General features: G+C 42.8%; 1 protein-coding gene across 6 annotated transcripts; it reads left to right on the forward strand.

Annotated features, from left to right (window-relative positions):
* The first annotated feature begins 12153 nt into the window (after positions 1–12153).
* Positions 12154–41759, forward strand: LOC147608656 (E3 ubiquitin-protein ligase PRT1-like). Of its 6 annotated transcripts, none has more exons than XM_086788369.1 (8): positions 12154–12388; positions 12559–12587; positions 12692–12871; positions 12970–13317; positions 13433–13633; positions 14210–14283; positions 14386–14686; positions 41353–41759. In XM_086788369.1, exons 1-7 carry the CDS (start codon positions 12273–12275, stop codon positions 14662–14664), a joined length of 1227 nt encoding a protein of 408 aa, XP_086644495.1. In that variant the 5' UTR covers positions 12154–12272; the 3' UTR covers positions 14665–14686; positions 41353–41759. The 6 variants fall into 6 exon arrangements, with proteins under 6 accessions (XP_086644495.1, XP_086644496.1, XP_086644500.1 ...); XM_086788370.1 differs by having other exon boundaries at positions 12156–12388; positions 41231–41759; XM_086788374.1 differs by lacking the exon at positions 41353–41759 and adding an exon at positions 40802–41150 and having other exon boundaries at positions 12156–12388.
* Positions 41760–72089: the final 30330 nt, after the last annotated feature.

Raw genomic sequence — 72089 nt, forward strand, 5'->3', positions numbered from 1 at the left:
TGAGGCCAAGCTTTTTGTGATAGAAGGCACATACAATACATCTGACATAGATTTTGTTTGACCATTGTGCATAACCAATGGTACACTTCCAACATGTGTAATGGCATGCTGAGTATCATCACCTGTTTCCACATAGCCTTTCACATCCATAGGCTTCATATGCTCAAACCATTCACCATGACAAGTCATATGGTTTGATGCTCCAGAGTCCATATATACCAAGTGTCATCATTTTCAGCATTTGTCATCATAGATCCCACAGCATGTTTCATGGAAAACAAGTGATTTGCGCTGCCATCATTACTGCTTGATGCATAATTTCCACCATGTTGTGCATAATTTCCATGATAATGACCACCACGTTGTGCTCTACCCCCTCTCAAATCATTCTGTTTGTTGCGAAAACAATCTCTTGCCATATGACCAAACTTCCCACAGTAATGGCATTCCACATCTTGCATAGATGTTTGTTGGCCTTGCCAACGTCCTCTACCACAACGAGGATTACCTCTGCCTCTCTGAGGTGTATATCCACGACCACCTCTAGCACCATATGAAGGCTAAAAATTCTGTTGTGGTGACGTGTCCTGCCATCCACGACCATTACCACGGCCACGTGATGCGAATCTCCCCCTGCCTCTAAAACCTCTTTGCGAATAGAAAGCCTGATTTCTACCATTATCATCATGGCTAGTAGATGCATCCTGAAAGGAAACACTGAGTTTGATTTCCTCGACAAGCAAGAGTGAAACCAACTCATGAAAGTCTGGTAAACCTGTACTTCGAACCAAGATAGATGTATCAAAAGATTTATATTCCTTGCCAAGACCACGCAAGGTAATGTCTACCAAATCATCATCAGGCATGGGGGCATTTATTGTTGCCAATGCATCTACAAACTTCTTAATTTCTTGCACATAATCATGGATGCTCCTTCTATTCCGCCTCACATTTTATGTATTTGTTGTCGCAACTGAGACTTGCGAGCACTCGTGTCTGTATCAAACAATTTCACCAATGTATCCCATGCATCCTTGGGATTCTCAGCATCATGTATGTGTATGAGCATAGCATCCGAAATACATATAGACAGATAATGCAACACTTTGAATGCTCTTTCTGACCATTGCTTATGAGCTATAACCTGCTGTGCTGTGTAGGTTGTCGGGGTAGTTCAGGCTCTGGCTCAGCACCTGTAATGAGATTCCAAAAACCTTTTCCTTTCAAGAAACTTTTGATCCTGTACTTCCATGCCTGGAAGTTCTTCCTATCCAGCTTTTCACCAACAATCTGTACTGGATTATCCGACATATTTGCTCAATGCAAATATACCTTCTGCACAATTCCAAATCTGTAAATGAGCCTTCCTCAGCTCAACCACACTCCAATGAGTGTTCCAGATACTCCAATGTAGTCAACAACCTTCAATTTTGATGTAGAAAATCAACCTGTATGCATCCAAAATGAACTGGCTCACGCAGTCTGAGATACCCTGATTTGATGCGCTTTCCAAGGCTCCAAATTACAATGTAGTGGTTCAATCAAGTATGGGTAACTTGCATTGACACCTAAACAACCTCAATGTTAAATATCAACACCATCCGACATGTGTACATATCAATTTTGTAAAATCCCTTTCTCTGTTTTGGGAAAAACCAGTAGTAATTTTGCTCTAATTTCTTCAATCCTTGTCCAAATTGAGCAACCAGGCATTCATTAGCTTAGCAATGATGTCCACTAACTTCATGTCAAAGGAATTAGTCTAACTGTTTAAGACCAATGAGTAATTGTTCGATTAAACTCACTTTGTTTCTTTGCAAACCAGTGGACAGCCTGTTTAATCAGCTCATTCCCAGCTCAATTGATGATAATTGATCAATCCAAACATGTAGCCTTCTTCTGAAGTGTGTGCAGCAACTAATTGCTAAACCAATTTTGAAATATATCAAGCACATGAGTTGAATTTGATCCTCCACTCAGTAAAATGGTGAAAAATACTCTGTTTCTGCAGTCCAGAATGCGCTGCCTGCTCCTGAGGGATTTGGGAGTGTTTGAGTTGCTAATTGATGAGGTAAACAAGTGCCCAACACACTTAGGTATGTGCGCAACCAATCAATGCTTTGATTTTTACCAAAAACATGCTCTAAATGCATCAAACTTTAGCTTCCTTTTCTCTGTTTTGTGAGAGCTCAAAAACTAGAATTTTTCACTCATTCAAATGTATGTAAATCGCTCCAAAATCAGTTTAAGGCTTGCATAGGAGTTGCCAATACATTCCTCCTTGTCAGATACATGTGTCTTTTGCCAGATTTACATCTATTTACACCATACATCACCACTTCCAAGTTTTAATGGAAAGCTTCCAAAAAACCAGAATTTTTCTTTGCTTTGAGTTGCTCTAGTTTGCTTTGTTTCTGCCTGAATCCGCTCTAGTTTGCTTTGTTTCTGCCTGAATCCGCTCAAGGATGTTTAGAAGACCTTACCCGGTAGGCCAAGCTCTCAGATCTGATAGAAATCAGTGTGCTCCAAGCTTCACAGCTCCAATGGCAAGCTTCACAGCTTCTTCTCCCTCTTCTCTCACTCACTCATAAACCCTAATAGACATCACAAGGCTCTGATACCATGTTGAAAAATAGGTAGAGGGAGAGGAGACACACACACAGGAGCAAACCCTAATGTATATTGCAAACCCTAACCATAGAGGGAAGCCATCTCCCTTCTCACACAATGCATAAAGCCATAATCCATAATACACACAACACACTATGAGTTGTGTCCACACACATCTAACCCTAGCTAATGTCCACACACTATGACCAGCTGGACGCGGTCATTTATGTCTCACACATGTTCCTACCTAACATGCCAGCACATAGCATAGCTGGCTCACACTGACATCGAGCTTGAATCTCAACAAGACATTATGTCTGAATCATTTGGCTGCCCTAGCCTTTGGCACATGTCACACTCTTGGGTATCTTTCAATGATGCTGGCCACCATAGTCCTGCTTGTGGAACACTTTTCTTCCCATGATTTATTTAGAAAAGTGGCCTTTGCCAATCCCTTGATGTGCCTATGCCAACACAGCTTACTGTTCATGCTAGAAACACACCTTCTCAGAATTTGGTCTATGCCCATCTTTTATAATTATCCTACCACACCACCATGAACAACTGGATCCAGAGAGAGCTTTTTCCTCTAATCTTTGGACATGTACTTTGGCAAAGACAAGTCGGAAAGAAACTATAGCATCTCATCATACCAACTTGGTCTCTTTCCATCTATGATGAAGAGATGTGCATCTAGGAAATCATCCTCCACCCCATCTCGAGTTTCCCCTGATTCCAATTTGGACAAGAAATCTGCCAATGCATGTTTATTACCTAGGGTGTGCTTGATGGTGAACTAAAACTCTTGCAGAAGCAACATCATCCATCTAGCTAACTTGCCTGCTAAATCTGGCCTGTTCACCAGATACAAGAGTACCTTATGGTCCACATGAAATTCAAAAACATTAGCCCCAATAAATAAAGCCTAAATTTTTTAATTAAGTAGATCATTCCCAGTTATTCTTTCTCCGTGGTGGAATAATTCCTCTCTGGCTTTGATATTCTTCTACTGGCATAATACATTGGATCGAACCGACCTTCATGTGACTCCTGCATCAAAACACTTCCTATGACAAAGTCGAAAGCATCCATGAACACATGGCACACCAGCTCAAAATTTGGCTGTTGGAGAGTTGGTGATGATGATGGTATCCGTTTCGAATTTTGGAATGCTTCCTGACATGCTCCTTACTAGACATATTCTACATCCTTCATGATCAGACTATACAGGGGTATTGCTACATTTGCAAGGAACCTCACGAACCTGCTGTGCCACTTGATCAATCCTATGAACCTAGCTAACTCCTTGTTGGTATTCTTGGGAAGTTGCAACTTTACTATGATCTCAACTTTTGCTAGGCCCATAGCCACTCCTTCTGCAGACACTATGCGCCCAACAAGGATCTGCTTGTGACTACAAAAGGCACACTTAGCCGGGTTGAGATTTAGTCTGGCTATTCTGCATTTTTCTAGACACATCATCATGTGCTTTATGTGGTCTTCTTTTCTCCCAAACACATTGAAGTCATCTATGAAAACCCTCATGAAGGTGGTCAAATATTTATAAAATATTCCTTGTACCTTTCTCTAGAACATGACTTAAGCATTCTTTAGCCCAAAGGTCATCACATTCGAGGCAAAAGCCTCCCATTCAATTACAAGGGCTATTTTCCCCTTATCCTCCAGAGCCATGCACACTTGTTGGTTGTAACCACCGAATTCATCTAGAAATGAGTATATCTCATGTCCTACTATAGCATCCAGTAGTGAATCTATGAATGGTAGAGGAAATGGATCCGATATTATGGAGGCGTTTCTATTTTATGTAGTCTATATTGACTTTAAGCTTGCCATTCTTCTTGGGGACAATGACTATTGGTGATAGCTATTCTGCTCTATCTAATCGGATATATGAATCCCATTCTCAATAGCTTATCTATCTCTTCTTTGACCTGCTTGGTGTAGTTAGGATTCACCATGTACCTACTCTACCTTATAGGAATTGCATCCTCCTTCAAATTGTTCTTGTGTTGATAGAAGCTAGGATCGATTTCTTTCATGACATAGTAGTTTCATGCAAATACATTCTTGCAGGATCTCAACATCTCCAAGAGTTTTTCTCTGAATTCTTGGCTCAGTTTTGCACTAACTCTGACTCTTATGGGCTCTTGATCATCTCCTTGGTTTATCTCCTCAAGCTCATCTTCCTGCACTCTGATATTATGTCTCTTCAATGTGTCTTCTTCCTGCTTGACAATAAATATGGCCTTCTCCTACTCTGACTATATCTCTGTTATCATGTCTTGATTGTCCTCTTCATCTTCTTTTTGACTTCCTTCATTCATCAGCACCCTTACTTCTTGTAGTTCTTGCTGATGACATTGTAGTATGGGACAATAATTTGCCTATGCCTAGGGGCACTGCAATAGTAGCATATCAACCCAGCTCCTCTTTGTCCAGATCTTTGCCGCCTTACTTCTTGTAGTTCATGTTGATGGCATTGTAGTATGGGATAATCATTTTACCTATTCCCAGGGGCACTACAATAGTAGCATATCAACCCAGCTTCTCTTTGTCCAAATCTTCTGCCTCCTTTTCCATAAGGTCTGTTGTTTTAAGGCTCGGTAGCAACTTGATTGATAGTTGGAACATGTTGTTTGCTGACGATGTTGTCTTTCTACCTGGGTTCCTATTTCAAGTGTTGTAAAAGCATGTTTCTGTGGTGTGGTTGCTCTTATTGCAAATAACACATGGTTGCTATGTGGTTTTAATCTGACACTCTTCTTTTGTATGACCCTGGTTATTACACTTAGTGCATCAGACATCCGATCTCAGTCCGGATCCTGCATGTCCTCCGGCAAGCTTTTGGCTAGGGCGGCCTTCAATTCTTCTTGAGCATCCGCTACTTGCTTCCTCCCTTTCTTCTTCCAGGGCTTCCGCTCTTTAGCATCTGAATCTTGACTAGAATCAGATTCCGAGGTGTCTTCACTGGAATCTAAGTCACGTCTCTTCTTCCTTCTTTTTCCTTTTGTCATCTCCTTTCTTTTTCTTTTTAGGATATTTGCTTGTATGCTTCAAGATCCCTTTGGCTCTAGTTGCTCCTGCTAGTTGTTCAAATGTGAGGGTCTCTAAATCATAAGAGGCTACTACCATCTAGAGCTTCTCCCTCAATCCTCCCACAAACCATTGACTCAATATGGCTGCATGTGCAGGTTTGTTTGGCTGGTCCAGATGAAATAATAATGCTCTAAATTCTACTATATAATCTTATGTTGGCCTCTTCTTCTTAGTAAACCTTTGCAACTTTTCCAGTACTTCAGTGGTGGTCTTGTCTCTCCAGAATCTTTTCAAGAAAGCTTTCTTCAGTTCCTCAAACGTCTGGAAGTTCTCTAGACCATACTTAGAGTACCAGCCTAGTGGCCTTTCCTCTCAGAGTTGTTGCAAATTATTCTATCTTTTGTGGCAATGGGGCTCTAGTGGCCAAGAAAGTGGTCCCAAAGGCAAAGACATGAGTATCTAGATTCTCCTCACTTTTTCCCTTGAACTTTGGGTATTTCAGAGACATCCTTCCGAAGGGTACTAGTTCTTCTTCTTCTTGATTTCCTTGCCTCCTGTTTCAAAGCTCCTAGTGTTCTTCCTCTCCCTCTTAATTTCTCAAAGGTCCTTGATTTTATTGTTCTTAATCTTGTTGGTGCACGAATACTTTAGTGGTTCTAGACCACCTAGTCGGCTCCTATAGAGCGATGACTAACTCAATTGTGCCCAATGCGACAAGCCAATGCCAAGCATTGAGCTACCAATCTGCCCATGCTTGGGGGAGATGACTATAACTAGACGCGAGTTAGTTCCTAGATCCTTCATGCTTCTGAATAATAGTTTACATAAAGATAAAACATGCAAGTGATATAGAGTGGATAGAATCATGCAATGCAAAAGTAGTAGCAAGAGAGAGACCAACCTAGAAGGCATTCTTGAATATTAGCTCAAACTCTCACAATATACATCAATCTGTCATCTACTCATCTCATTATCTCTCATAACATAACTTGGAGAGTTCTCCTTTTACTTCTTACATCTAGTCGGGTACCCGTTTATTACAAGAAGCCATTACAAGGTTTTTATAAATCAAGAAGACTTAACACATGATAAGTTTGTTACTAAAAGGGAGAAACTTTGGGTGGTAGCCAAATGGGCTAACTGGCCACCATCAACAGCTTGGTGTCACCACATATGTGAGATTAGTAGGGCTCATTGATGGTGTCTCCATCTCACTCAAGGTAGGGCCTCGCGCATTGCTTATCCTTACCTTTACCCACAAAAAGTTGCATGGGTATGGTGATTCCATGTTTAAGCCTCTCTTGCTCTACAATAGCTTGAATACGTTCCACCACCATTTTCAAAGTCGCTCTTCCTCGTCTATGGAGGTAGAAATGGCTTGCTTGATTTCCTCCCAGAGCTAATAACATAAATAAGGCCCATAGCCAAGTATGTCAAGGTTTCCTTGGTGGCATCAAATTTCCAGCTCTTGATTTGCAATAAGGTGTCTGAGAATTTGATACCTAGATCCACCTTGGATATGGCGCTCTCTAGGCTGTCAGCCACCTGGGCAATCGATAAGGCTTGGGTGGCTTGCCCAATTGGTGCAATTTGGGCCGATTCTTGTTTGATAGTATATCTTAAATTGTGAGTGAGAATCTGGACAAGAACGATTTCCAAGCATGGAAGTTCAAGATGAGAAACTTTCTAGAAAATGATATTAACTATACATGATGAGAAGGAGCTCGAGCGCTTCTAGAAGAAAATTCCACTCCACAACAAATACAAGCCTTTAAGCCATAGCATGAGAGGGTCAACAAGATTATGTAATAGCTCTCTATTAGTGTGTCTAAATATAGGATCGATCATATACATAATGCCTTTAAGCCATAGCATGAGAGGGCTAACAAGATTATGTAATGGCTCTCTATTAGTGTGTTTAAATCTAGGATCAATCATATACATAATGCAATGACAGCAAAAGATGATGCATGGGATACCTTGGTTAAGCTGTATAGCACACAGTATTATTAAAGTAAGAGCTACATAATGTGATGCATGGGATACCTTGGTTAAGCTGTATAGCACACAATATTAAGAAGATGCAATTAAAGTAAGAGCTACATAATGTGATGCATGGGATAGCTTGGGCTTACCTTGGGTAAGCTATATAGCACACGATATTAAGGCTAGGAAGATGCAATTAAAGTGAGAGCTACATAATGTGCAAAGGAATGAGCTATGTATCAATGATTACTTATTGAAGGTAGATGTCATTGCCTCTATTGGAGGACTAGTTGATGATGATGACTTAGTGTCGTTCTCTTTGAATGTTCTTGGAAAAGACTATGATCAGTTTCGAACATCTATCTAAAGTCATGAAAATTTTCCAAATTTTTAGGACCTTATAGTCAATCTGTGATCAATGAGAGATGAATGTTGGGAATAAAGCATTCTCTAGTAAGATGTAGTTTGCAACGCTTCTACTTTAACACAAGTAGAGATAGAGGTAGATCTTTATTTAGAGGCTGAGGTGTAGGTCGATATGGAAACATGAATCATTGTTACACTTGTCGGAGACCTCTATAGTATCAATGTCAGCCACCGTATTATTTTCACCACCTTTGGGCCACATGTGTCAAAATGGTCGGAATTCACTTGAAAGTGTGCTTGGCCACTTGTCTATTAAAGGTGTACCACGAGATTTTAGGTAGAGAGTACTATTCGTGGATTAGGTGTTACATAAGTTAGAGTGGTTGAATGAGCCTTAGGACCTAATTTTTATCTTTGGCCGCCAAAAAAAGTAAACCCTAGCAACCACACATAAGAGCACAAAATGTAATTCTCACAACTCATTCGTTTATGCTAATTCAATATAGTGCTCTTCTTTTCTATGTACTATCTTATGCTATTGTTTGCTTGCTTGCTTGAGCTCGTATGTTTGCTTGCTTGCTTGAGCTCGTATGTTTGCTTGCGGATAGACCTTAAAATTGGATTCTGGAAAGTTTTTTATGTTTTTGTATTAGTGTAAATTATGTAGATTAACCTAACTTAATTCACTTGTAATTTGGGCCACAAGTTGTAAGTCTTTTGGTTAGCCACATTTATCTGTGTAGGTCTAAGGTCCCAAGTCAGAAAAGGAATCTTGAAAAACTCAAAAAACCTTGACTACCCTTTTTTGGGTAGTTATGGTGAAATTGAAAACCATAAACCATAAATCGCGAAAGTAAAAGGTAAACGTAAAAAAATAAAAAACAACAAATAAAAAGTAAAAAAAAAGAGAAAAAAAGAAAAGGTAAAAAGGCTTGTGGGGCAATATATATATATATACATATATACATATATATATATATATATATATATATATATATATATATATATATATATATATATATATATATATATATATATATATATATATATATATATATATATATAAAGTGCACGCACAAAGTTTGCCTATTATATGTTTTACGCCATTGTGTTCAGTCTGGCGCACCTGATACAAGACCTAAAAATTTGCAATTTCCCCATGACCCACCTTAACTATAGGAAACCCTCTAGTCGGCGGCCCGAAAAAAGTGCATGCACAACCCTTCCCAATGTGTTTAGAACTATCTGAAACACATTTTGGACAAGTTTCTCTGACACAAAAAATAAAAAAGTAAAATAATTATCCCCGTCCTGAAACCGCCTACAATGATATGCAATTGCGATTTGGGTGCGTTTTAGAGATATTTTAAGGAAACTGCGTCGACCCAAGTAGGTTCTTATCAACCCACCTTTATCTTGGGACCCTCTTTAGGAACAAGATTCAGTCTGGTATGCGGTCTAAGACTCAGCACAGTGACACTTCCACCGATCTAGAATCGATGGAAGGGGCACCAGACCATGGGGGAGGAATCCCCACTCAAACATTAAATGATAGACCCACCACTAACTTAATAGGCCATATGACTAATTACTTTAGGGGTTCGGCTTCGACTGCAACCTCTACACCTAACCAAGCAGCAGGATATTAATTTGGGGATAAGGGAGTGGAGGTTAGCTCCGAGGCTACTAGTGTTTTCGTACACACGAGCCCTATGCATGTGAAAATTGTTGTCCACATGGAACCAATCCTTACCGGCAATCCGATGCCTTTAGACCAAAACCTCACTCAAAACTTACTACCAAATGGTAGGACATAAGATAAGGCACAAGAAGTAGAAGCCCTGATCCAAGTTGCTAGGGCGAAAGAGGAAGAGACCTTAGTTACTTTTAGCTACACCAAATATGGTATTCTATAGGAAAAACAAAACTTGTAGAAACTTTTGTACTCACAGCAGTGTACTATAATATATTTGACAAATACATACACTATTACTAGTAGTACTATTGAAAACCTGTTATGCAGCCACTTTATGTGAACCAATCACATGAACATATATCTACCATACATGTGCATATCCTAAAATATCTATAGGCACTTCAAATCAATCACTATGCACAATAGTCCAATGTGAAACATGCACAGAAATGCTGCACAATTGAAAAATGTCGATGTCGACACTTTTGCAAAGCGTGTAAAAACCATATAGTGCCAAAATGGGGTCCGAAATGACTTTTGATGGGGCAAAAAATAATGATAGTAAGGCCCATTAGGCTTTAAAGATGTTATACAACATGCTTTTGCTTTATTAAAGAGGGATCCCCAAGATATGATAGCGCCCTCTTCTGTTGTGCCTTCTACTACTATTGCTATCATTGACTAGTAGCTACGTATAGAGATTTGCTTCTAAATGAAAAAGAAAGAGATGGAGTTATCCTTACCCCGTATACCACTTCCTTTGCTTGCCTCTTAAGCTCATTACGCGAACTGATGTTATGATATCATGAGAAGAATGTGGGGGAGAGGGTGAACTTGAGCTCCTTGTTTATAAGTAAACTTCTTTACACACACACACACGCACACACACACACACACACACGTACACACGAGTAGAAAAGCACACGAGAGAGATGGATGCTTAATTTTTTTTTCTTTCTTCTTTACTTTCTCTACTACAATAACATAAAGATAAGAGTACATACTAAAAGGAAAAGTACTCTACTATTAAAACATATAAGATCCATAGTACGAATATGACTATGCCATAACTCTAGTAAACCAAAATGGTTGCTATACTGCTTGTAAACCACTAGCAGCATATCAACCATAATCTCACCAACTATGCTAGTGGTATAAGTGTGGAGGTGTCATCATGGCATGTCATCCCTATCCACATTAGTTGAGCTTGATATCTAAACACCCCACTTGCCTCGCGCGAGTCTCGTGCTAGTATGCCACCCCCAAATTCACATTTTCTATTCACCCTTTTCTTCCATCACACCCAATTGAGGTCACAAAGGAAAAAAGGAATTCTATTTACTTCTCTCATAGCCAAAGAACCATATGAGGTCATGTGCACTTGTGTACAAAGGTTTTATGGATAGAGTAATCATCGTTTTGACTTCTTAGTAGGGATTGAGAGAGTGAATCATATAGGAGTAGGAGTAGGAGTTAGTAATCTTGAGGTAAACTAACCATAGCTTTGCATGACTCTTCTAGGTGAAATAAGCATGGCCCAAGAGAGGCCCTTATCCAAGTCTTATCACAACGATGTAGTTGTTTACATGGCATAACGAACCTTACGCATACCTTCCTTAGTATATGAAGCACCTTGCCACTCTAACTTTCATGTTGGAAGGATAACAAATAGGAACTTTGAGTCCAAGATGCATGCTACTCTCTCTATTATGTAAAATTAGGTTAAGAAAAACTTCTAAATTGAGCATAAAGCTACACATGCCAAGTAAAGGATTGTGATTCACTTGTTATTAATGCATATTGTGAGGTGTCACTTGAAGTGTGAGATAATCATGTGAGTCTTCCCTAGTCAAATGAAGAACTTACATTCTAGTGTTAGAAAAAACATGTCCCTATCCTATCAACCTTGGCCACTTTTTCCTTAAAAAATCTACACGTCCAATGAAGAATGTAAGTTCTAGTGTTAGAAAAAATATGTGCCTATCTTATCAAAAGAGGAAGAGGTATTTACCTTGGCCACTTTTTCCTTCAAAAATGTACATATCAATCAGTTTCATAGCTAAAATTTTCAAAGCCTTAGCCTATGTTTTCAAGGAATAGCAAAAATTTGAGTAGTTTTTTCAATTTGAGCCTTTTTTAAATAAACACCAAAGGAAGTTTTTTTTTTCTAACATTAACTTCATTCTTTCTAAAGAGCATAAAATTCCCCCATCTCTCTCACAAACACCACCACACCCCCTTTAAGCATAACGATAGTAATAACAAATTATTTAGTAATGTTAAAATGTTAATAAGCGACATCATTGAAGCTTTGGCATTTATTCTACGCGGAGACACTGTCAAGAGGCGTCATGTGCTGTTCACCGTGTAATGTGCTGTTCACCGTTTAACGAGACGACTTAGCTTTAAAGAGATCGATTATTATCGTCATCTTTGCAGTTGCCAGCATCATCTCTCCCCATTTCGTTTTCTAATCTCTCTCTCTCTCTCACTCTGTCTCTCTCTCTCGCGCGCGCGGAGACACGCGCAGAGGTACGTTCTCGATCCGTCGATATTGATGGGGGAGAGTTCACTGGAAGTGCAAGGAACCCAATCTTGCGAGGATTCCTGCACATCGACCTCACAGGAGCTCTCGAGCGAAGCATCGGAGCCTTTCAATTGCAGCATTTGCTTGTAACTCTCTCTCTGTCTGTCTGTCTCTCGCGTTGTCTGTGTGTGTGTGGGTGCGCGCCTCTGTATGTGTGTGTGCGTGGGCGCGCGCCACTGTGTGTGTCTGTTTCTCTGTGCCGGGCTTGAAATCGCCCAATCTTTAAACCAGACCCATTTGCTTTTGTCTTTGACAGGGAGCTGGTGTACAAGCCCATAGTTCAAGGTAAATCACGTGTGTATCGGTCGAAGTAGTAATAAACATGACACCCGCCTCTACTCCGACCGAACCTCATGCCATGGCTATGTGTTTGTTTTTGTGAGTTGCAGCATGCGGCCACATCTTCTGCTTCTGGTGCGTCTTTCAGGCAATGAATGTCCGAAGAGAGTCTCATTGCCCATTGTGCAGGCGGCCGTACATGTACTTCCCCAGAGTGTGCGAGCTGCTTCACTTCATGCTCTCCAAGGCGGTTCCGAAAGAGTACGAGAGGAGGTGCCGTGAGATTCAACGTGGGTTTTTCTTCTTTTTTGCTCCTCTGATCTTTCATCTATCTCCACAATGAGCGCTTTTTTAGCACACCAAGCTGAACTCTTTCCCCACCTTCAAGGTACGGAGGAGGAGAAGCAAGTGTTTTCTCCCCGCTTCCTAGAGTCCCCGAGGCATCTTTGGAGTCCTCGCAATTATGAAGAGGCTGCTGGGCTTAAGGCTCAGATAAAGACTCCATCATCGACACCGGGAAGCCGCACTTGGGCTAATGGCACTATCACATCAGATGTCACCACCTCTGTTTGCAACAACAACATCCAAGAATCTGTGTTGACGCATCAAACGAAAGAACTTGCTAGTGGGCAAAGAGATCTTGGTCTTACGCAAAGCATGTTGACAGTGGATGATTTTTTGTGTTCCTTGTGCCATGGCTTGCTGTACCGTCCTGTTGTCTTAAACTGTGGTGAAGGTGAAATCAACACTTTGAATTTTGTAGGAGACAGTGACTTTTATGACATTGAACTTATTTTATGCCTCTGGCTATCAAAATTTTTACGTATTGATATTTTGTTTTTGCTGGCCAGTCTTTTGTGAATCATGCTTGAAAAAGTCGACTTCCACAGTCCTCCATTGTCCATCTTGCAAAGATCCTCACCCTGGGGGTTCAGCGCTTATATGTTCGGAGTTACATCAGTACCTGGAGTCTGCATTTCCAGCTGAATACATGAAAAGAAAGCAAGATGCCAAGCTTCAGGAATTGGCAGAGAAAAATCAGTCAGTTGATTGTAAGTTATTTTCGTTGCTTTCATGTGCGTTTTTCAAGTTTGTTCAAGAATCTTTTGTGTGTATATCCTTGGGCCTTGGGTCTCCCAGGACTTTGGGCTAGGATATCAAGGTGAAGGGCAAGGTAAGAGGCAAGTAGCGGAAGGTTCATTACAGGCATAACTCACAAGAGTCATTAAGAGTGGTGCTTGTGGCCCTCCAATTGATCTAGGCTGGCCAGCCAGGGAGGTGTTGGGGACATGGAGATGTTGCCTCAATCCCCAGCAAGCTTGTGGCCATGTGGCCAGCCTCTGTGTGTGTGAGTCTTGCTGCTTGAGAGAAATTTGGGGGATCATCTACCCTCTTGTTCCCTTGGAGGCGTTTGCACAACATGATACTGCAGCTGCCCCCTTGAAACTTGTTGAGGATCAATTGTAGTTGGGTATAATTTCAAGATAATGTCTTGGGATTCTAACATTGCATACCATGGTGTTGGTGTTTGTTTGTCGTTTGACTAATGCTAGAAGTGGAGCTAAGGGGTTCTTTGGGTGTAAATAAGGAGCTACACTTGTTTTTAGGTTGAAATGCTTGTTCTGTAGGTAACTCTGGAGACACTGGAGATGGTGGGACAGAAGGGCATCTTCATGTGGGAGTTGGGTGTGATGGATGCGGGGTGAGCCATCCTAGTGCATCCACTTTTTGCTGCATTTTACAATTATAGTGTCTGTTAGGGCTACTTGGGTAAGTCCGTACAAATCATTGAGCTCTATTGCAGATGTTCCCGATAGTAGGTGATCGATACCATTGCCAAGAATGCACTGAGAAGATAGGTTTTGACCTCTGTGGAACTTGCTACAACAAGGGAGGGAGTCTTTCTGGGCGGTTCAATCAAGAGCATAGATCAAGTCATTGCATGGACTTGGTAACGTCTGAATTTCCACATCGCTTAGTTTTGAACATGCGGAACAGTACATTACAGCGCCGCCGTCAGCAGCAGCAACAACAACAGATGATTGGTGATCTGGATGACTACATCAGTAGTTTTGTTGATTGACAATACGATAAGGAACTGTGAGGTAAAATCAATGACACTTCTACAAGGGATTATGCAATTAATTTATAGTAAAGCTACTTTTCAAGTATTGTGAGGTGATTTTCTTTGGAAGTCTTGTATTTTTACTTTGTCGAAACTGTCAAGTCTTTGTTTTCTTCATGCACATGGTTTCTATATTGAAAGGCTATCCTTGTCTGAAGGAACCTCTTGATAAAGCACGTGAAACTGATGAGAATCTGGTGTGGGCTCATTGAGTGAAGGTAGAAAATCGCTTGCCCTTCCAAGACGAAAGGTTTGATGTCACTGCCACCGGCTTTGCTAGTGCATTTGATTGACCTTTGTCCTTCCAGTTGTACCCTTGGGGACACTTGTTGTTGCCAAGAAAGAGTCATGGCTCTCTTTGAGATTTGGCAACGTGTAGCTCTTCTTTGATGGGAACGAAGTTAGGTAGGGTCACTGTACACTGTTTAGGTATTACCTCTTGAGATTTGAGAAACGTCTTACCCATAACTCTCTTGTGCATTTGCACCCGAGAAGTCCCTTGAGTGCTTCTACCCGAGAAGTCATTGAAGCACCCATAAGTTGGGGGTCTTGCTCATATGTGTTAGAATTTTGTGCATTTTTGTGTGTGGGATCTGGCTCTTTTACTGGCACACGTATTTTCTCAGGATTTATGCTAGTCGTGGGCTGTTGGCCAGCTTCATGGTGGAAGTCGGCCAGCTCTTGGCCTTCCTATATAAAGGGCCTCTCTCCCACTCTTTGTAATCACTCAATCCCAGCACATAGGATCTAACACCCATTTTTGTTGGACATGTCATCTCCAGCTCTCTTTTACTCCATTTTATGCCTTTTTATCTAGATATTTATTTGATGTCATTAGGGATTTTTCCCATATTTTCTCACTATATTATAGCTTATTTTTAGGCATTTATCACTTTTGTTACAGCTGTGTGCCTTTTGCTACTGGCCGACATCTTTCCATGAGATGTATATAAGCACGGCCATTGTGCCTTCATAGTTACCCAATACTTTTTAGTTCTTGGCTCAAGTGTTGGATCTCTTTTGGCTGCCTACTCTCTCTTGTGTGATCTCTATTTGCTTCCACTTCATATTCACGTATTCTCACATGGTATCAGAGCTCTTGCGCTTCCACATATCAGCAAGAAGAGTTTTTAGCCTGCGTTTTTTTTCTCCTCTGCTCCCTTGGTGGCCGCGTTTTGGAGACTTACTTCAAGCACAAATTAATGTTTTTTTTTTCACTGATTCGGGGCTGGTTTTTTTTGCCTCTTGGACAGCACTTCCTTGTTGCGTGTTGCGTTTTTTTTTTCCCAGCCCTCCCTCTCCTCCCCTAATTTTGTCCCTGTCGCGGACTAGTGGTAGCACTGTGCACTTGCTCCATTAGCCTCTCCCTCCCTTACTTCATTGCACATTGGGTCAGCTCCTGTCTTCACTCGTGTGCCTTGATCTCCGTTAGGAGTACAATTCTACATCTTTCTTTTACCTTCCCTAGTGTCTAGGGAGGAGTGGGCAACCCCCGGATATCTACTTGTAGCCTTTCTGCTGTAAGCCATGGCTTCTACAATGATTGTCATCTCTTCATCCATTTCTCAACTTCCCAAGGAATCCATCTTAGATGGAACCAATTATCTTCGGTATCATCGGCTATGGGGTATTGTTTCTGGCATTGATGCCTCTCCTGATGCTACTTCTCCTCAGGTTGCAATTGATGCTTGGGCTGACAAAGATGCAAGGGGTCATGCCTTAATCTTCTTCAACATAAAACCGTCAATTGCTGATTAATTTGATGACAATGATGAGGAAACCACACAAGAATTGTGGGATATCATCCAGTGGAGGTATCGCCTGAGATCTTTGCTCAAAAGGTAGCCTTGGAGAATCAGCTCTCCAACTTGAAGATTGCTGATAGTGCTAACATCATGGATTTTGTTATGGAGTTCATAACTGTTCAGAAGCAGTTGATCTCTTTGGAGAGCAAAGCTATCGACGCGGACTTTGTCAATCGGCTCTTTGCCAAATTGCTGGAGACTTTCTCTGGTTTTTGTGATTCTATATCACTTCTTCCTTCTACACTTCATCTGCATATCGTTGTTGGCATGCTCTAAGATAGGGCCATGAGAAAGAAGACCAGTGAGGATACTTTCAAGACCTTCTTTAGGCTAAGGGCAAAAGCAAATGGAAGTCCAAGGTTTCGATGAGCAACAAAGGTGACCACAAATTTACCAACAATCCGTCTCACCAAGAGCTTACTTGTCATTATCGTGGTCTCAAAGGTCACATTCAACTTGATTGTCACAAGAAGAAGAGAGAAGGTGGTTCTGCTAAGAAACCCCCCAATCCAACTTCTTCATCCACCAACCAAAGTCAAAAATCCTCTTTCACCAAGGAGACTGTCTTCATTGGTATTGAGGAGCTTCCCTCTGACTCTCTTGTTCCTTACACGTCACGTCTCACGGATTGGGTGGTTGATAGTGGGTGTACTACTCACATGACTCTTGACAGGACCACTCTTCATGACATTTGTCCTAGCTCTTCGACAATGTCCATTGGTGATGGTTCCAACGTGGAGGCCTCTTCGGTTGGTAATGTACGACTTAACTCTTCCTTGGACCAATCTTCTACCATTTGAGATGTGCTTCATGTTCCCAAGCTCTCCAACAATCTGCTCTCAGTTTTTCGGATTGCGGAGAAAGGATAGGGTGCCTACTTCGACAGTTTCTTCCTTGAGATTATCGACACTAGCACCTTGTTGATTGTTGCCACAAGTATCGAGGAAGGTGGTCTTTATTGGTTGAAGGACTTAAGTGGCTCTTTGAATGAGTCCCAATCTCATCTGTTGCAACTTCTTCATAGCTTTCATGCCTTCGTAGCTCATGTGGATACAAATTTGTGGCATGCTCGCTATGGGCATTTGAATTATACTTCTCTGCAGCTGTTGTCTTCTTAGCTGTAGATGGTCGAGGGTCTGAAACCCCAACTTGTCTTCATGGCAAGCAACATTGAGATGCCTCTCCTCACGAGGCTACTCATTGGGCTTCTCATATTTTGGAGCTCATTCATATAGACCTATGCGGCTGTGTGTGGACTACTACCTAAGGAGGAGCCAGGTACTTTATGCTTATTATTGATGATTACTCACACAAAGTTTGGGTTTATCTCTTTCTTCCACTTCCAAGAGTGGGTGACTTTGGTTGAGATTGTGACCACATAGAAGGTTCGACAAGTCCGCTCTAACAATGGAGGAGAATTCATCTCCAAAGCCTTCCATAATTTTTGCTCATAGAATGGTATAAGCCGTCAATTTTCCACACCTCACACTTCTCAGCAGAATGGTGTGGTTGAACACAAGAACAGTGCTGTTCAAGAGATGGTCTGTACCATGCTTTCTTCTACAGATCTTCCTCTCTCTTTCTAGGGAGAAGTTGTGAGCATTGTTGTTTACATCATCAACCGTTCTCCTACAAAGGCGGTTTCTCATATTACTCCAGAGGAGGTGTCATGTGCAAGAGTTGCCATGGACATTCTCAGAAGCTAATCCAGAAGGGGCAGCCAGAAAAAGATCACTCAGAACCAGAATTTAGGAGCATCGGGTGCAGAAGAGGCTAGTGTGGACTTGGAGCAAGGCATGGAGGACATGAAGAGGATGCTGTCGGCTGCATGAAAGATGACGTCGGCTGTACCATAAGACAAGGCGACTGAAAAGCGCATCATTACATGGATTATGATTTGTCGGCGCTGCATTCATGATGAGATAAGCCAGTCGGCTGGCCGACCAGCAGTTGGCCAGCACTCCAATGCTCCAAAGGGCCTATAAAAGGCACCAAGCGCTCATTGTTATGACCATTCACTCCCACCTTGGGTGTGGGTCTAGACTAGGAGATTTTGGTGTTTACCACCTTTTATGTAAGGCAGCCTATGGCTGTAGATTAGGGTACCTTTTTGTACCATATGAATATACTGAATTTTCAGCAGTCCGTCAGGTTGTTCCAAGCCTATAAAAGGCAATACTGCTCATCGCTTTTGGTCATTCAGTCCAGCCAGGGCTGGATCACTAGACTAGGTTTTATACCTTTTCAAGGAGGCAGCCTATGGTTGCAAGAACAATTGTACCTTTTTGTACATTATGAATATATTGAATACTTAGCTATCTCCCTCTCTTTTTTCTCTAGCATCTACTTGCGGTTTGCATCAGCATGTTCCCAGACGGTGTTTAGGGCTGAAAGAAGACTCCTTGGGCTTCCGCATGTAAGACTGGTGTCAGAGCTTTAGGCTGGTTTTGAGATAGTGGTGTTGCCCATGTCCCACCCACCCTTACTGCATCGCGCATGGATGAAACCATCGCTTGTGTCTTGATTTTGTGGTGGTGTGGGGACCTAGCAACATTGTTTCAGCATTAGGCTCAACAAGGCTAAACACTGATTCAGTCCTAGATGAAGGTGCACAGGTCCAAGGTACAGGAAAGTGCACAGGTATGAGGCCCAAGGCAAAGAACGCAAGACATGGAAGAATTCCCAGGAGGTTGGTTGGTGGTGTTCCACAAAGCCCAAGGGGATGGCAGTCTTGTGAGTCGGGTGCCACTTGGGGCACACCAGGAAAGGCTTTCAGGCAACGGTTCTAGGGGAGGTTAATCCTCCAAGGGGTGGAGTGAGAATGGCAGACTCAATACTGAGGAAAGACAACTAGAGATAGTGTTCAGGTACATGGCAAGAATGGAAAGGGGATTGGATGGAACAGATGCATAGATCTTCATCAGAGGTAGAGTGGATTTGGAGACCGGGCCGTGTGTTCAGTGAAAAGGTTGCCAGAGAGGGAAGGATGACAGGGGGACTTCGGGAATAGAGAATGGGATGATGTCAGTCATCCAAGAACAGAGATTGCAATCCTGTCATCAAGTTTAGTAGAGAGGGGGATGTCATGTGCAAGACATGCATTGGCTAATCCCAGCCTAATCCTGAAGTATGTTTGAGTAGGGTGTTGCTGATTTGGCAGGGAATATCTGATGGACGACTTGGGGTTGCTGTCGGCCAGCATATGAGAGAGTAGAAGGACCTGTCGGCTGCAGCACAAACGGTGGATTTTTGTCCAAGACTTGGCCGACAGTCCATCAGGTTGGTCCAAGCCTATAAAGGCAATATTGCTCATCGCTTTTGGTCATTCAGTCCAGCCAGGGCTGGATCACTAGACTAGGTGTTATACCTTTTCAAGGATGCAGCCTATGGCTGCAAGAACAGTTGTACCTTTTTGTACTGTGGACACCCCCTTCACTGATGTATACCATTTTATACCCCCAGTATGGTACAGGATGGAGCTAGCTAGGTTGCATATCATGATTGTATACTCCATGCATATAGCTTTGCATTCTCCTAGTAGTAGAGCTCCATCCCCTGCACACCCAGATTCAGCTTTTTTATTCAGTACTTTTTCATTTTGTTGGGATGACAGAGGATACCCCATACAGGTGCTCCGATTTGTCTCATAGGCCGAGTCCGGTCTTTTGGAAGACGTTAATAAAATCTTTCTTTCTTTCTTTCTTTCTCTCTCTCTCTCTCTCTAGATCTACTTGCGTTTTGCATCTGCATGTTCCCAGATGGTGTTTAGGGCTGAAAGAAGACTCCTAGAGCTTCCGCATGTTAACAGTTTCAAGCTCATTGTTTGAGGTTTTGGGATGTGATGTGTTCAAAGTCCACTGTTGGGGTCAATGGAGTTCACTGCACACTAGTGTGGGAATTTGGAGCCAAGCAGATTTCTTTGTTGTTCAGGGTGGCATTGTGTTTTGAAGAGACAAGTTGGGAGGTGCATTTTCCGTGGTGTATTCAGTATTTTGCCAGTACTGGGGTGTCCATCGTCACATCTTCTTCATTAATTTTCTTCTTCTGTGCACAGCTCTCTTTGGGGTTTGGTACCATGGGTGGCGCTTCTCTGATAGGAACGTGGATAGGTAAGGCCATCGCACATGAGCAAGGTGTTGCCTCTTGTTGCTTGGCGTCCACGGGCTCCTCTGACTTCTCTGTAGGTGGTGTCGGCGGTAGAGCCCTCTGTTGGTGTCAAAGTTTCACTTAACACACTTGGAGAGCAATGAAGTTAATTTAGGTCATCTTAGCCTAGGTATGTGTAGAAGTATGTAGGAGCATTAGTTAGCAAAGGGATTCAGGCTCTAGACTACCCCTTGGGGGCCAGCCTGTGAACCTTGCTTTGTGAACCACCATGGGCCACACAAAAGGGCTTTCAAGGGGGCTGAATAGCCAGCTGGCAGCCCTACAGCAGCAACAATAATAGTCGGCTAGTAGAACAGCAGTCAGCCAGCAGTATGGAACTTGCGCTTCACACGTGTGAGCAAAGAAAAGCGATAATCTGAATTTACAGCATTTAATGCTCAATATTCAGCAGTTGTGGCATTATTTGCTGGCCGACACCAGCTTGTTTGGACCGATCAGCAACAGAAGTGCATATATAAACAGCCCATCAGTCCTTGATAAAGTCATCTCGTAGTTTTCAGCAGTTCTCTTACAGATGTATGTGTGCCTAAAGACTCGTCTTTTGCATACATCGTTCTCAGCCAATGTTATGTACCTAACAGTAAACCTCAGGGTTTGGGACTAATCCAATAGGGTTAGGGCAGCCTTGGGAGGATTAGGGAAAGTAGGCTTGGATATGTGGCTAGGGCTCATCATTAATTAATCCAAGATTATTGGCTATTTATAACTGGATTGTTATTTATAGCAGCAACAAGCAGTATATAATGAGTCTTGGGTTATTATTGATCATCGTGGTTTGGACTTGGACCAAGAGGTTTACTCTTGCCATGGACATGGCGGATCACAGGTAGTCTTGTCGAGGGCCTGTGTGGGCAAGCACGGACTCCGAAGTTGACTAGCATGGACGTGTGGGTGTGGAATCTTAGTCCTTGGCTTGGGGGAGGTTTGCAGACAAGTAGGTGCTTTTTCAGGTTTTGTTGGCAAGGTAAGGTGAATGTGGATTCTGAGAGAAGGGGGAACAATGGGGAGCTTTGCATGCATGCGTGCGGGCGGGATTGTCCCGGAAAACTTCTGGTTCATGACTGTTACCCTAGGCTTTTCTGAACTCTTGGAAGCGCTGCAGATTGTGTATGTCATGGAGTATGTGGTGTTGCAGGGACTGTCGACTTGCAGCTAGACATGTAGGAAAAAAGAAAAGAGCATCACAAGCAGGTTCTGCGAGCAGCAGGCGGCTGGCTGAATGCTGGATGTGCTCTGAATTAGGGTGCCTACAGCAGACAGCAAGGCTGCAGTCACAGCCATCAGAAAGTGGATGCGCAGCCAGCAGCCAGGATGGTGGTGGCAGCTGGCATAGCCAGCAGTCGGACAGTAGATGGCAGCGCTTAGAGGGAGGAAAAGCTGAAATGGGTGAGCTTTTTTTTTGGGCATAAAAAGCATGCTTTATGCCACTTATAGGGTTATTGGGGTTTTTAAACCAAAAGCTATGCCATATTTATCATAAAAAAGCATGGGGGCTGTTTTTTATTGAAAAAAGCAAGGGGTGGGGCAATTTTTAGCGCACACTTTAAAATAGGCCTTTTTTTGTGGGGAACAAAGCATTGGGGTGTTTTTTCGATCCATACAAGGGAAGGCCTTAGGCCCTAGACTCATCTCATTACGAAATCGACAGGAGGCAGCCCCGACAGGATGCAGCCCATTTGCGAGGATTTGTAGCCGGATCTCCATCTCTCGTGTGTGGAGTATAGGTGGGTCGCCTTGTTTTGCATGCTTTTCTCCAATTTCTCGTGCGAAACTTGTGTGTTTTCTTCACATAGGTATCTTGCAGTGTCACGTGCATTCCGCACTTGGATGCCACGTGGACATATCTATACAACAGGTGAAGGACCTAGAGTGGAAACTGGTCCCTTGTGAGTCCCAATTCGGGACGAGTCAGCCAGGGTTCCACTCTAAGCATCCAAGGTTAGGTGTACAAGTCCTATACATGGTCTTAGTCAAGTGTGCAAGTCTCGCACATGAAGTAGTGCCAGTCCGTACTCTGAGTCACCCTTTGGAATGATGTAGAGTTGAACTGGGCTTTGCTTGGGACACGAGTTGTAGCTTTAGGTATGATACCAATGTAACTCGCTCGGGAAGCGCGTAGTGGGTGTGCATCGCTTTGACCATGAGGACAATTAAACATTTCAGCTTTTAATCACAGCCATTAAACAATCCACAAAGCTGAAAATAAAAGTTGCACAACTGACACCACAGAGAGGCCGGAATGGGCCGATCCCCCCCCTTGGAGTATTTCATTTTCCAAGGAGAAATATAACATGTACAAGCTTTGAGGGCCTTACTCTCCCCATGGAGATGCTGGATTATCCATATACAATCATAAACCTGTCCTTCATCCAATATGGCTATTCAACATGTCCTATAGGCACACAAACACGTATAGCAGCCCACATGGCTCTCCCATACACGCATAAACTTGTGTGACAGCCCATATGGTTCTTCCACGAGCACATAAACCTGTAAACCAACCCATGTGGCTCATCCATGAACTCATAAACTTGTAAACCGCTCATTCATGAGCTCATAAACTTGTATAACAGCTTGTATGTTGCATCCATGAGTGCCAAAACTTGTAAACCAGCCCATGTGGCTCATCCATGAGTGCATAAACTACTATAACAGCCTGTATATCACATAAAACCAGAAATTTCAGCAAGCTTTAGGACCGTTTTGCTGAAAAACAGCCATCCGGGGGGTGCAAGATGGTGTAGAATAGTGAAAATCATCTTCCTCAGGCTGGATAGGGCTATGGTGGGCTTAGAAATGAATAGAAATGCTGAAAAATCAGAGTTTTCAACCTCCAAAAACCTGCTTGAAGCTCAAACTTGCCCAATAGAGAACTCTCTCATGTTCAAATAAGCAAGAAAATGCTACAATGCCATGTGTAGAGCTGAATTGACAAGTGTGAGGACACTTGTCTCACTTTTATTCTCTTATCTATCACATGTTCCAAATCCAAAGGCCAAAAATTCCACAATCTTCAGCTGTAAAAATATCCTAGATGATAGCTAATTTCACATCAGCGCTTTGGTAATACTCGATCTCTGTCGAATTCCGGAGGTAATGACGCGAACGGAAATTCCATCGGAGATTTTACCAAAAATAACAGCTTTTTCTAAAATTTAGATGATCTCTTTGTGTTTCACCACATGAGAAATACATGTAAGCACCATGTAGAAATCTATTTCATTGCTCGATCTCTCCCAAATCTCAAGAGTTCGCCATACATACGTTCCACTTGACACTTGAGCTCCAAAGCCCATTTTTGTGTCCAAGAAACCATCTTGAGTGATAGAATGTGCAGCGGAAGAAGGAAAAGTGGAAACACAGGAGAGTGAGAGAGAGATGGAGAGGAAACACAGGTGAGAACTTGCTCTCAATATCATCATCCAAAGGAATACATGTCCCGAGCAAGAGGGGAGAAAACCTTGTATGTGAGGGACTGCAGCAAACAATGCTAAGCAAGTAGTGAAGAATGAGGGAGGCAAGCCAGCTATATATATGCCCATATGAACGCAACTGACTAGCATCCACACGATTGGGTAAATGTCCACGACTAGGATAAATATCCAAGGCACCATAAAATGGGGAATAATATGGGAAAACATATGTGAGGGGTGACCAGTCCCTGTAGCTAACATGGTCAGCCCTAGAGGCTAAAATAGGGCACCAAACAGGAAGCCAGGAAGGGTATGATGTCTAACACCCTCTCTCTGCACCGGATGTTGAAGAAGCCAGAGACGTCGTCCTCGATTAAAATGAAAGATTGCAGAAACAGGTACCAAGAAAGCTCCACAAGCAATCTCCTCAGCAACTCAGCTACAAAAGCAATAGAACAAGTTGCGAGGTACATCGCTCCTCTGGAAGAAAACAACCATGTAGGTTGCGACGTGCTGCTCCAAATAAGAACAAGTCTAAGAACACTCCTCGAAGTCGAGTGTCGTGTATCCAGCTTGGAGAAGGTATGAAAAACCTCATAACTAACCAAGATCAGATCCTGTATATATTCAATCCTGGGAGAAGCAAAGTGCTCCTCACTGAAACCCTAAAAAGAAATGGAGTCAATCTGCTCTAACTCTGTACCAAGAGTAGCCAAATGCTGTACAAAAGCATCCTCTGAAAAGGTTGGCATCGCAAGATGTAAAAACTCCAAAAAAAAAAGGAGTCCATCAGCTCAATCTCCGTATCATGAGTTCCCCAATGCTATACATAAGTACACGCCACTGAGGTGGGCATCGCAAGAGGAAAGGACTCCACATCACCCTCTGAAAAAAGATGTTGTCGGACTAGTATAAGCCCAACTTGATTCTGATCCAAATCCAAGAAACTCTGGAAGTATCATTGTGCCTGTGACCATTTGGCCACCCAATCGGTCTTGCTCTCTTATCATGTATGTACATTGGACTGGTGTCCATGGCAGTTGTATATGCCGGGGATTGATGCCACTCATGTGATATTGTGGACTTGGCTTTCTGTTGGGATTTGTGCCTCCGTGTACATGCCCGGAAATGCTTGGTGGATTGGTGTTCCATTGGGTCTGGTACCTCGTGTACTTGCCTGGAGCACGTCTATTTTGGTAGGCTCATGAACGGGGATTGTCCATACCAATGCTGCATTGCATAGCATCTTTATGTGCTTGCTTGCAATTGAAATTGCATGCTGTTTTCATGCTTGCTTGACCAATGTGTAGTTCCGGGTAAGGAGACGCCCGCCCATAAACCGTGCGTGTGAAACCGTCTGCTGACATGGTTATGTAGTATGTGACAGGTGGTAAGTATTGGTCATAAACCTAGCCTTAGGAGTTAGCACTAATTTATAAGTGAGTGTGTCACCATTTGGCCACCCGAATGGTTCACTCTTGCTTTCACACTATGTACATATTGGATTGGTGTCCATGGCTTATGGAATGTGCCTATGCATGTGATTGACACGTGTCATGCTGTATAGTTAGATATGATATTCCGCTGGGACTTGATGTTATCATGTTCGGAATACCTGAAGGACTTGGCTTTCCGCTGGGACTTGTGCCTTTGTGTACATGCCCGGAAACGCCGGGAGGACTTGGCTTTCCGTTGGGACTTGTGCCTTTGTGTGTACATGCCCGGAAACGCTTGGAGGATTGGCTTTCCACTGGGTCTGGTATCGCATATACCTGCCTGGAAACGCTTGATCTTATATGGTTTCATGAACGGAAATTGCTCATGCCAATGCTGCATTGCATAGCATCTTTATGTGCTTGCCTGCAAATGAAATTGCATGCTGTTTTCATGCCTGCATGACCTATGTGTAGTTCCGGGCTAGGGGACGCCCGCCCGTGAACCGTGCGTGTGAAACTGTCTGCTGACATGGTTGTGTGGCATGTGAACAGGTGGTAAGTATTACCCAATCTAGGCTCAAATAGCCCTTAGGACTTGGCCAATATTTATAAGTGAGTGCGTTCCCACTTCATTAAAGTTTGGGCACCCAAAAGTCACTTATAAATTATGACCGCTTTCAAGTTCACACTGTTGGGGTAAAGGCATTATGCCCACCCTTGTAGTGTGTACAAGCCCATAAGTTATAGTACATAGTACACTTAGTACTTTTAATGTACTAAGTGCACTATGTGTACTTGTGCAAATATACATGTGTGATAGGGGAGTCACACACTCAATGCTTGAGTTGACTTATCCCCACAACTCTCTCTCTCTCTCTCCCTTCTTCTTCTCTTTGTGTATGTCTCCCACATGAAACCCTAATTAATCTCCCTTCAACTGGTATCAGAGCAATGGCAAACAGAACTGCAGAGACCTGTTGAGCTCTCGCCTCTCGCTTCTTCACTCTTCGCCTTCTTCTCCACCTGCTCCTTCTTGCTATCTGGCTTCTTCGTGGAGCTTTGCCATTAGCCAACTCGCTCATGAATCCCTGGCTCGTAGGGGTTTCTTCTTCTCAAACACTGTAATCGATTCAGTGCGCAAGGAAGCGTATCAGCATCTGTAATCGATTCAGTGCGCAAGGAAGCATAACAGCTCGACTCTCCAGCAACTGCTTTGCTGCACGACTCTCTACGCTGGTGATGATGACGCTGGTGTCAGCACGTCGACTGTAGAAGAGTCGTAGGCAGGTGGGCGGAAAGAGCAGAAAGTCGACGGCGGCCTTAACGCAAAGACACGCAGGCGAAGGCAGCGGCAATCGGCGTGGAATGTTGCGAGACGGCCACGGCGGAGATTAAGCGACGACATCGATCTCTCCATCGCACACGTGGGAGATCGTAGGTCTTTTTTTTCAACAGTTCCCCACGGCGATTCGAGAAAGTCAAAGTACGCCTGCACCTGCCCGACTACAAAGGTTTGCTGCAAGAGCCATAGGAAGCAGCACAAATATAGCTTTAGCACGAGTCTCCACAGCAACATCAATTTGACACCCCCCTTTTTCTTGCAACAGAAATAAAAAATTCAGAGGTATTTGCTTCAATTTTTTTTTGGGATTTGCAATTGAGCAAGTACAATCATCAATTGAGCAGATACAGGTTCAAATTGCTCAATTTTTGAGCAAAATTGGGAAAATTGGGTGACATTGGTCACATTCAGGATCAATTTGCAAGAAATTGGATGTGAAAATTTGGGGCTTTTGATGTAATTGTGCCATTGGGCATTCATACATGCTGTATGATGTGAGCAATCTCACATTCAAGCCTAAATTGCAGGAAATTGCAGTGCAAATCAAGGGGCTTTTGTGCCGATTGGATTGATTTGCATGCAGGCACTCGCATTTGATGCTTTGGGCAATGTGTTGATGCCTGTCAAGCACTCAATGTGCCTGTAAATCAAGGGGCTTTCATGTATTGGATGTATATGTGGCCAGGAGGAAGCATCGTGAAGACTCTGGATGCCTTCATGTGCGTTAATGTACCATGTATGATCAGAAATTGATCTTAAATCAAGAGGCTTTTCAAGATTTTATGCTTGTTGAGCTTGGCAAAGCAGCAGGCAAGACTTTTATGCCTTGAATCCTCGGAAATTAGCTTGCAGTCAAGGGGCTTTTGCCCAATTTCTGTTCGGGACTGTTGTATGCAGTGGTCGGGACTGTAAAAGTCTGATTTTCACTCATTTGGACAGCTAGGAGAGCATTTATTGCTGTTGTACTTGCTGGTACAGATTTGGTACAACTTTGTGCAAGTTTTGGGATGGCTGCACATTGATTTGAGTGAAGTAAAGGCTCAATTTCAGCTGCTGTACTTGCCGGTACAGATTTGGTACATCATTGGTGAGCACTTGGTACTGTTGTACAATACTTTTTGGAAGGGCAACAGAGCACATTTAAGGTGCTGTCCTAAATCTGCAGCAACCAGATTTTGGTGATTTCATCACATACAGTGGGAGTAGAGTTGCATTCGTGCTTCCGCAGTGGGAGATAAACTTTGAGACAACAACTGTGAGCACTTTGTGTGCTTTGGTGCAGTGTTTGCACATCTTGCAGGGAGTCAGGCATTGACTGTGATAGGTTGCATATTGCTATGGCAACCACAGGTGAGAGCTCTTCATTGCTTCACATCAAGAAGCTTGAAGGCTCACATAATTATGATATTTGGCAAACCCAGTGCTATAATGTGTTGCTCCAGAAGAAGCAGCACAAGCCTATCAAAGAAAGGGGTGTAATGCCCGCTTCTCTGACTGCTGAAGAGTGGGAAGATATGGATGAGCTGGCAAGATCTACTATCATGTTGTCTGTGTCAGACTCTTTACTTTTCAGCATTCGTGAAGAGAAGACAGCTTGGGGAATGTGGCAAAGATTGCAGGACTTGTATGCCCAGCAAAGTGCCTCAAGCAAAGTGTATTGGTTGAAGAAACTCATAGGTCTTCAAATGAAGGAAGGGGTGTCTATGACAGCCCATCTAAATGAGTTTAATGGTATTGTCAGCCAGGTAATCAATCAAAATTGGCAATGAATGATGAGTTCAAAGCCACCTTTCTCTTATGCACTTTTCTAGAGAGTTGGGACACATTCAGAATAGCCACTAGCAATTCGAATGCTATGCTGTCATATGCAGATGTTGAGGGTGCTCTTCTTCAAGAAGAGATGAACAGGAAGAACAATTCTGTTGAAAAGTCCAATGCAATGAATGCACGTGGGAGATCCCAGCAAAGGGGTAAAAGCCAAGAACGGGGAAGGAGCAAATCTCGCTCCAAAAAGGACTTGGAATGCCATTATTGTGGCAAGAAGGGACACATCAAAAAGCAATGCTACAAATGGAAGAATGATCAAAAGGAAAAAGGCAAAGGAAAAGACAAAGACAAAGACAAAGATGAAGCCAAAGATGTTAAGCCAAAGAGCAAAAGTGGAGTCAAAATTGAAGAAGTCAATGTGTCACATGGAGGTGACAGTGAGAATGAAGTCGTATTCACGTCTTCACTTGATGCCCATTCACTTCTTACAGGAAATGGTCATGGTATGCACTCATGGATCATTGATTCAGGTGCCTCCTTTCATGTCACAGGTTGTAGAGACTTGTTTGTTGGGTATACTGTTGGCAATGAAGGAGTAGTTTATTTGGGTGACAACCATGCATGCAAGATTCTTGGCAGAGGTGATATGAGGCTTGTGTTTTCAGATGGCTCACAGCTTATGCTCCATGATGTTAGGCATGGGCCTGAGATCAAGAAGAACCTGCTTTCTACTGGACAGCTTGATGATGCTGATTATGTTACTACATTTGGTCGTGGAAAGTGGAAGATTAGTAAGGGCTCATTGGTTGTTGCCAGAGGCTCTAAGGTGGACACTCTTTACTTCATGCATGCTGGTGTTTGTCACCATGCTAATGTAAATGCAACTGAGCTGCCGGAAATCTCTATGTGGCATAGCCGGTTGGGACACATGAGTGTCAAGGGAATGGAGCAATTGTCTCGTTTTGGTTACTTGCCTTCTCTAAAGTTTTCAAGTTTTCAGTTTTGTGATCATTGTATATATGGCAGGCAACTCAAGTGCCCCCACAAGAAAGCTCTTGGACAGAAAGATGCTCAATTAGAGCTTGTGCATATAGATGTATGTGAGATGCCTCAACTTTCTTTGGGAGGGGCAAAATATTGTGTGTCCTTTATTGATGATGCCACACGCAAGGTGTGGGTTTATCCTCTTCGTTTGAAGAGTGATACATTCTCAGTGTTTGAGAAGTTTGTTGCTCATGTTGAGAATCAAACAGGCAAAACACTGAAGGCTTTGCGTTCCGACAATGGTGGAGAGTATATGTCCAAACAGTTTCAGGACTTTTGTGATGCTAAAGGCATCAAGAGGGAGCTCTCTACTCCTTATGATCCTCCACAAAACGGGACAGCAGAGAGGATGAACAGGACCATTCAGGAAAAGGTCCGTTCTATGTTGTCACATGATGCGTTACCTCATGGTTTTTGGGCTGAAGCTGTTATGACAGCCGTTCATATTATAAACAGGTCACCTAACACGAGGCTTGGTGGGAAACTGCCAGAGAAAGTATGGACAGGGAAGCCTCCGTCATACAAGCACTTGAGAGTATTTGGTTGCGTTGCGTACGTGCACATACGCAAGGAAATGCGCACCAAACTTGATCCTAAGTCTCACAAATGCATATTCCTAGGATATGGTGACAGAGGTGAAATGGGGTATTTGGGATCCAGTGAATAGAAAGATTATACCCAGCAATGATGTCATTTTTGATGAAACATGCATGTATAAGGAGCCTGCAAGGCAACAGGAGCCTGGCAGAGTCATCTTTGATGATGATGGACATCATGGACAACAACCAAGGGCTGTAAATCAGCCATTACAGCAGCAAAACCAGCCCTTAAATGGTGCTGAAAATGGTCCAAATGGACAGCCAGAGATGGCAGAAGATATCCCTGTGGATATACCACAGTTAGGGGAGATACCGAGCATGATATTTCAACCTTATGGCATGGAACAGGAGCCACCAATAGGTGATATGCAGGCTGGACAACAACCTGCAAATGATGGTCATTGGGTACGGAGGTCGACAAGACCCTCCAGAGCCCCTGACAGGTTTGTTCCAGGGGTTGACTACTTGATGCTTACTGACTGTGGGGAGCCCTCATGTTATAAGGAGGCTTTACAGAGGGCAGACAAGGCTCTTTGGGAGCGTGCTATGAAGTTAGAGATGGATTCTCTGCACAAAAATGGAACATGGAAGTTGGTGCATTTGCCTATAGGCAAGAAGGTTTTGCCATGCAAGTGGGTTTACAGGCTCAAAGTTGCACCTGATGCAAAGCCAAGATACAAAGCCAGGTTAGTGGCTAAGGGCTTCAAGCAGGAATATGGTGTGGACTTTGATGAGATCTTCTCTCCAGTGGTCAAAATGACCACACTTAGAGCTGTATTAGCTTTGGTTGCTCATGATGATCTGAATTTGATTCAGATGGATGTGAAGACTGCTTTTCTTCACGGTGATCTCCATGAGTAGATATATATGCAACAGCCAGAGGGTTATGCAGTGAATGGAAAGGAGAAGCTTGTATGCAAGCTGAAAAAGAGTCTTTATGGGCTCAAACAGACACCAAGGGAATGGTATCATAAATTTGATACATTCATGAAATCCCAAGATTTCAGGAGAAGTGACATAGATCATTGCTTATACACCAAGAAAGCTTTGGATGGCAGTCTATTGATCCTCATCTTGTATGTTGATGATATGTTGGTTGCCGGGAAATCTCGTAAAGAGATGGATGCCTTGAAGAAGAGGCTGCATCAAACCTTTGATATGAAGGATTTGGGTGATGCAAATCACATTTTGGGTATGCGGATACTTCGGGACAGAAATCAGCATGTGTTGTATTTGTCTCAGAAGGAATACATTGGCAAAGTTTTGCAGAGGTTCAATATGGACGGGGGGAAGAAGACTAGTACTCCTTTGTCTCCATATGTGAAACTTAGTGCAATGGACAACCCACACCGGATAGTGACAGGGCTGATATGGCCAAGATTCCGTATGCTTCAGCTTGTGGCAGTCTCATGTATGCCATGGTTGCTACTAGGCCGGACATTGCATTTGCAGTGGGAGTGGTTTCTAGATACATGGCCAACCCTGGCAAGAAGCATTTGGAAGCAGTGAAAGGTGTCATGAGATACCTGAAGGGCACACAGGATATGTGCATATGCTTTGGCAAACAAGATGCATTAGTGCATGGTTACACGGATTCGGATTATGCCGGTCATCCAGATAACGGAAGTCTACTACCGGTTATGTGTTTACATTCACAGGAGGTGCTGTGTCATGGATATCTAGGATGCAGAAGTGCACAGCCTTATCTACTATAGAGGCCGAGTATTGCAGCCACAGAGGCTTGCAAAGAGGCATTATGGCTATCTCGGTTAGTGGTTGATTTGGGTTATACAGGGGATATTCCATTGTTGCATTGTGACAGTCAGAGTGCCATCCAGTTGGCAAAGAACCCTGTCTTTCATGCAAAGACGAAGCATGTGGATGTGAAGTATCACTTCATCAGAGAGGTGATAGAGAACAAGCAAATTCAGCTTGTTAAGATTCATACGGATGACAACCCGGCTGATCTGTTGACAAAGAGTTTGCCTCCGGAGCGGTTTGCTCATTGCAGACACTTGATGGGCATTGGATGAGGCCAGTTTCAGCCTTGATATGGCCTTGTATATTATCATGTACATGCTGATTTTTTCTTTTCCTTCATTTAAGGGCACTTTGCCTTTAAGAGGGAGGTTGTTGGGGTAAAGGCATTATGCCCACCCTTGTAGTGTGTACAAGCCCATAAGTTATAGTACATAGGACACTTAGTACTTTTAATGTACTAAGTGCACACTGTGTACTTGTGCAAATATACATGTGTGATAGGGGAGTCACACACTCAATGCTTGAGTTGACTTATCCCCACAACTCTCTCTCTCTCTCTCTCTTCTTCTTCTCTCTGTGTATGTCTCCCACATGAAACCCTAATTAATCTCCCTTCACACACTCACTGAAGTCCCGAGGCGGACAAGACTCAATCCTCCCTTTTTACTCATAAATGGGCATCTCTCCATGTCCTCTCACCTGATTGGACCCCAATTCACTTATCAAGAGAAAATTCGTGTTTTCTCTTCATGAGGATTTTTGGAGGCTGAAAACTCTGTTTTTCCACCATTTCTCTCCATTTCCAAGCTCTCCATAGCCATACCCAACTTGCCAGGGTGTTTTCCAAGCTTCCAAGAGTGTTTCTAAGTGCTAATCACTCTCCTACTCACTCCCAATGACTGAAATTCGACAAAACAGCTCTCATTTTTGCTGTAATTTTTGGTCTTTTTGCTAAAAACCCTAATTTCAGCCTTCCTTTCTCAAGTTGAATCATAGGGGAAGCTTTCCCAAGGTTCCCTTCATCCTCTTGAAGACTTTTGTCGCGAAGGATTGCGGCAAATCGAAGATATCAACACTTCTAAAGCTTCCAATGCGAAGGCTTCCGCTTGCAACAACTTCTATGAAGATTGGTAAGCTAATTGGACAATGTGTTTTCATTACTTATTCAGTAGAAGGGCAGGACTCCTTGTTTAGCCACCGTGTGTAGTATTTCTCTTGTCCTATGTGCTCTTGAAGATGTTGCTACCTTGCTTGGTAGAACATAGAGCCAATGGTAGAGAATATGGGCACTGAAGTCGGGCCGGGCATCAAGGCAGCTCCTTGGTGATCTACATCGACATACCATGTTTTCTAAATGCTGAATTTCATATGCATTGGCATGGAGGATTTGGCAATGGATGCCCGTGAAGCTATGTATTGAATTTCTCCAATAGTAATACAATTTACTCAAGGGAGGGGTCGCCCGTTCCGGCTCATTGTGTGTCTCTTGTCAGTTCAGCAATTTACTTCTTGTATATGAGCAAGTGTTCTTCAAATCTTAGTGTATTTAAGTGTATTGATTAGCATTGTGTTCAACCAAGTCACATAGTGTGTATACACTTCATTAAGTTTTGGGCGACCAAAACTCACTTATAAATTATGACCAGCTCGGTGTTCACACACTGATGTCTCGAGGTGGACATAACCCAATGTCCATCGCCCAGACCTTATCCCCTTTGTACAAAGGGAGTAACCAACCATGTGTCCACTCTAGCTTGCTCCACAAAGCACCTGCCTGCCACCTACATTGGACAACTCACCACCTCCTCTCTCTAGAGATGGGCGCCTCCTTCATGAGGGCTGTTGGGTTGCATTTTTTGCACTTTCTCCTTCCCAACTCCATTTCCAAGCTTACGAAGGTGTTTCTTAAGCTTCCAAGAGTGTTTCCGGATGCTAATCACTCTTCTACACACTCCCAATGACTGAAATTCAGCAAAACAGCTCTCTTTATTGCTGTTATTTCTGGTCTTTTTGTTGAAAACCTTAATTTCAGCCCTCCTTTCTCAAGTTGAACCATAGGGGAAGCTTTCCCAAGGTTCCCTTCATCCTCTTGAAGACTTTTGTCGCGAAGAAATGCGACAAATTGAAGATATCTTCACTCGAAGGACTTCCATCGCGAAGACTTCCGCTGTCATCGACTCTACTTGCAATTGGTAAGCTTTAACGCTTAAATATGGAAGCAAGTAGCAGGAGGGAGGAACCGGATTACAAGATCACATACCCTGTGTAGTGTTCTCTTGTCCTACGTGCTCTCTTGTAGATTGTTGCTACCATGTGTTGGCCCATGACACTATGTACTTGATTCTCCCAAGATCAATATACTTTATTTGAGGGAGGGGTCAGCTGTTCTGGCTCATTGTTTGTCTCTTGTCAATTTAGCAATTTATTTCTTGTATTTGAGCAAGTGTCTATCAAATCTTAGTGTATTTAAGTGTATTGATTAGCATTGTGTTCAACCAAGTTACATTGGTATCACAGCATACGGTTCTCTTTTACTTCTATCGTGAGAGACGATCACCATGAACACTAGCTATCTCTATACTTAGAACATTATGGACAGCCATACAATGAATGCTGGAGATGCTAATACAAGAGGCAGGGACAATGAAATGCATACCTCCAATGCTTTACAGGATGAGCAAACTCATGTGGTGCACAATGTTGGGGTAAAGGCATTATGCCCACCCTTATAGTGTGTACTAGCCCATGTGTTTTATAGTACATAGTACACTTAGTACTTTTAATATACTAAGTGCACTATGTGTACTAGTGCAATATACATGTGTGATAGGGGAGTCACACACTCATTCCCATGAGTTGACTTATCTCCATATGTCTCTCTCTCTCCCTTCTTCTCTGTGTATGTCTCCCACATGAAACTCTAACCCTAATTCTATCTCCATTCAACTGGTATCAGAGCCTTGGTTTTAGGGTTTTGTTCTCAAGGGTGCAGAGCTGGAAATCGGCGTAGAAGAGCTGTAAAACGACCTCATGTGCTGTACGGACTCGTGTGTTGCTGTGCAGACCTGGTAACCCTGGTTGCCTCGCTTCTTCAGCCAAGTCGTAGGCAGCGTGAGCAGCTTGCAGCAGGCCTTGGTCCACAAGGCGTAAGGCTGTGTGAACGTGGGGAAGCGTATACTAGGCGGAGGCGGCGTTACGTGTCCCCGTGAAGGCGAGCTCGAGCGACTGGATGTGCGTATGCAGGCAGACGGGTAGCTCAGCGCATCGTAGCGAACCATTAAGGCGAAGGCGGGCGTCCATCGAACACACCTACGAGCGAGCCCCTATAGCCGCCAGGTTCGGTGAGCCATGTAGCGCTGGCCCTGGGCAAGTTTGCTTCGCTCCACGTCACCTTCTCCAAGGCGAAGCTCTCCTTGTTGGCGAACACGTATGCTGCCCAGCAGCTGGGCGTAGGCAGCCAGCAGCGTGGGCTGCTCAGCTGCTGCCCAGCAGCAGCCACGTTGCCCAACCAGGCAGCGCAGAGGGCTGCCCAGCCATCCGTACAGCGTCAGCGTCAGCATCAGACGTGCCCCCCTCCCCCTCTCTTGCAACAACAAAATTCAGTCTGCAAATCTCAGAGAAATTCAAAAATTAAGAGGTATTTGCTTCAATTCTTTGGGAATTTCTTATCAATTCAATCAATTGAGCAGGTACAGGTGCTGAATTGCTCAATTTTTGAGCAAAATTGGCAAAATTGGGTGACATTGGTCACAATTGGGATCAATTTGCAAAAAATTGGATGTCGAAATTTAAGGCTTTTGATGTAATTGTGCAATTAAGCATTCATACATGCTGTATGATGTGAGAAATCGCACAATCGGACAAAATTGCAGTGCAAATCAAGGGGCTTTTGTGCCGATTGGATTGATTTGCATGCAGGCACTCGCATTTGATGCTTTGGGCAATGTGTTGATGCCTGTCAAGCACTCAATGTGCCTGTAAATCAAGGGGCTTTCATGTATTGGATGTATATGTGGCCAGGGGGAAGCATCGTCAAGACTCTGGATGCCTTCATGTGCGTTAATGTACCATGTATGATCAGAAATTGATCTTAAATCAAGGGGCTTTTCAAGATTTTATGCTTGTTGAGCTTGGCAAAACAGCAGGCAAGACTTTTATGCCTTGAATCCTCAGAAATCAGCTTGCAGTCAAGGGGCTTTTGCTCAATTTCAGTCCGAGACTGTTGTATGTAGTGGTGGGGACTGTAAAAGTCTGATTTTCACTCATTTAAACAGCGAGGAGAGCATTTATTGTTGCTGTACTTGCTGGTACAGATTTGGTACAACTTTGTGCAAGTTTTGGCATGGCTGCACATTGATTTGAGTGAGGTAAAGGCTTAATTTCAGTTGTTGTACTTGCCGGTACAGATTTGGTACATCATTGGTGAGCACTTGGTACTGTTGTACAGTACTTTTTGGAAGGGCAACAGAGCACATTTAAGGTGCTGTCCTAAATCTGCAGCAACCAGATTTTGGTGATTTCATCACATACAGTGGGAGTAGAGTTGCATTCGTGCTTCTGCAGTGGGAGATAAACTTTGGGAGAACAACTGTGAGCACTTTGTGTGCTTTTGGTGCAGTGTTTGCACATTTTGCAGGGAGTCAGGCATTGACAGGTTGCATATTGCTATGGCAACCATAGGTGAGAGCTCTTCATTGCTTCACATCAAGAAGCTTGAAGGCTCACATAACTATGATATTTGGCAAACCCAGTGCTATAATGTGTTGCTCCAGAAGAAGCAGCACAAGCCTATCAAAGAAAGGGATGTAATGCCTGCTTCTCTTACTGCTGAAGAGTGGGAAGATATGGATGAGCTGGCAAGATCTACTATCATGTTGTCTGTGTCAGACTCTTTACTTTTCAGCATTCGTGAAGAGAAGACAGCTTGGGGAATGTGGCAAAGCTCTACAGCTTGGGGAATGTGGCAAAGATTGCAGGACTTGTATGCCCAGCAAAGTGCCTCAAGCAAAGTGTATTGGTTGAAGAAACTCATAGGTCTTCAGATGAAGGAAGGGGCGTCTATGACAGCCCATCTAAATGAGTTTAATGGTATTGTCAGCCAAGTCATTAATCAAAAGTTGGCAATGGACGATGAGTTCAAAGCCACCTTTCTCTTATGCACTTTGCCAGAGAGTTGAGACACATTCATGACAGCCACTAGCAATTCGAATGCTATGCTGTCATATGCAGATGTTGAAGGTGCTCTTATTCAAGAGGAGATGAATAGGAAGCACAACTATGTCGGAAAGTCCAATGCAATGAATGCACGTGGGAGATCCCAGCAAAGGGGTAAAAGCCAAGAACGGGGAAGGAGCAAGTCTCGCTCCAAAAAGGACTTGGAATGCCATTATGGGACACATTAAAAAGCAATGCTACAAATGGAAGAATGATCAAAAGGAAAAGGGAAACGGCAAAGACAAAGACAAAGATGAAGACAAAGATGTAAAGCCAAAGGGCAAAAGTGGAGTCAAGATTGAAGAAGTCAATGTGTCACATGCAGGTGACAGTGAGGATGAAGTCCTATTCACGTCTTCACTTGATGCCCATTCACTTCTTATAGGAGATGGTCATGGTATGCACTCATGGATCATTGATTCAGGTGCCTCCTTTCATGTCACAGGTTGCAGAGACTTGTTTGTCAGGTATACTGCTGGCAATGAAGGAGTAGTTTATTTGGGTGATAACCATGCATGCAAGATTCTTGGCAGAGGTGATGTGGGGGTTGTGTTTTCAGATGGCTCACAGCTTATGCTCCATGATGTCAGGCATGTGCCTGAGATCAAGAAGAACCTGCTTTCTACTGGACAGCTTGATGATGCTGATTATGTTACCACATTTGGTCGTGGAAAGTGGAAGATTAGTAAGGGCTCACTGGTTGTTGCCAGAGGCTCTAAGGTGGACACTCTTTACTTCATGCATGCAGGTGTTTGTCACCATGCTAATGTAAATGCAACCGAGCTGCCGGAAATCTCTCTGTGGCATAGCCGGTTGGGACACATGAGTGTCAAAGGAATGGAGCAATTGTCTCGTTTTGGTTACTTGCCTTCACTAAAGTTTTCAAGTTTTGAGTTTTGTGAGCATTGTATATATGGCAGGCAACTCCAATGCCCCCACAAGAAAGATCTTGGACAGAAAGATGCTCAGTTAGAGCTTGTGCATACAGATGTATGTGAGATGCCTCAGCTTTCTTTGGGAGGGGCAAAATACTTTGTGTCTGCTATAGATGATGCCACACGCAAGGTGTGGGTCTATCCTCTTCGTTTGAAGAGTGATACATTCTCAATGTTTCAGAAGTTTGTTGCTCTTGTTGAGAATCAAACTGGCAAAACACTGAAGGCTTTGCGTTCCGACAATGGTGGAGAGTATATGTCCAAACAGTTTCAGGACTTTTGTGATGCTAAAGGCATCAAGAGGGAGCTCTCTACTCCTTATGATCCTAGTACCGAGCCCACCAATGCTCCTAGCCTTAGAGAGGAGCGGAAGATACTCCCGACGGAGTCTAGGGAAGCAAACTGTAACGTGAAAAAGGCGCTCTCCCTGCTCAGCCGCTGCTGGGTCAAAGCCATGCTGCCAAGGTCTGAAGAAAGCCCAAGCACCCCTGATGTCAAGGGGACTCATGGCAAGGACCTTGGCCACGCTCTGGGCGGTCTGGAACTCGATCTAATAATGTCCATGGCCCAGTAGCTGTACGTCCAGGATCTTGCCCACATTTGCAAGAAGGCGGGCCTGGAGAAGATCCCGGGCCCTCTTCTGGGGTGAGTGCCGACTATACGGCAGATGGTGGAATGAGCTTGGAGGCGTTCCACCTCTGCGGTGAGGCTCGCTTCCTCTTCTGGCGAAAGAGAAAGCCTGATGGGGGTGTCCTCAGGGGCGGGCGAGGGGGCTGTGGATGAGTCCCTCTGAGGCGGGGCGGGAGGAGCCTCCATCAGAGTCTGAAGCTATGGCGAAGGCGAGGCGAAAGCGGAGATCTTGCAAGAAATGAGCTGCACACAGAGAGGCGGAAGACGAAGGCCGGAGAAAAAGGAAAAAAAACCCCGGGGGGCGGAAGTCAGCAAGAAAGGGGGGGCGGGGGGTGAAGTGGCGAAGGAGAAGGCCGGGGGGGGGGGGGGGGGGGGGGGGGGGGGGGGGCGGGGTGGAAGCTGTGCGCAAGAGAGGTGGGGTGGAGAAAGTGCTGGTGGAGGGGGGGGGGTCGGGGTGCTGCAGAGGGGAGGTGGGCGCGAAGAAGGGGGGGGGGGCGCGAAGGCGAGGAGGGGCGGCGGGCAGTGCAGCGAGGGCAGCAGCGAAGGCAGGCGGAGGGGGCAATAGGAGGGGCGGCGGGCAGTGCAGCGTGGGAGGGGGGCGCAGAAGCGAAGGCAGGCGCGGGGGGGCGGGGGGGGGGGGGGGGCAAGGGGAGGCGCGAGGAACGAGGGGGGCGCGAGGGGACGAGCAGGCAGGTAGGCGGGGGGCGCAGGTGTGCAGGTAGCGCAAGCAGGGATGGGCGGGAGCTTCAGCAAGTCCGAATTTCAGATAAAATTATTACTGGAGCTCAAAGCGTTCTTGTGTTGCATCATGCACATTGCTGAAAAGGTCTGGGAGACTTCTGCTGCCTCCAATGAATGGATCACACAATTGGCAAAGTATTTTTCTCAGAGAGCTTCATGTCAGCCATAAAAGCTTTGTAATCACCATTTCAATTGCTTCTATTTTTTTCAATTGGTGCACCTTTGATGGAGGATGAATATCCTGTCTAAGTGCCGCTAGTCTCTTAATATTTCTAACAAAATCTAGTGCTTATTATATTCTAGTTTTCCCTGAGCTTGTCGTGCTGTGCACTAAATTTTTTCCTTGGGAACACTTGCCATGACAAGGCTATCCACTTAAAGAGCAAGCCACTCTGTGGAGACACTTATTTTAGGGGTGGAGGCAAAACGTGACGAGGCGTGACAAGATGGAAATGATAGTGTGGAAATGACCTGGAAAGGGGAATGAAGGGCTGTGGTTGAGAAGAGATGGTATCATCCCAACAGGAGCAAGCAGCAAGATGCTGTCAAATAGTGCAAGTGCCAATGCATGGTAGTGTGATTGGCAACACTAATGACATGGTAGTGTGTTATTTGGTAGTGTGATTGGCATCACTGATAACATGTAAGGTGCATAAGCGGGCAGGCAGTGTTGGGAGGTTTCATTTTGGTTTATAATTCTGGTGTTGAAGGTGAAGCTTTTGTGCAGATATCAACGGTGTGTCTTGGGGAGTGGTGAGACCGTGAATTTACATCATGTGGATCAAAATGTGGGCATAGTCTCGTGCCCACCTAGAATGTTTGTGTTGAAAGGGTTTTGCTTGTGCGGAGATCTGGCTGTTTTGGCCATCTTTATGAGGGACTGATCTCTCTATGGCCTGTTAATTGTGTGGAGTTGTTGATACCATGATCACACTGGTGGATACCATGCCACAGAAATACACCAAGGGAAAAACAAACCAAGCCCTACATGACCCTGTTTTTTCTAGATTTGGTTACACTCGCGCGATGCATACTTTAACAGAAATAAAAATGCATGGCTTGGCTAATTTTTAAAATCAATTGTCACACACTCCTTTGCATATTGTGTACATTTAACGTGGCAACATAATCTTAGGTGAGGCTTTTGATTTCTCCGTGACTGTCCAAATACATACTATTTTCTTGGGATAATGAAGAAACATCCTTGTTCTAGCTAGGGCTTACTCATTGTTTTCTACCAGCTACGAGGTGAGTTTGCGTTTCATGCCAGTCTGAAATAGCTTGGCTATGATAAAGCCAACCATGAAAGTGGTAGTTGTCCACTCGATTCCTGTCTTCTCCATGTGAAAAGGTTCAATCCAATTACTGGTCCAAGACTAGGGTTCAGTCATAAGGATTATCAAATGTCAAAATGGGATATGAAGTATGAAAGAGAGATGAAAAGGTGTGTGGATGTTCCAAGGGTAAAGACCCTTCACATTTTGTTTTTGAGGGCTCTTTACGCAAGCCCAAGCGCAACCTTGAGCCATTGAGATCAATCGACATTGTAGTCAATCTGTGTTTTAATATATACTCCTATCAAGCTTGTAATTCAAGGTATCCTAATTGCTCAGTTAAGTATTTGGTTGTTAAACTCATTCCATCAAATTGGTATTAATGCATCTTGCTAGGTTTAAGGACAAACTTCTCCATCTTGGACGTTATCTTTACATTATGGGCTACTTTAGAGGAGGAGAGGTCGTGAAAGAGATTGCAAGCCTTTGACATTGTCCCTTGGATCTTGTTTTAATAGGATGAATGTAAGAGATCCAGTTCAAATGCTATGATATGGGGTGTGATGGCACTATGAGGCAATACTTGGCAGAGTACGTGCACCCGATGGCCTTTCGGGATACATATGTGGACTATTGGAGTCAAGTTGGCCTGCCCACTGTCACATGTACTCTATCTCTAAATTAGTGTGATTGTAATATTTGTGGGAAATTTTGTACGTTGAGGCCCACCATTGGTCCAAATGGTAGTGCCCGCATTGTTACATGGATTACTACATGGTAAGAGGCTCACCATTGGGCCAGATAGAAGTGCCCATATCATATCGTGCTAATGACATTGTTTTGATCTCAGATTTAGCCTAGGGTTCACAGAAACACTTGATGCATTGCATAGATTTTGTTCACAAAAACACTTGATGCATTGCACAAATTTTGCAAGAGGGTAGACCTTCTGGTCAATAATTTGGGAAAAACCAAGGGTATGGTCTTCAATACATCTAATTGATCATTTTTCCTACATAGAGAGGCATCGGTGGAGAGTGGACATAAGTAATATACCTTGGGAGATACTTTTACAAGTCCCCATTTTTGCATGACCATGATTGACTAGTGAGGAGACGCGCCTCTCTAGCCCATTTGCAAACTATTCCAACCATATTTCCAAGAGCTCTTCGACACTAGCAACTATATATGATGCAACATTTTGGGAGCTTGGCCTAGGGAAGGCTTCAAGTGGTGATATTTATCATGCATGATAAGGAGTAAGCCATGTGTACCACACAATATTATACGTGTAGGGTTTGGGGTGAAGGAGCATAGAGGTTACATGTGATGATGTTACACATGAACAAGAGTAAGCCATCTACCACATGACATTATACATGCAAAGTTTGGGGTGGTACTATTGGCATGCCTTCTTTCTAACGGCCACTTAACATTCATCATGTATACACACTTGATAGAGATCACCTCCCATGGCTAGCACTAGGGTCATCTATGCAATTATATCATGAGATAGAGAGGGAGCAGGTGAGACAAGTTGGATTGCCCTCCACATCCACACAATCACCACATTACCATACATGCATAGTTCTCAAAGGTAGTTGAGTGGTTTCATGCACATGGCATATAGATAGACCATCTCCCGCCATCTTAGTCCAGCCTAGATTCTCCTTGCCTTGATCTCACGGCATAAGATCAACCGGACCATATGGTTAGAGGTCTATTTGAACACATACATCGAACATGGGGTGTCACTGTGGTAAGAAGTGTGAGTTCTATAGACATAAGTTCTTGAGTCTCTTGGAGGATGGATTCATGGAGATCTTAGGATACATACAAATACAAATGTTACATGCCATGTGTACTACCCTTGGCCAGTTTAGGGTATCCTCCCATTGCCTTAGAGTAGAGACTAGTAGAGTCGAGAATATCCCATAGGGGAGAGGATATGCAAAGTATGCACCGTAGGAGTGGTAGAGGATGAGCCCATTATATGTTTAGTTGCACCATAGGAGTGGTAGAGGATAAGGCCCTCCGTCCAAAACCCAAACCCAACCCGAATTTATAGAGGAATATTGAGGTGAATGTATCTAACATATTTGCTAGAGGATTAGTATGTGATTTTTCTTTTGTTTTCAATCTAATTTAAGATATTTGTCTTAAAACCTTCATGGTCCATCCTAATCCTACGTAAGCTGTCTTTTGAATGTCCCTAAATGGTGACTATGAAATATTATGTTTTTTAAAAGTTTTTTAGTACTTGAAATTTGCTTTCAATTAATATAAATTGATGTGGAGTTTTACATGAAAGGCTCTAAAAGGCACAAAAGTGGATCCTTTTTATATGATTAATGTTACAAAAACATCTTATTAAAAAATACTTTTCATCTCATAGTCGGTTAAAGATTAAAAATTGAGCATTGTTTTCTTTTCATGCCTCATCAATCTGAGCTATTGTGGTATGGCCATTTTTCTACCACCACATAACTTAAAGTAACGTTGAAACAAAAAATTACCTTACAAAATAAGTTTTATCTCATATTTGGAAAAAGCATAAAAAATGATTTTTTTTCCTTTTTTTAGCTCGTCAATCTGAGCTACACTTTATAGGATATGGCCATTTTTCTATTGCTATGTGTAAATAAAAAAAGATGGCCATATATGTCTTGATATGCCCTAATTTCAAGCCCTATGTGTCCATCCTTTAACACTCTACGCTTATAATGGTAGAAAAATGTCCATAATTACAAAAAATAGCTCGAATTCACGAGCTATAAAAAACAAAAATGAATCATTTATTATGTGAATTTTTATTTTACTATTATTGTAATCATATTAAAATATGGTGTAAAAATGGTTATGACTTGGAAACTATAGCTTAGATTGAGGAGATGTAAAAAAATAAAAACTCTCAATTTTTTGTGCTTTATGAAAAATGTGAGATCAACTTTCTAAAGACTAATTATAAGATATTTTTATTTTAATATTATTCCTATCAAATTAGAATATGATGTCCGATTTTTATTTCTCACACTAGCTTTACATGTATGGTCCCTTTAGCCGCCCAAGGATAGGATGTTCCTTATCCTCCATTACTCACACTAGCTTCCTTGTAGTTATGAGATCCCTTTAGCCATTCCTAGCACTATGTAGTATTTCCATTTATGTTCATGTGAAGCTCTTGATTTATCTACATTTTCTTTATGTGCAATAAAGTTAAAATCTTGCATTTTTTCTCATGCTCTCTATTTTTCTACTATCAAGCCTTAATTATACCTTGGTTTTAATCACTACAGCTTTCTCTCGATTTGCACAAGGTAATATGCTTGCTCCTCCATGAAAGCACCCCTTTTGATTATGCCCAAGAGGGGAATGGACAAAGGGATGGCACCCAAAGAGGTCTACTCCGGTTAAGAAACCTTTAGTAGCACATTTCAACATTTAGAAGGGAATGTTTATGCATGTTGTGGGCTCGTCATACCAAACCAAGTTGGATCTAAAAAGCCACAACTACATCTTTCCAAGGTACAATTTGTGACAAGCTCTATGACCACGAGGCAAGAAAGATTATGGTGAGCTATGATGTGATGTTCTTGGAACAAGCCCATCAAGTGGATGAGGAGGCTTTCTCTAATTTATCTAGCAAAACAAGGAGATCACTATCTAGCAATCAAAACTACTAAATGTAGACCTATGGGCTCCCTCTTTAAAGGCAAAAGTGTTATCTACACCCATTTCATAGAGGTGGAATTTGATGATGAAGACAATAGACCTATAAAGGGAAAATATGGCACACTAGTTGACTCAGATGGTAAGAATCCATTGGCCATCCTTGCCGCTGTCAAAGACGATAGAGGAGAAAAAGAGGGCCCAAGCGAGCATTATCAATGATGCACTCATGGCAAAGATATTGAAGGTTTAAGAGCCCAAGTTTTTAGGAGGTGCAAATAGATCCAAAATCAATGATGGCCATGTAGAAAGAGTATGATTCCATCATAAAGAACCACACTTGGGACCTTATAGAGCAGCCATAACATAAGTTTATTGACACTAAGTGGGTGTATAAAGCCAAGTACAAATTTGATGTTGGCTAGTTAGAAAAGTAGTAAAGGGATTAGCATAGGTCTATTACATACGTCACGAGATTTGACTTGTAGGAGACACTTGTTTCCACAACCAAATTGTTTATAATTTGCATAATCCTTAGTTGCACATAAGAGAGTGGCCATTCAAGCAAATGGATGTGAAGGTCTTTCATAAGGTTTATAGTCACTAGATGCATGGGAAGCTACACTATTGTAGTGGATTTGATGAGGGCTAAGGTGACTTACTAGATGTTGGTTCAACCCTTTTCTCCTTCTTCTAGTTCACGTAGAAAAGTGTACAAGACGTTTACTCCTATTTTCACTATAATGATGAAGCTATTTACATTATTGATTAGATCAGCAAGACAGGTCAGAAGTGTCCACCATCACAAGCATGTACAACGCCTTACTCAAAGATGAGGTACTCATCGGACCACACAAGTCTGCATGAAAAAGAGTAAGTGATGTCAAGATTTGTGTGTCACCTCCTTCTTCAGAAAGGCGGCTCAGTTTGCTTCCCTTGTAAGCAAGAGGAATAGATGGAAGTTGGAGCCTTGATGGTCGGTAAACCCTTGACCACAACCCATCCTGTGAAGCTCACTGAAGAAGTTGATAGCTCAAATGGCCAAACTGAGCATGCCAAAGAGCTAAAGAAGAACCACGAGATAGCAAAGTGGTCAATTTGTATATGCCACTATCCTGGACTCCCTGAGCCAAGATTTTATCAGTCTCCTTATCACGAATAGTAATTGTTGAGAGAAGATCACCTATGCATCTTGAGCTATGAGAGCCCTTAGCGAAAAAAGGTTAAAGGCTAAATGTGGAATGTAAAGAACATCAGAGAAGTACCTCTTGTCTCGTTAGAGAGGAAGAAAAGATGGGAATGGTGCCAAGTCCATGAACTAGCATGGAAGAAGAACCACCAAAGGTGATAATGCCTGTCTTGGCACAGTAAAGTCCTTGAACCAATCCTGATGAGGTGTCATGCGAGCAATAGCACTGCTATACACAATCCAAGACCTATCATGAGAAGCCACAAGCACTAGCGCACAAGAAGTACTAGCTAATAGGAGAATACCATCATCCTTCTTGGTCTAGGACACTGATGTAGAGGTAGAGTCCTTTCCTTCTTCATCCCGATTCTTCTTGTAATATTGGAGCTATTTATGACCTTTCTAGCCATAGTAGTGACACTCCATGTGTTATATGCACATTATGTGTGCATATACCAGGAGGCTAACCCACATTAGGCTTGTGAGCAAGGGAGCATGGGAACAAGCTCTAGTGGAGCATGGGTTAGGACTAACCTTAAGGGTTAAGGTTAGGGTCAGGCATCCAAGGGTCTCACACACGGAAAATGGAGAGTCAAGAGTCATTTGAGGGCCCTCCTATAGAATAGGGGCATGGGGCACACTCAAAGGAGGCTTGAGGACTTGGTTTATGCATATTTATGCATAACAATCATCTAGAGAGATCTTAGGGTTTTAACAGTGGTATCAGAGCAATCTCTAGTTAATTGTTATTTTTTTAATTGTAAATTTTGGTATTTTTTGAAGTAAATTTTAATATTGACTAATAAAAATATTATTTTATTGATTTGTGTTGATGATTTGCATGTGGATCATCGATATGGTGATTGAAACACGTGTTACTACTATTCAATGGACAAATCGACGTTGCGGGAGAATTTCGTGAGTTTAATGCTATTTTTTTATTTTTTGTGGCTTAAAATAAGCATTAATGGAAGTTTTTACAAAAATACCACATATTTTATTTTGGATAGTTTTGGTAGAATGGATTTCCTAAATTTTAAGATTTTTTAGGATTTTTTTTCTAATTTTTAAGAAATTTTTTGAGTATTTTTATGATTAAAAATATATTTTTAATACATTTTTACGAGTTTTTTCGCGGGTATGCGATCAAATTTCTATCGATTTTTTGTTGAAATGCAGTAGGGAGCAGCATGTTGATGCATTGAATGCTCTCCTGTGTGCGAGAGATCCTCTTCGTCTCTCAATTCTGAATTTTTCTTCTATTTTTCTCTCACGTGTATAAACATCTCTTAAAAAAACACATTTTTTTACTAATGTTAATTATAATTAGGAGTTAATTATGATTATCAAGATTAATTAAAAAATTAATCAAATCTTAATCCTCCTCTCTGATTATAGAGAAGGAGGGGGTGGAGAGGTTCCATATGGAAATGGAGTGAAGGAGAGGGACGAGAGAGAACCTCCTCTCTCTCAATTCTGTGTACAGGCAGGGGGGGCTGCGCAGCAGCCGGCGGCGAAAAAACGTCCCCCACCCTATATTTGTTTTCCATAAGCTTCTATTAAAGCTTATTAAGCTTTGTTTTTTTTTTGTTTTTTTAAAAAAGACTTTTTTTAATTTTAAAAAAAGCTTTTGAATTTTTTTAAAAAAGCTTGAAAAAAAGCCTAAAAAATAGAGAAAATTTGACATTTGAGAAAAAAAATCTCTGAATTTTTTTTGAAAATTTCTTCTCGAAACCCTTTGGCTTTCCATATTCGCGGGAAACCTTTTGGCTTTTCAAATTCTGGAAAATCTTTTGACCTTTCGGATTCCAGAAACTTTTGATCTTTCACATTTTGATTTTTTTAAATCTTTTTATTTTTTCGAAACTTTTGGCTTTTCGTATTCTGGGAAAACCGTTGGGATTCCAAAATTTTTTGACCGTTTGTATTCTAAATGTGTTCGGGATAAATTAAAAATTTTAAAAAATTCTTAAAAATTAGACAGGTTATTTTAAATTTGTAGAAAATATGGGGTTGGTGTTTAGCATGTGGTGTGTCCATTCGGGCACCCGTGACCATTCAAATTCCTTTAAAAATATATTTTTTACCTAAAAAATTAAAAAATCTATTAAAATTATAAATCTTCATTGGATTTGAGAATTGTCGGGCGAAATTGAAAATTTCGTAAACGATGAGATTATCGGAAAAAATTAGAATTTTTTTAGAATTTTTTTTAAAAAATCTTAAAAATTGGTATTTTTAAAATATGAATGGTATTTTGGCAAATCTAATTGCTAAAAATTTTCTAGAAAAATATAGGTTTGGAATGCCATAAGATAGGTTTGGTGGAATTCAAAATTATAGTATTTTGAGGTCTTATAAAATTATCAAAAATTAGAAAAAAATCATGATAATTCTTTTTTTTTGAGAATTTAATATTTTTGAGAGTTATTTAATGTTTAAGTACGTTTTCACGTGCTGACATTAGATAGATGCAAGTTATTCACATATTATTAATACGATTATATCTCGTATTAGTAGATATTTCTGTTTGGATTTATTCTAAATGATGTTTTCATGATTTTTTACCATTATTTAGTCATTCTTTTTGGACATGTTCCATACTTTTGATGGCTAGAATATGTGTTCAAAAAGTGTGTTTCACCTTTGATACTTTTTTATGATAATTTATTTTGCACTTGTTTAAGTGTGGTCTATGCTTAATTTCTTAAGCCTAAGACAAATTCTATTATGGGTTAGTTGATCTGTTTGTTTTGGCAGATTTTATTGGATGTTTTTCAAGTTTTATATGACTCATCAGGTTTTGCCTAGATCACTTGTGTCTAGGGATTTTTTAATGAGTGCTACATACATGTGTTTCACTTGCTTACTTTAGAGTTTTGCTTGAGCGACACCACGTTCATATACTTCAGATTGATGAGTTGGCCACCAATTTTAATGCTTCTTTTGGCAGCATGATTAATGACCATTAGATGGCATGCATTGATTTTTATGATCAACTATGGTTTTTATGGATTCGAGGAGCATCTATGCTTTTATCCATGGTTTTAAGGATCTTTTGATCTTTTGGATAATATCATGTGCTTTGAAAGGTAGTATTTGCCTTTAATTTTTTGCACATAGTTTTGGACTATGTTTCTTGTACTTTTTGTACATATTCCAACTTGGATACCTAGTTGCTTATGTATCTAGGTGAGTTATTTTTTACCCTAACTTTATTTTGTTTATTGGGTAGTTATCATTAGAAAGGTACCAATAATTCAATTTCTTTTCTAATGATGTACTCGAAAAGAGTTATTCCTTGATGTAGTCTCAGGAATATAGAGACAGATTTTAGTATGTGAAAGTCTGGGAGAAGACCATCTTATTCCTTTTATACAAGATTTTATTCATATTTCCTACATGGCATACTAGGGATTTTTCAAATTGTTAAGGTATGTATGGGGGTATCATGGTGGTATGGTACGCTAGTGATCTCTCACATATTGTATCTTATGGGATAATTTGGGCTCAAGATTATTGCTTTGCTTACATCACTTAGCATGTTGACCTCAACATTCAAAGACAATCTCATTTTCTAAATTCACTAAAAGTTATAGTGTGGGCATTCTCTAGATAAACTTCTCTTATCTATAGCCTACATGTATTGATGAGTGTAATCTCGTCAACATTTTCACTTGTTGAAATCTCTTTCTTTAGAGTTCAACGAGTTTATCTTGTTGTGTTTGGATTAAGAAAATTTAGATTTTTCCTTTGTTGGCATTTCTCTCTCTAGTTCCGTACTTTAGGTGATTTATACAGTCAACCTGATGGTTTACGGATGGACATATGTGACTCATCGAGATGCTGATGATTCTCTATGTTGATATGGGTAAATCAGGACATCAATAATTTCATGTGCAGATGTGGGTACGTTGGGGCGCTGACGTATCTCTAGTTTCTGCTGTTTTATAATGCTATGTTTTTCTACTTTATTCTGAATGGTTTACAACGAGGAAACTACTTTGAATATGAATTCCTCTAATCATTCGCAGTCTGATGGACAAATAGAGCGTATGAATTAGATTGTAGAGGATATGCTTCGTGCATATGTCTCTGGTTGAAGTCGAAGAATTATTCTATGTTTCACATGAACCTGATAAGGTACTTGAATTCAGGGAAAGAAAACTTTGTAGTTGAGTAATCCCTGAGGTTAAAATTAAGGAAATAGAGGATTCGACTTGGGAGTCGATTGAGATTGTTCAGCGCAGTTCTCCTTCTTTCCATTGCAAGAGTGCAATGTTTTGAGAGAGGGAAAGTATGTTATATGCACATTATGTGTGCATATACTAGGAGGCTAACCCACATTAGGCTTGTGAGCATGGGAGCATGGGAACAAGCTCTAGTGGAGCATGGGTTAGGACTAACCTTCAGGGTTAAGGTTAGGGTCAGGCATCCAAGGGTCACACATGGAAATGGAGAGTCAAGAGTCACTTGAGGGCCCTCCTATATAATAGGGGCATGGGACACACTCAAAGGAGGCTTGAGGGCTTGGAGGCTTGTGAGGCCAAGGCTATGTTATGCTCTCTTGTGTAGAGGATCATATCTACTTACCTACCATTTCACACTATAGCTACATGCTATTGGATTGGAGTTATACCTCTATGATGGTATAAGACATCAAGGTAAAGGTATGATGTATTTCATCATATCTCATGTGTGCATCCCTTGGGCTCGGGGGTGGTCGGGTGGATGAGTTTATGCCTGATTTATGCATGTTTGTGCATAACAATTATCTAGAGAGATCTTAGGGTTTTAACACTATGTCCTCGTTTTTAGAAGATTTATCTTTGTCTTTGTCTTTGTTGGTGTCCTTGGAGCTCTTGTCAGAACCCTGTCTCCCTTTCTTCTGTCGATTCTTCCTTTATCTTGAGCACCCAAAGCTCCATCAGAACAACCAGAGGTTTGAGTATGCTCCTCAAAAGCGAGACTCAATCTTCATAATGGAGGGAAGCACTTCCTCCCAAGTAAAGGAACGACCCGAGGAGAAGAAACAAGAGACTCAAAATAAGCATCAAACCTCCCTAGAAGCTTGGAGAGGAGCTACTAGCCATATCCTAAGTAGAGATATTCTTGCCACATACAACAAGCTTGTCTTCTTGATCTTTCATCTTCGTGTGATGAAAGCAGATAACAAAGGAAAGGCAGCCACTAAAAGGTTTGTATGCTGCTTTTCGAAAGACAAAATCCTTCCTAGAGACTTAATCTCATAAAGATCTACAAGGGCCTTCCAAACTTCATGTGCCGCATCTGCTATACGCACATGGGAGAGTATAGAATCATGACAATTCAACATTAGAAAGGAGAAAACATGGCGATCATTTTCCTCCCAAGCATCAACTTGTGCTTGAGGCACCGTTGGTGTGCCCTAGACACACCAACTGTAGAGAGAGCAAGAAGGGTGACATTAGCAGTTGACTAGCTAGTCGTAGATATCCACTCCACATAAACCCAGCTTCACCTTCACCTTCACCTTCACCTTCACCTTCACCTTCACCTTCACCTTCACCTTCCACCACAAGGTATAATTGGAAAACAAACCAGCAATAGTAGATCAGAGAAAAAGGCAAAAATGAGAGACAAAAAATAGGGCTGAAGATGAGGTTAAAAAAACACATAAGCCTATAGCAATGATACCATGATAGAGTGTGCACAGGCTAGAAACAAAAGAAGCACTAGAATTTGCTGAACAGAGAGAGAGAGAGAGAGAGAGAGAGAGAGAGAGAGAGAGAGAGAGAGAGAGAGAGAGAGAGAGAGAGAGAGAGAGAGAGAGATGAAGCCAAAGGTTGAATATACTGAAATGAATACAATCCCAAGTGAAGGATACAAAAGTGGGTAGGTGTGTCAACACATGAACCACACACAACAACTAATGAACATATGAATGAGATATATAGGTATGGGGCTAGCCGATTGGTCATCAAGGACCCGACCACGAATAATGCTAGAAAAAATGGGGAAAAAATCAGGGTGGCCAGCCCACAATCAAGGGACATAAAAAGGGAACAAATATGGACAATATATTGGGATGAAATGCTAACAACAACAAAGACATCGCTTGCCATTGGTACCCTATAGGTGGACTGCCAAGGACATAACATCAGACACGGATCCCAAATTTACTTCAAATTTTTGGAGAGCATTATTTGACAACTTTGGGACCAAGTTGAATCTGTCTAGTGCATTCCATTCGCAAACAGACAGTCAGACCAAAGTCTATAATCAGTTGGCATTTGCTATTCTCAAATCATATTGCAAGACATGCAATCAAAGTGGGAGCATTATCTTCCCTTGGTTCAAGACATCCTAAACGACACTCATTCTTCTAGCATTGGTCGGACTCTATATAAGGCAGCATTTGACCACCGTTTCTCGTCACTGCTTACGAGAATGGTGTCACCTTCCCTGAGGCCAACAAGACCACTGAAACTTTTTCAAAGATTATTGAGTTCATCAAGGAGCGCCTTGACAAAGCACAAGAAACACCATACAAACCAGCAATTTAAGATATTGGGTATATCTTTGGATAATGGAGTAGAGATTGAAGCAAGTTGGCAAGCAGTCCCAAAGTCTTCTTTCGCAGCTTCAAACCCTTTCCTATCATCAAAAGGATCAATGATATCTCCATGAAGCTTAAGCTTCCAGATAATTGGACTATGCGTAATGTTTTCCATGTTTCTTGGTTGAAGCCCTACATTGGTCTAGTTTTGCAGGATATTGCACATGAGAAATAACTAGACGTGGTAAATGAAGCCAAAGTTATTAAGCTTAAACACATTCTCCTCCACAAATGGAAGCATGGATCCGATTCGAAGACAAATACAATTCTACACGAAGTTCAAGGACCGCAGTACCCACCATGAAGCAGTATGGCTCGATGCGAAAAGTTTCTTTCCAAAGCACCCCAAATCTTGGAGGACTACTTGGAAGCCATGAACCTGTCCCAAAGCTAAGCAAGAGGAAATGTCACACGCACCCCCCAACTCTTGGAAGACTACTTGGAAGCCATGAACCTGTCCCAAAGCTAAGCAGGAGGAAATGTCACACGCATCCTACAAACTGGAGTGCTATGTGACACATGTTGAGATATCGAGCTCTAGTGAGGCGGTGGACACTGATGACCCGCCTAGGGATAGGCCCCGCACTTACACCACTGGCATGGTTGGTGAGATCTTGGGTGATATGCGGCCAGTGGGATGACAGGCTGTGTGACAGCCACTCTAGAGACTGGCATAGTTATAGCGCCAGCTCATTTAGTCGGGTTCACACTATAGAGAACCCGTGTATGTATTTGGTTGAGTACCTTTCATATTGTGTGTACTCTTATTCTTGTATATGGTGTGTTGAGTGTTGAGTAGAGAAGAAGAAGATTTTCAGCCTCTCACCTTGTGTGTTCTCTATTAGGGTTTTGTGAGTGTGTGTGTGCTTGCAAGAGCTCAAGCTCTCCTCCCCCCTGCATCTTTTCATGGTATCAGAGCCTGGTTTGTGCTAAGGGCTGAGCTGCAAGCAAGAGAACCACAAGAAGCGGTACGAGGGTAAGAGCTTCAACTACTCTTCCCTATTGTGTTGGTGACTACACCCTTGTCGGGAGCTCTACGGGAGGCACCGGCAAACGGTCTCTGATTGAGAAGCTTTCTTCGCGGGAGTGAAGCTATAGGGCAACTATACAGTCCTTCGGACTACAAATTTCCGGGCCGAAAACGCGTTTCAGGCGCGTCTGGACCTCCGTTTTTCAGAAAGCAGGCGATTTCGAGCACTGCGGGTAAGTCATCAATTCTCTGCAGAACTCTGTTTTAAGAACTGCAGGAAGACAGATTGACTGTGCAGACACTGTGGGTGCTGCAAAGAGGTCTGCAGTTGCCATTGGGTGTATGTATGCACATTGACGTCATTGGTTGTGACATTTGAGTGGACTGCAGTACCGCTGTGCAGAAAATACAACATTTGTGCAAGAAAAACCAGAGTGCAGGTTCTGGTAAAATTGTGTGTTTGGCAAGATGTCTAATGATGGCATAACACAGATTGTGGCTGAGAAGCTTGACAAGAATAACTTCCTAGCTTGGAGGTTCAGGTTGACAAATTTCCTGATGGAAAAAGGCTATTGGGACTACATAGAAGGTGAGCATGAAGAGGCACCAGAGATACCTAAATCCGACTGCTGCAGATGTGAAAGAGTTTAAAGACTGGAACCAAGGTGCCAGTAAGGTTATGTATTGGCTTTCCATTAGTATACAGGACACCATGATTGGGCACATTCAGGATGCCAAGTCCCCCAAGGAGGCGTGGGACACCTTGGTAAAGCTTTATGAAACAAATACCAAGGCACGCAAGATAGAGTTGAAGAATGAACTTCATACTGTGGAGAAAAAGAGCATGTCTGTGAATGACTATGCGCTGAAGATAAAGGGTATTGTGGAATCCCTTGCATCTATTGGTGTGTCAGTAGATGATGATGACAAGGTGGAAGTCTGTCTACGTGGTCTTGGGCCACAATACAAGGCGTTTAAGACGTCTATTCAGACTCGGGAAAACATTCCCAACTTTACAGATTTGGTGTCTATGCTGATTATCGAAGAGAAGAACTTGGGTGAAGACCAACAGTCTTCACAAAGCAAAAACAGTTCAGAGCAACAGGCCTTCTACACGAGTTCAGGAAGAGGACGAGGTAGAGGAGGCCGTGGACGAGGTCAAGGAGGTGGCCGAACAGGTAATCAAAATTATGGCCAGCAGCAGCAACAACAACAACAGTCCCAGAATCAACAACAACAACAACACGCAGGTGGAAGAGGCAAATTCAGAGGCAGGGGGAGTCAAAGAGGCCGTGGAAATTGGCAAAGACAATATAATGATGCACGTGAATGCTATTATTGTGGTAAGCCTGGACATGTGCAGGCAGAATGTTATAAGAAGCAGGCTGACATGCAAAATGGGAAAGTGCAGCAAAACAACTATGCATCCTCAAGCAGAAATAATGAGGATAATGAAAGGTTGTTTGTTATGCAGCATGTTGTGAATGCCATGTCTGAAAATGTTGATGCAGCACAAAAAGATAATGTATGGTATGTGGATTCAGGCGCTTCGAACCACATGACGAGTCATGGGGAGTGGTTCAAGGAGATGAAAAACCCGGAAAGACCAGGTTTTGTGGAAACAGGGGATGACACTGCTCATCCAATTGCCCACATTGGAGATGTGCCATTGTCTATGCAGGATGGCAAAGTGAAGTACCTTGCAGATGTACTTCATGTACCGAACATAACAAAGAATCTGGTTTCAGTTGGCCAGATGATTGAGCAGGGTTTGCAGGTTCGGTTTAACCCTGATGGATGTTATGTTGAAGATTTTAAAGACAAGTGCAGGTTGGTTGCAAAAGGCAACAGAGTGGGCAGAATGTTTACGTTGGATGTAGACATGCCTGAAATGAGTGCTGCGATGTTTGCAAATGGTTCAGGAGTTGTTGCAGACACAGACATATGGCATAAAAGAATTGGACATGTAAATGTGCAGAGATTGAAGTCTATGCAGACAAAAGGAATTGTGACAGGGCTGCCAAAATTTAAAGTGGAAGGTATGCAGAAAATATGTGAAGCATGCCAATTTGGGAAGCAAACAAAGCATGTGTTTCCACGTAACAGATATGTGAGCAGAAATGCACTAGATGTTGTGCATTCAGATGTATGGGGTCCTACGAAGACCGTGTCTATGGGAGGCTGCAGGTACTATGTCACTTTCATTGATGACCACACAAGGAAAGTGTGGGTATATTTCATGAAGGAGAAGAGTGAGGTGTTCACTCACTTTCAGAATTTCAGAGTTTTGGTTGAAAAGCAAACAGGGAAATATGTAAAGTGCCTAAGGTCAGATGGAGGGGGAGAATACTTCTCCAATGAGTTCTCTGAATTTTTGAAGAAGAATGGTATTCGGAGACAGTTCACATGCAGATACACTCCGCAGCAAAATGGAGTTGCTGAGCAGAAAAACAGGCACATTGCTGAGATTGCGCGAGCATTGATGGAAGAGAAGAATATGCCGCATTGCTATTGGGCTGAGGCTGTTTCTACAGCAGTATACATCATGAGCAGGACTCCAACTGCAGCCATACATGATGTAACTCCAGAGGAGAGGTTTACTGGCAGAAAACCAGACTTGCCTCATCTGAAAGTCTTTGGATGCATTGCATATGTGCATGTGCCAGATGAGCTGAGAACTAAGCTGGATCCGAAAGCTGAAAAATGTGTGTTTATTGGATATTCCCTTGAGCAAAAGGGATACAGGTGTTATAACCCTGCTACACATGAGTTAAGGGTAAGCAGGGATGTTGTCTTTGATGAGATGAGCAGCTGGTATGCTGCTGAAAAAGAAGCTGTTGGGGCTGATGTGAGTGGAAGTGTGGTTGCACAGAATGCAGGTCAGCAATCACAGTCTTTGAGTGGACCAGGAGAGTCCTCATCTAGTGGGTCTGTTGATAGACCATGGAGTGGCAGGCTGCGTCATAATACCAGCCCTGCAAATGTGATTAGTACATCACGTAAAGGAAAAGAGAAAGTGGTTGAGCCCCTTGGTATGCCTGACATTTCTGCAGGGCATTCTCATGTTGATGGAGAGTCTAGTGGCTCAGATATGAGCCTTGATGAGGAGCTTGGGATCCCAGCTATGAGAACACCTGGTGTAAAGAAGGCTATGGAAGCCATGAATGAGAAGCTGCGAAGATCTGGGAGAGTGAGAAATCTTGTGCAGAGATTTACCTATGATGGTTATGTGGCACATCACTATGCATATACGGCAAAGGTTGTGCAGGTTGTTGAGCCCACATGCATTGATGAGGCTGTTGGAAATGTGTGTTGGGAGAAAGCTATGGATGAGGAGATGGATGCACTATATGGAAATGAAACTTGGGATTTAGTCTAATTGCCTGAAGGCAAGAAAGCCATTGGATGCAAGTGGGTGTACAAAGTTAAACATAACAGTGATGGAAGCATAAACAGGTACAAGGCTAGATTGGTAGCCAAAGGATATGCGTAGACATATGGGATTGATTATGAGGAAACTTTCAGCCCAGTTGCCAAGATGGCAACGGTGAGAGTTGTGATAGCAGTGGCCGCGTCAAAGCAATGGTCTTTACATCAGATGGATGTAAAGAATGCATTCTTGCATGGGGATTCGCAAGAAGAGGTGTATATGTTGCAGCCACCTGGTTATGAGGATGTTGGTCACCCCGAGCATGTTTGCAGGTTGAAGAAAGCCTTGTATGGCTTAAAGCAAGCACCAAGAGCATGGTCTGACAAGATTTCTGAATATCTTGTCACTATTGGCTTTCATGTAGCCAATGCAGATTTCTCACTGTATGTGAGACATGGTGATAGAGGGGTTGTGCTTGTTGTCATCTATGTAGATGACTTGATCATTACGGGAGACCATGATGTAGAGATCTTTGATGTAAAGATCTTGCTAAGACAGAAGTTTGAGATGAAGGATCTGGGAGAGCTCAGATATTTCTTGGGCATTGAGGTGATTAGGTCACCACATGGTATTGGATTACTGCAGAGACAGTATGGCTTGGACATGTTGTCCAAGTATGGTATGACAGGCTGTAAGCCTATTTCTGTGCCATTGGATCAGAATGGCAAGTTGAGTGCAGATTCAGGAGAGATCTTGGAGGATCCTACTATGTACAGGAGCATAGTAGGAAGTTTGATCTACATGACGATCACCAGACCAGATTTGAGCTATGCTGTTGGGTTGGTGAGTCAGTTTATGTAGGTTCCACGGAAACCGCATTTGGATGCTGTGAGATGCATACTGAGGTATGTGAAGTCTACTTTACATTGTGGACTATTCTATGAGACTGGGATAGAGATATGTGTACATGGGTACACAGATGCTGATTGGGCTGGTAGTATCTCAGACAGAAGATCTACCAGTGGATTCATGTTTTCTTTGGGGAGTGCTGCTGTGACTTGGAGCAGCAAGAAGCAGCCTACGGTTGCTCTATCGAGTACGGAGGCTGAGTACAAAGGAGCTGCTATGGTAGCATGTGAGGTAGCCTGGTTGAGAAAGCTACTTGCAGATTTGGGTCTATCAGTGGATAGACAAGTTGTCATTTTCTGTGACAACATGAGCAGTATACAGTTGGCCAGGAACCCAGTCTTTCATGCTCGTACGAAGCACATAGAGGTCCACTACCACTTCGTCAGAGAGAAGGTCTTGGCAGGAGACCTTGACCTTGTTTATGTCAGCACAGAGGATCAGGTAGCTGACATCTTCACCAAAGCATTGGGTACAGAGAAGCTCCGCAGATTCAGGGCTTCGCTTGGTGTACATGAGATGGAGTTGAGCTCGAGGGGGAGTGTTGAGATATCGAGCTCTAGTGAGGCGGTGGACACTAGGGGATAGGCCCCGCACTTACACCACTGGCATGGTTGGTGAGATCTTGGGTGATATGCGGCCAGTGGGATGACAGGCTGTGTGACAGCCACTCTAGAGACTGGCATAGTTATAGCGCCAGCTCATTTAGTCGGGTTCACACTATAGAGAACCCGTGTATGTATTTGGTTGAGTACCTTTCATATTGTGTGTACTCTTATTCTTGTATATGGTGTGTTGAGTGTGTTCTCAGCCTCTCACCTTGTGTGTTCTCTATTAGGGTTTTGTGAGTGTGTGTGTGTGCTTGCAAGAGCTCAAGCTCTCCTCCCCCCTGCATCTTTTCAACACACTGGCTCTAGATAAATGCAACATTCATATAATAGGATTGCCTTTTTTATGAATATTTTGTCATATGTCGTGACTCCATTGTGAGCCCCAATCTGGAACATGTCAGACAAGCTAGGAGGTCAGTCTCCACAGTCATAGAGACTCTACATGTGTCAGTCCACTTACCCACTTGGAGAATTCATTAGATAGGTTCATGTAGAGGTCAACCTTAGCTTTATTAATTGCATCAGTAAAAAGCATCTTTGAGAATATGCACATGGGCCAGCCCATAAAGCACCCCATCATGGGGGTTTCCTAGCACGTGGTCTAAGGACCTTATGTCAATGCTCCTAGGCATGATGGCTAGCTTAGCTAGAATACTCAGCATATTGGCCACCTTCTAGTCCATGGATGGCTTAAGCATCCAGTCGGCAAACTACATAGGCCTCCATAGTGCAGTCGGCCAGCATCAAAAGCTTCCATTCATTAGCGCCCAACATGGCTTGCAAACAAACATGATTCGGCTAGCATTAATTTTGGATCAGCACAGCGGTCGAGTATGATCCTACAATCGGCCATCATGAAGAGGATAGGATGGGACAATGTGCAACATTTAATTTTGTTAAAATAGAATTTGTTTATCCAAAACAGGCCTACAGCCCCTGCAGTGATCCAACCCATAGCATAAATCCCTGTATACGTAAGCGCTTCATTCACATCATAATCATTCATCACAAATCACAACTGCAAGTAGTCCACAACAAGCAGTTATGTGTGCCTAGAGCCTCCGACCTTTTGAGCATACGCATTCAACAATACTATAACATGTGCAGAAGCTCTGTGTCTTCTTTCAGCCCCCCTAAACACCTTTCCATAGGAACAGAGATGCAAAACGCAAAGCAGAGATGGAGAGAAGAGAGACAGATAGCTGCATTTTTTGTATTCATATTGTACAAAAAGGGTACATCAATATGGCAGCCATAGGCCTGTCTTGAAAAGGTAATCCAAGAGCCCTAGTCTAAGACCCAATCCCTAAAGTACTGAATGATCTACAAGTTCTTGGTTGAGCCCTTTTATAAGGCCTTGGGAAACCACATATGTTGGCCGACTACTACTGTCGACGGGGCCAGTAATAAAAAACACATAAAATGTTACCTTTGTGCCAACCAATCTAGTATTACTTTCAGTACCACCCTGTCAGCCAGACCCTACACCCACACAATGCTTTCTTGGGATCCCCTGTTCCCTACTCATGCCCTAGTTTATCTGTTTTTCTGCTACCCTTTTCAGGGATTTAGCCCTAGGATGAGCATGTCCATGTGCATGCACATGACATGTCGTTCTCCTAAACTTAATGATGGGATTCACTTCTGACCCTAGATGACTATCATCATCCCTTTGTCTCCACATGGACTCCCCAACTTGTCATCCTTCCCTTCATGGAAACCTTTTCATTGAAAAATTTTCCCTACTATCTCCAATTCCACTCCAAACCTGATGAAAGATATGTGCATCTGTTCCATTTTGTCCTCTTTTCCTTCTTGCCCTGCCCTTGAACACTTTCTTTGATCTTTTTTTCCTCAGTATTGAGTCTGGCATTCTCACTCCACCCCTTGGATGATCATCATCCCTTGGAACCGTTTTCTTAAAAGCCTTTCCTGGTATGCCCCAAGCGGCATCTGACTCACAAGGTTGCCATTCCCCTTGGGTCTTGTGGAACACCACCAACCAACCTTCTGGAAACTTCTTCCATGTCTTGTGTTATTTTCCTTGGACTATGCACCTTCATCTAGCACACAACCACTATTTAGCATTGTTGAACTTGAAGCTGTGATACCAATGTCACATGTGCGGAATCTCTGTGTTTTCTTTCAGCCCTAAACACCTTTCCATAGGAACACAGATGCAAAATGCAAAGCAGAGATGGAGAGAAGAGAGGGAGAGAGAGTTGTATTTTCAGTATATTCATATTGTACAAAAAGGGTACATTAATCTAGTAGCCGTAGGCCTACCTTGAAAAGGTAATATTGGACTCTAAGAACCCTAGTCTAAGACCAATCCCTAAAGCATGATTTACAAGTTCTTGGCTGAGCCCTTTTATAGGGCCTTGGGAGGCCACATATGCTGTGTTGAGATATCGAGCTCGTCTAGTGAGGCGGTGGACACTGATGACCCGCCTAGGGGATAGGCCCCACACTTACACCATTGGCATGGTTGGTGAGATCTTGGGTGATATGCGACCAGTGGGATGACAGGCTGTGTGACAGCCATTCTAGAGACTGGCATAGTTATAGCGCCAGCTCATTTAGTCAGGTTTACACTATAGAGAACCCGTGTATGTATTGGTTGAGTACCTTTCATATTAGGTGTACTCTTATTCTTGTATATGGTGTGTTGAGTGTTGAGTAAAGTAAAGAAGAAGATTTTCAGCCTCTCACCTTGTGTGTTCTCTATTAGGGTTTTGTGAGTGTGTGTGTGTGCTTGCAAGAGCTCAAGCTCTCTTCCCCCCTCCATCTTTTCATGGTATCAGAGCCTAGTTCGTGCTAAGGGCTGAGCTGCAAGCAAGAGAACCACAGGAAGCGGTACGAGGGTAAGAGCTGCAACTACTCTTCCCTATTTGTGTTGGTGACTACACCCTTGTCGGGAGCTCTACGGGAGGCACCGGCAACGATTTCTGATTGAGGAACTTTCTTCGCGGGAGTAAAGCTATAGGGCAACTATATTGTCCTATCGGACTAGGTTTTTTGGGCCAAAAACGCGTTTCGGGCGCGTCTGGACCTCCGTTTTTCAGAAAGCAGGCGATTTCGAGCACTACGGGTAAGTCATCGATTCTCTGCAGAACTCTGTTTTAAGAACTGCAGGAAGACAGATTGACTATGCAGACATTGTGGGTGCTGCAAAGAGGTCTACAGTTGCCATTGGGTGTATGTATGTACATTGAAGTCACTGGTTGTGACATTTGAGAGTACTACAGTACCGCTGTGCAAAAAATACAGCAGTTTGTGCAGAAAAACCAGAGTGCAGTTTTTGGTAAAATTGTGTGTTTGGCAAGATGTCAAATGATGGGATAACTCAGATTGTGGCTGAGAAGCTTGATAACTTCCATGCTTGGAGGTTCAGGTTGACGAATTTCCTGATGGGAAAAGGCTATTGGGACTACATAGAATGTGAGCATGAAGAGGCACCGGAGATACCGGATGATAAATCCAACTGCTCTGCAGATGTGAAAGAGTTTAAAGACTGGAACCAAGGAGCCAGGAAGGTTATAAATTGGCTATCCATAAGTATACAGGACACCATGATTGGTGATTGGACACATTCAGGATGCCAAGTCCCCCAAGGAGGCGTGGGACACCTTGGTAAAGCTTTATGAAACAAATACCAAGGCACGTAAGATACAGTTGAAGAATGAACTTCATACTGTGGAGAAAAAGAGCATGTCTGTGAATGACTATGCGTTGAAGATAAAGGGTATTGTGGAATCCCTTGCATCTATTGGTGTGTCAGTAGATGATGATGATAAGGTGGAGGTCTGTCTACGTGGTCTCGGGCCACAATACAAGGTGTTTAAGACGTCTATTCAGACTCGGGAAAACATTCCCAACTTTACAGATTTGGTGTCTATGCTGATTATCGAAGAGAAGAGCTTGGGTGAAGACCAATAGTCTTCACAAAGCAAAAACAGTTCAGAGCAACAGGCCTTCTACACGAGTTCAGGAAGAGGACGAGGTAGAGAAGGCCGTGGACGCGGTCAAGGAGGTGGCCGAACAGGTAATCAGAATTATGGTCAGCAGAGCAGTAGCAGCAACAACAGTCCCAGAATCAACAACAACAACAACAACACGCAGGTGGAAGAGGTAAATTCAGAGGCAGGGGGAGTCAAAGAGGCCGTGGAAATTGGCAAAGGCAGTATAATGATGCACGTGAATGCTATTATTGTGGTAAGCCTGGACATGTGCAGGCAGAATGTTATAAGAAGCAGGCTGACATGCAACATGGGAAAGTACAGCAAAACAACTATGCATCCTCAAGCAGAAATAATGAGGATAATGAAAGGTTGTTTGTTATGCAGCATGTCATGAATGCCATGTCTGAAAATGTTGAAGCAGCACAAAAAGATAATGTATGGTATGTGGATTCAGGCGCTTCGAACCACATGACGAGTCATGGGGAGTGGTTCAAGGAGATGAAAAACCCGGAAAGACCAGGCATTGTGGAAACAGGGGATGACACTGCTCATCCAATTGCCCATGTTGGAGATGTGCCATTGTCTATGCAGGATGGCAAAGTGAAGTACCTTGCAGATGTACTTCATGTACCGAACATAACAAAGAATCTGGTTTCAGTTGGCCAGATGATTGAGCAGGGTTTGCAGGTTCGGTTTAACCCTGATGGGTGTTATGTTGAAGATTTTAAAGACAAGTGTAGGTTGGTTGCAAAAGGCAACAGAGTGGGCAGAATGTTTACGTTGAATGTTGACATGCCTGAAATGAGTGCTGCGATGTTTGCAAATGATTCAGGAATTGTTGCAGACACAGACATTTGGCATAAAAGGATTGGATATGTAAATGTGCAGAGATTGAAGTCTATGCAGACAAAAGGAATTGTGAGAGGGCTGCTAAAATTTAAAGTGGAAGGTATGCAAAAAATATGTGAAGCATGGCAATTTGGGACGCAAACAAAGCATGTGTTTCCACGTAACAGATATGTTTTGAGTGGACCGGGAGAGTCCTCATCTAGTGGGTCTATTGATAGACCATGGAGTGGCAGGCTGCGTCATAATACCAGCCCTGCAAATGTGATTACTACATCAAATAAAGGAAAAGAGAAAGTGGTTGAGCCCCTTGGTATGCCTGACATTTCTGCAGGGCATTCTCATGTTGATGGAGAGTCTAGTGGCTCAGATATGAGCCTTGATGAGGAGCTTGGGATCCCAGCTATGAGAACACCTGGTGTAAAGAAGGCTATGGAAGCCATGAATGAGAAGCTGCGAAGATCTGGGAGAGTGAAAAATGCTGTGCAGAGATTTACCTATGATGGTTATGTGGCACATCACTATGCATATATGGCAAAGGTTGTGCAGGTTGTTGAGCCCACATGCATTGATGAGGTTGTTGGAAATGTGTATTGGGAGAAAGCCATGGATGAGGAGATGGATGCACTATATGGAAATGAAACTTGGGATTTAGTGCAATTGCCTGAAGGCAAGAAAGCCATTGGATGCAAGTGGGTGTACAAAGTTAAACATAACAGTGATGGAAGCATAAACAGGTACAAGGCTAGATTGGTAGCCAAAGGATATGCGCAGACATATGGGATTGATTATGAGGAAACTTTCAGCCCAGTTGCCAAGATGGCAACAGTGAGAGTTGTGATAGCAGTGGCTACGTCAAAGCAATGGTCTTTACATCAGATGGATGTAAAGAATGCATTCTTGCATGGGGATTTGCAAGAAGAGATGTATCTGTTGCAGCCACCTGGTTATGAGGATGTTTGTCACCCCGAGCATGTTTGCAGGTTGAAGAAAGCCTTGTATGGCTTAAAGAAAGCACCAAGAGCATGGTTTGACAAGATTTCTGAACATCTTGTCACTATTGGCTTTCATGTAGCCAATGCAGATTTCTCGCTGTATGTGAGACATGGTGATAGAGGAGTTGTGCTTGTTGTCATTTATGTAGATGACTTGATCATTACGGGGGACCATGATGTAGAGATCTTTGATGTAAAGATCTTGCTTAGACAGAAGTTCGAGATGAAGGATCTGGGGGAGCTCAGATATTTCTTGGGCATTGAGGTGATTAGGCCACCACATGGTATTGGATTACTGCAGAGACAGTATGGCTTGGACATGTTGTCCAAGTATGGTATGACAGGCTGTAAGCCTATTTCTGTGCCATTGGATCAGAATGGCAAGTTGAGTGCAGATTCAGGAGAGATCTTGGAGGATCCTACTATGTACAGGCGCATAGTAGGAAGCTTGATCTATATGACGATCACCAGACCAGATTGAGCTATGCTGTTGGGTTGGTGAGTCAGTTTATGCAGGTTCCACGGAAACCGCATTTGGATGCAGTGAGACACATACTGAGGTATGTGAGGTCTACTTTGCATTGTGGACTATTCTATGAGACTGGGACAGAGATATGTGTACATGGGTACACAGATGCTGATTGGGCTGGTAGTATCTCAGATAGAAGATCTACCAGTGGCTTTATGTTTTCTTTGGGGAGTGCTGCTGTGACTTGGAGCAGCAAGAAGCAGCCTACGGTTGCTCTATCCAGTACAGAGGAGCTGCTATGGCAGCATGTGAGATAGCTTGGTTGAAAAAGCTACTTGCAGATTTGGGTCTATCAGTGGATAGACAAGTTGTCATTTTCTGTGACAACATTAGCAGTATACAGTTGACTAGGAACCCAGTCTTTCATGCTCATACGAAGCACATAGAGGTCCACTACCACTTCGTCAGAGAGAAGGCCTTGGCAGGAGATCTTGACCTTGTTTATGTCAGCACAGAGGATCAAGTGGCTGACATCTTCACCAAAGCATTGGGTACAGAGAAGCTCCGCAGATTCAAGGCTTCGCTTGGTGTACATGAGATGGAGTTGAGCTCGAGGGGGAGTGTTGAGATATCGAGCACGTCTAGTGAGGCGGTGGACACTGATGACCCGCCTGGGGGATAGGCCCCACACTTACACCACTGGCATGGTTGGTGAGATCTTGGGTGATATGCGGCCAGTGGGATGACAGGCTGTGTGACAGCCATTCTAGAGACTGGCATAGTTATAGCGCCAGCTCATTTAGTCAGGTTCACACTATAGAGAACCCGTGTATGTATTGGTTGAGTACCTTTCATATTAGGTGTACTCTTATTCTTGTATATGGTGTGTTGAGTGTTGAGTAAAGTAAAGAAGAAGATTTTCAGCCTCTCACCTTGTGTGTTCTCTATTAGGGTTTTGTGAGTGTGTGTGTGTGTGTGCTTGCAAGAGCTCAAGCTCTCTTCCCCCCTCTATCTTTTCATGCTAGCTGACTACTATCGGCCAATAGCAAAAAACACATAAAATGTCACCTTTGCACCGACTAGTCCAGTAGTACTTTCAATACCCTGTCGGCCAAATCCTACACCCACATGATACTTTCTTGGGATCCTCTGTGCCCTACTCATGCACTAGTTCATTTGTTTTTTTGCTGCCCTTTTAGGGATTTAGCTCGAGGATGAGCATATCCATGTGCATGCACATGACAAGTCTATTGCGCTTCGCATCATTTGAAGCCAGCGCAATACCTCATGCAAACTTCAAAGTGTGGCCATATAGGAAATGTTTCCAATGTTTCAAGGCCTAGATGATGACAAAGAGTTTCCAATCATGGACCGAGTAGTTCTTCCCTGCAGGGATTAGCTTACAAGACATGTAAACAACTAGATGGTCATTCTACTATAAAATAGCTCCAATGGCGATATTACTCATGTCAATGATCATTTGGAATGAATCATCCCATGAGGCAAGTGCTAAGCAAGGAGCCTCTGCTACCTTGAGGTCCTTGAAATCCTGCATTATTCCACGAGGAGCCATGTGGATGTGCTACCCACAAGTCTTGACACCCTTGAGAAAATTTGGGAGAGTTACTGAGAGGTCAAAAAAGTTGTCGATGTGGGTGGAATAAGCTTGGAAAATCCCTAAAAACAACAGTACATCATACGATGTTTCTTGAATCTCCCAATTAAGGATTTTCCACTTTGGGAGGATTTACTCAAATGCCATTGACACTAATAATATATCCAAGCTAATGAATCTTGAACAAATGAAACTCTGATTTATTTTCATAACATAAAGCTCATTACCTTCCAGCAACTTCATCACTTTTTCAATGTCAATTCCATGTGCTCTTGTTAGAAATAATGCCCAAACATGTACTAAATTTCCTAAGGTTGCTTTTAGCAATTATCCCAACTATAGGAGTCATTTAGTGAAACACTTTTACCAAGCATAAAAGGGAAAACTTGTGAGCATCTTGTTTGATTGAGAGATTCAAGGAGCTAAATTTGTGGAGAAGATTATGGAGAAGAATATGGAACCTGGAGATCTAATCAATAATGTAAATAGCTTGAACCTCTTGCCTATATATAATGGTGCATCTAATACAAAGTTGAACATAGCATGTTTTGTTTATTATCATTCTATCTCATTGTTTAGTTTGTTGATCTCATATCCCTAATCATGTTACATTATCACCATGAAATATTGAGCTTTTTTGATCCACCGTAGTTTTCTAATAATTGGTATGTGCATCTATCTTCCCTATGTTGTAGCCAAGCTCTTGGGGCGTTGGTAAATGTGCAATCCTCTACAACTATTTTTGTCAATGCTACCGGTGAAGAGGTCGTGGGTTAACAATGCAACACTCAGTTGCTGCAGCCGCCCTACCTCTAGACTTTTATTACCTCCTAAATTCCTCATGTAAAGGTACATATTCCTACCTCCTTTTAAGCAAAGGTGATTATTTTGTATCTTTTCTTTATCTCTATTACTTTAGATTAGATACCCTTAGCTTTTTCTAGAAGACTCTAGTTCTCCATTATATTAGCCTTAGAAGTAGAGCATAAAATAAATCAGCTCTTATATCAGTATGCGCTATCACTCAACCCTGATTTCATGTTACCTTTTTTTGGGGGTTTTTTTACAATGTTTGTTATTCTCAATGACATTTTTCACAATCCATTAGAGCCAAAAATAAGCTTCATAAAAGGTTGATATTACTCAATGTATTCATTACACATGGGAGATAATTAATTGGGGTTTTGAATAGCTCAATCACTTGTTGCTATACCACACATAACCTCAACTCTAAGATCTACTCAAGGTGGTGCCTATCTCCACCTTTTTTTCTTAGCTACATTCTCTATCCACTCAAGTGTCCACTGTTGAGATATCGAGCTCGTCTAGTGAGGCGGTGGACACTGATGACCCGCCTGGGGGATAGGCCCCACACTTACACCACTCGCATGGTTGGTGAGATCATGGGAGATATGTGGCCAGTGGGATGAGATGCTGTGTGACAGCCATTCTAGAGACTGGCGTAGTTATAGCGCCAGCTCATTTAGTTGGGTTCACACTATAGAGAACCCGTGTATGTATTGGTTGAGTACCTTTCATATTATGTGTACTCTTATCTTGTATATGGTGTGTTGAGTGTTGAGTGAAGAAGAAGAAGATTTTCAGCCTCTCACCTTGTGTGTTCTCTATTAGGGTTTTGTGAGTGTGTGTGTGCTTGCAAGAGCTCAAGCTCTCTTCTCCCTTACATCTTTTCATGGTATCAGAGCCTGGTTCATGCTAAGGGCTGAGCTGCAAGCAAGAGAACCACAAGAAGCGGTACGAGGGTAAGAGCTTCAACTACTCTTCCCTATTTGTGTTGGTGACTACACCCTTGTTGGGAGCTCTACGAGAGGCACCGGCAAATGATCTCTGATTGAGGAGCTTTCTTCGCGGGAGTAAAGCTATAGGGCAACTATACTGTCTTATTGGACTGATTTTTCTAGGCCGAAAACGCGATTCGGGCGCGTCTGGACCTCCGTTTTTTAAAAAGCAGGCGATTTCGAGCACTGTGGGTAAGTCATCGATTCTCTGCAGAACTTTGTTTTATGAACTGCAGGAAGACAGATTGACTGTGCAAACACTGTGGGTGCTGCAAAGAGGTCAAAAGTTGCCATTGGGGTGTATGTATGCACATTGAAGTCACTGGTTGTGACATTTGAGAGTACTACAGTACCGCTGTGCAAAAAATACAGCAGTTTGTGCAGAAAAACCACAGTGAAGTTTCTGGTAAAATTGTGTGTTTGGCAAGATGTCAAATGATGGGATAACTCAGATTGTGGCTGAGAAGCTTGATAAGAATAACTTCCATGCTTGGAGGTTCAGGTTGACAAATTTCCTGATGAGAAAAGGCTATTGGGACTACATAGAAGGTGAGCATGAAGAGGCACCAAAGATACCAGACATAAATTCGACTGCTGCAGATGTGAAAGAGTTTAAAGACTGGAACCAAGGAGCTAGGAAAGTTATGTATTGGCTTTCCATTAGTATTCAGGACACCATGATTGGGCACATTCAGGATGCCAAGTCCCCCAAGGAGGCATGGGACACCTTGGTAAAGCTCTATGAAACAAATACCAAGGCACGTAAGATACAGTTGAAGAATGAACTTCATACTGTGGAGAAAAAGAGCATGTCTGTGAATGACTATATGCTGAAGATAAAGGGTATTGTGGAATCCCTTGCATCGATTGGTGTGTCAGTAGATGATGATGACAAGGTGGAAGTCTGTCTACGTGGTCTCGGGCCACAATACAAGGCGTTCAAGACGTCTTTTTAGACTCGAAAAAACATTCCCAACTTTACAGATTTGGTGTCTATGCTGATTATAGAAGAGAAGAGCTTGGGTGAAGACCAACAGTCTTCACAAACCAAAAACAATTCAGAGCAACAGGCCTTCTACACAGGTTCAGGAAGAGGACGAGGTAGAGGAGGCCGTGGACGCGGTCAAGGAGGTGGCCGAACAAGTAATCAGAATTATGGCCAACAGCAGCAACAACAACAGTCCCAGAATACACAACAACACACAGGTGGAAGAGGAAGATTCAGAGGCAGGGGGAGTCAAAGAGGCCGTGGAAATTGGCAAAGGCAGTATAATGATGCACGTGAATGCTATTACTGTGGTAAGCCTGGACATGTGCAAGCAGAATGTTATAAAAAGCAGGTTGACATGCAAAATGGAAAAGTGCAGCAAAACAACTATGCATCCTCAAGCAGAAATAATGAGGATAATGAAAGGTTGTTTGTTATGTAGCATGTCGTGAATGCCATGTTTGAAAATGTTGAAGCAGCACAAAAAGATAATGTGTGGTATGTGGATTCAGGTGCTTCGGACCACATGACAAGTCATGGGGAGTGGTTCAAGGAGATGAAAAACCCGAAAAGACTAGGTTTTGTGGAAACAGGGGATGACACTGCTCATCCAATTGCCCATGTTGGAGATGTGCCATTGTCTATGCAGGATGGCAAAGTGAAGTACCTTGCAGATGTACTTCACGTTTCGAACATAACAAAGAATCTGGTTTCAATTGGCCAGATGATTGAGTAGGGCTTGCAAGTTCGGTTTAACCCTGATGGTTGTTATGTTGAAGACTTTAAAGACAAGTGCAGGTTGGTTGCAAAAGGCAACAGAGTGGGCAGAATGTTTACGTTGGATGTAGACATGTCTGAGATGAGTGCTGCGATGTTTGCAAATGGTTCAAGGATTGTTGCAGACACAGACATTTGGCATAAAAGGATTGGACGTGAATGTGCAGAGATTGAAGTCTATGCAGACTAAAGGAATTGTGAGAGGGCTGCCAAAATTTAGAGTGGAAGGTATGCAGAAAATATGTGAAGCATGCCAATTTGGGAAGCAAACAAAGCATGTGTTTCCACGTAATAGATATGTGAGCAGAAATGCACTAGATGTTGTGCATTCAGATGTATGGGGTCCTATGAAGACCATATCTATGGGAGGCTGCAGGTATTATGTGACTTTCATTGATGACCACACAAGAAAAGTGTGGGTATATTTCATGAAGGAGAAGAGTGAGGTGTTCACTCACTTTCAGAATTTCAGAGATTTAGTTGAAAAGCAAACAGGGAAATATGTAAAGTGCCTAAGGTCAGATGGAGGGGGAGAGTACTTCTCCAATGAGTTCTCTGAATATTTGAAGAAGAATGGTATTCGGAGACAATTTACATGCAGATACACTCCGCAGCAAAATGGAGTTGCTGAGCGAAAAAACAGGCACATTGCTGAGATTGCACGAGCATTGATGGAAGAGAAGAATATGTCGCATAGCTATTGGGCTGAGGCTGTTTCTACAGCAGTATACATCATGAACAAGACTCCAACTATACAGCCATACATGATGTAACTCCAGAGGAGAGGTTTACTGGCAGAAAACCAGATTTGTCTCATCTGAAAGTTTTTGGATGCATTGCATATGTGCATGTGCCAGATGAGCTGAGAACTAAGCTGGATCCGAAAGCTAAAAAATGTGTGTTTATTGGATATTCCCTTGAGCAAAAGGGATACAGGTGTTATAATCCTGCTACACGTGAGTTGAGGGTAAGCAGGAATGTTGTCTTTGATGAGATGAGCAGCTGGTATGCTACTGAAAAACAAGCTGTTGGGGCTGATGTGAGTGGAAGTGTGGTTGCACAGAATGCAGGTCAGCAATCACAGTCTTTGAGTGGACCAGGAGAGTCCTCATCTAGTGGGTCTGTTGATGTCTAGACCATGGAGTGGCAGGCTACATCATAATACCAGTCCTACAAATGTGATTAGTACATCACGTAAAGGAAAAGAGAGAGTAGTTGAGCCCCTTGGTATGCCTGACATTTCTATAGGGCATTCTCATGTTGATGGAGAGTCTGGTGGCTCAGATATGAGCCTTGATGAGGAGCTTGAGATCCCAGCTATGAGAACACCTGGTGTAAAGAAGGCTATGGAAGCCATGAATGAGAAGCTGCGAAGATCTGGGAGAGTGAAAAATCTTGTGCAGAGATTTACCTATGATGATTATGTGGCACATCACTATGCATATATGGAAAAGGTTGTGCAGGTTGTTGAGCCCACATGCATTGATGAGGTTGTTGGAAATGTGTGTTGGGAGAAAGCTATGGATGAGGAGATGGATGCACTATATGGAAATGAGACTTGGGATTTAGTGCAATTGCCTGAAGGCAAGAAAGCCATTGGATGCAAGTGGGTGTACAAAGTAAAACATAACAGTGATGGAAGCATAAACAGGTACAAGGCTAGATTGGTAGCCAAAGGATATGCGCAGACATATGGCATTGATTATGAGGAAACTTTCAGCCCAGTTGCCAAGATGGCAAAAGTGAGAGTTGTGATAGCAGTGGCTGCGTCAAAGCAATGGTCTTTACATTAGATGGATGTAAAGAATGCATTCTTGCATGGGGATTTGCAAGAAGAGGTGTATATGTCGCAGCCACCTGGTTATGAGGATGTGAGTCACCTCGAGCATGTTTGCAGGTTGAAGAAAGCCTTGTATGGCTTAAAGCAAGCACCAAGAGCATGGTCTGACAAGATTTCTAAATATCTTGTCACTATTGGCTTTCATGTAGCCAATGCAGATTTCTCGCTGTACGTGAAACATGGTGATAGAGGGGTTGTGCTTGTTGTCATCTATGTAGATGACTTGATCATTACGGGGGACCATGATGTAGAGATCTTTGATGTAAAGATCTTGCTTAGACAGAAGTTTGAGATGAAGGATCTAGGGGAGCTCACATATTTCTTGGGCATTGAGGTGATTAGGTCACCACATGGTATTGGATTACTGCAGAGACAGTATAGCTTGGACATGTTGTCCAAGTATGGTATGACAGGCTGTAAGCCTATTTCTGTGCCACTGGATCAGAATGGCAAGTTGAGTGCAGATTCAGGAGAGATCTTGGAGGATCCTACTATGTGTAGGCGCATAGTAGGAAGTCTGATTTACAATCACCAAACTAGATTTGAGCTATGCTATTGGGTTAGTGAGTTAGTTTATGCAGGTTCCACGGAAACTGCATTTGGATGCAGTGAGACGCATACTGAGGTATGTGAGGTCTACTTTGCATTGTG

Source organism: Cibotium barometz, chromosome 52 (assembly GCF_041138505.1).
Source record: "Cibotium barometz isolate CiBa-2024 chromosome 52, ASM4113850v1, whole genome shotgun sequence".
In the NCBI taxonomy this organism is placed as follows: Eukaryota; Viridiplantae; Streptophyta; class Polypodiopsida; order Cyatheales; family Cibotiaceae; genus Cibotium; species Cibotium barometz.

Bases quoted from the DNA above. Each gene is read 5' to 3' on its own strand.
- LOC147608656 (XM_086788369.1), top strand. From the start codon at position 12,273: ATGGGGGAGAGTTCACTGGAAGTGCAAGGAACCCAATCTTGCGAGGAT. The intron at 12,389-12,558 runs GTAACTCTCTCT...TGTCTTTGACAG, and splicing joins TTCAATTGCAGCATTTGCTT to GGAGCTGGTGTACAAGCCCA. The intron at 14,284-14,385 runs GTGAGCCATCCT...GCTCTATTGCAG, and splicing joins TTGGGTGTGATGGATGCGGG to ATGTTCCCGATAGTAGGTGA.